This window comes from Myotis myotis, unplaced genomic scaffold (genome assembly GCF_014108235.1).
Source record: "Myotis myotis isolate mMyoMyo1 unplaced genomic scaffold, mMyoMyo1.p scaffold_m19_p_6, whole genome shotgun sequence".
In the NCBI taxonomy this organism is placed as follows: Eukaryota; Metazoa; Chordata; class Mammalia; order Chiroptera; family Vespertilionidae; genus Myotis; species Myotis myotis.
This window is the reverse complement of record NW_023416368.1, coordinates 34,137,076-34,208,662: the sequence shown is the minus strand read 5'-3', so window position 1 is coordinate 34,208,662 and position 71,587 is coordinate 34,137,076. Positions and strand designations below refer to the sequence as shown.

General features: G+C 46.1%; 2 protein-coding genes and 1 pseudogene across 3 annotated transcripts; all 3 read right to left on the bottom strand.

The window, feature by feature from the left end:
- Nucleotides 1–11,423: 11,423 nt before the first annotated feature.
- Nucleotides 11,424–26,332, bottom strand: CUNH5orf15 (chromosome unknown C5orf15 homolog). The gene is made up of 3 exons (XM_036313438.1): nucleotides 26,148–26,332; nucleotides 15,429–15,955; nucleotides 11,424–12,888 (listed from the first exon to the last, which is right to left on the bottom strand). The coding sequence occupies exons 1-3, from the start codon at nucleotides 26,284–26,286 to the stop codon at nucleotides 12,757–12,759; spliced, it is 798 nt and encodes a 265-aa protein (XP_036169331.1). The 5' UTR covers nucleotides 26,287–26,332; the 3' UTR covers nucleotides 11,424–12,756.
- A 3,424-nt stretch (nucleotides 26,333–29,756) lies between these two features.
- On the bottom strand, nucleotides 29,757–57,920 carry VDAC1 (voltage dependent anion channel 1). 2 transcript variants are annotated; one of them, XM_036313101.1, is made up of 9 exons: nucleotides 57,774–57,920; nucleotides 47,522–47,594; nucleotides 46,946–46,995; nucleotides 46,055–46,207; nucleotides 45,915–45,967; nucleotides 36,661–36,888; nucleotides 33,707–33,857; nucleotides 31,891–31,948; nucleotides 29,757–30,666 (listed from the first exon to the last, which is right to left on the bottom strand). In XM_036313101.1, the coding sequence occupies exons 2-9, from the start codon at nucleotides 47,586–47,588 to the stop codon at nucleotides 30,575–30,577; spliced, it is 852 nt and encodes a 283-aa protein (XP_036168994.1). In that variant the 5' UTR covers nucleotides 47,589–47,594; nucleotides 57,774–57,920; the 3' UTR covers nucleotides 29,757–30,574. The 2 variants fall into 2 exon arrangements, with proteins under 2 accessions (XP_036168994.1, XP_036168993.1); XM_036313100.1 differs by lacking the exon at nucleotides 57,774–57,920 and adding an exon at nucleotides 53,181–53,283.
- Nucleotides 57,921–60,562: 2,642 nt separating this feature from the next.
- Nucleotides 60,563–62,604, bottom strand: LOC118658730 (annotated as a pseudogene).
- Between the last annotated feature and the right edge of the window lie 8,983 nt (nucleotides 62,605–71,587).

Sequence of the window (71,587 nt, the reverse complement as noted above, 5' to 3'; positions counted from 1 at the left end):
TGTGGAAATTAAATTGGATAATCCACATAAAGAACCTAGCTAGTGTTAAAGTACTCAAAACTGCCAGTTTGTTTATTTGTTATTGTTTTTTAATAATTGCTTTTATTTATTTATTTTTATTGATTGCAGAGAGAGGAAGGGAGAAGGAGAGAGATAGAAAAATCACTGATGAGAGAAAATCACTGATCGGCTGCCTTCTGCACACACACTCCCCATTGGGGACTGAGCCCGCAACCCAGGCATGTGCCCTTGACCGGAATTGAACCCGGGACCCTTCAGTCTGCAGGCCGACACTCTAACCACTGAGAAAACCAGCTAGGGCTTGTTTGTTTTTTAACCAAAGTTTTTTAACCAAATGGCCCCAACTGACCTTCCAGGTCAGGAATCGGGGAACGTGGCCTCCTGGGCTGCAGCTCAGGCACTGAGAGGCAAACTACTCAAAATGGATTTGGGGTGAGCGTGCACACACACACACAGCTTCCTTGAACTTGGGAACTTTGTGCAGCGATGGTGGAGGCCTGGTTGTGGTGGGTAGAGGCATTGGATGGGGCATTGCCTTGGATGCGCAGACAACTGCTGACCCCTTCCCACTGGCTGCAGTGGGTGTATGGTTGGGAGGGCAGGGAATTAGCAGTCAGCAGCAGGATAGCGATTTCCTTTCTCAGGGACCTAGAGAATGGGGGCGGGCTTTGAAGAAGCTACAAAGACAACTCGGAGCTGCTTTGAACATCTGAACCTAAAGCACTTCTGAAGCAGAGACTGGGCGGGCGGCACCATCGATCTTTAGGTTCATCAGAACTACTGCCTCTGACGGGGCTGTGCTGAGGACCCAGGATCTGCGCTCCTCACAGGAGTTCATCAGGGAGATCTCTCAGCCTATCCTCTGGGGACCAGACACCAAAACTCCCCCCTAAAGTAAAGCATCAGCCTCAGAGTCCTGTTTTGGGGGTCATCTGTGTATCTCAAAGGAAACCAGGTGCTAAGCTCCTGCATGGAATCAGTGTGGTTAACTACAGCCAAAATCATTTCTGCAATTCATGCCTGCCCTTTGCCCTCCATGGAGTCAGTGGAACCCAGACTGAACATAGAGTGACTTTGAAGTTGGGACTGATGGACCCCAAGTGCCCGAGGCTGTGAGGAGGAGGGGTGATAGTTGTGCATCCTTTCACCCTCACTGTCTGTGGGGGCCTTGGACCCACTGTCCAAGCCAGAACCCTTCTTCCAGGATCCGCTGAAACTCCAAAGCTTCACGTTGTCTGAGAATATGGCTGGAGGAGGGTTCCCTTTATGGTGTAGTCACACTACCCCCTGCTGGCCAGAAGGCAGCATGACGGGGAGGCCAGCTGTGGCCAGCATTGGTAGACACTTGCCAAGAGCCTGTTGTGGGCAAGGCACCAGGCATACAGTAAGCGCTCAATACATGTTAGTTTTTGTGACTGTTTAGGTCAGTGATGGTGAACCTTTTGAGCTTGGCGTGTCAGCATTTTGAAAAACCCTAACTTAACTCTGGTGCCGTGTCACATATAGAAATTTTTTGATATTTGCAACCATAGTAAAACAAAGATTTATATTTTTGATATTTATTTTATATATTTAAATGCCATTTAACAAAGAAAAATCAACCAAAAAAATGAGTTCGCATGTTGCCTCTCACACGCGTGTCATAGGTTTGCCATCACTGGTTTAGGTGGTGTCGGTGTTGTCATGCAGTTAGTACCACAGGAGGACATGTGGGCTGAGAAGAGTCAGGGAAGAAGGGAGTCCAAGACAACACCAGGGGGTGATGAGCCGGAGCAGAGCTGGGACATATGGAGGGGGGTAGTGGGACACACCCCACTTCCTGACTCTGCCTGGGGCTCGCTGTCTCCCAGGAAAATCACTTCTCAAAGTGTGAGCCGTGAGCAGAGGGCCCTTCTTCAAGGTCAGAGGGAAAGAAGCCACAGCAGCCTACCTCCTCCTTCCACAGAGGCCTGGGCCCAGCTGCCCAGGACAAGCCCCTGCAGGTCCCAGGTTCTCTCAGCCTGGGCTCCACTGGCACCGTCCGCAAACCCGCCCTTCCCCGCACGCACACAGATGCCGGGCTGGCCCAGCTTAACCAAGCGCACAGACCAAAACCTCAATCAGCTCACATGGCCTCGCTCTTTTCATTTTCATCAAGATAGGAAAATGCCAAGATAAGTAATTGTCCGAGTTAATAATTTAACAATGCAATAGGCCTTATAATTAAAAATAAGCTGCAAGGGGGCCACAGAGTGATTGTAATAATGTCTCAAGAGCCAATTATAGAAAAGCTTCCTCTCACTGCGCCAGGAGAACAAAAAGGAAGGAGTCAAACTCAGTGGGGCTTAGAGCAGTTCACACATCACAAAACCCTCCTTCCAAGTCTGGGCTGTCGGGGGCTTTGGATACATATGGCCAATGCTGGCGCCCATCTCCATGTATTTTCCCTCTTTATCTCTCTGGGGGCCTTTGTTTGTTTGGTTTGCTTGATTCAGACGTAACTATGAAGTCCTCCTTCTCTCCCTGCCCCTGCTCCTGGTCCTTCTGGTACATCCTGGAGAGTCCAAAGCTCCATTTCTCAGCCTTGGTCCCACTCCTCCCTGGTGAGCCTTGGTGAGCACTTGTTTTGTACGATAGCGCGGTTCATAGAAAAGTTTCCCCTTTCCTGACCAGCATTCACACCTGCTCTCCAGAGCATTGTAATCACCACCTGGGAACTCAGCTCTGATTTCTGACAGCCACTAATAGAGGTGACTAGGCTTCCCTCTGCTTCCGCTGGCTCAGCCTCCTGACTCGGCAATCCCATTCCAGCCCCAGAACACAGCATCCTACGTGGGCCACATATTTCCACTTACAGAACCTCTTCCAGGGTATCTTTTCCAGACCTAACTGTTTTCTTCTCTTTCTTTCTTTCTTTTAATATATTGTTATTGATTTCAGAGAGGAAGGGAGAGGGAGAGATAGAAACATCAACGATGAGAGAGTATCATTGATCGGCTACCTCCTGCATGCCCCCCACTGGGGATCAAATCCACAACCCAGACAAGTGCCCTTGGCCAGAATCGAACCCAAGACCCTTCAGTCTGCAGGCCAGTGCTCTATCTACTGAGCCAACCCAGCTAGGGCTGTTTTTAGTGTGTGTTTTTTTAATCAATAAGTAAATTCTGATCATACTATCATAGACTTTTCCTCCCTTAAGTAAAAATCTGTTTCCTCAAAAATCTAAGCATGTCCATGGAAGGACTCGGTCATGTGAACATCCCCACGAAGCCAGTGACCATGGATAAAAGGAAGGAAAGGTTGTGCGGCCTGATGGGCCGCAGGTCAGAGTGGCTGGTGAAAGCAGGACAAGGAATGTGTTTCACACAAATGGCCTGAGGCCGAACCTGACCCCAAACTGGAGGCTTTATCCAATGTGACAAAAAGGGCCCCAAACTATACCCAGCAGGGAACAGCCTGCCTGCCTTCGCTTATTCTAGGCCCCTAAACGGGAGGGCTCACGAGAACATGACTGAGAAAAGAAATCAGAGGTGAAACTAACAGAAAGGAAACGAGGTACCATCTTTGGAAACCTAGAAGGTCTCTGAAGTCTTAGGACCATTATTAGGCCCTGCAGAGACCCTTCAACAGAAACTGGATTTTCAGAGAAAACCCCGAGACTTTATTTGAGGGAGGTAGACTCACTTATCGGAAGAACACACAGCCTCAAATGTTCGCCCAGCCATCAGTCTCCCTGCTGTAGAGAGTCCACTGCACCCCAAGCAGAAATTCCCCTTTTCTGCCTCCCAGGCTGAGGTGCCAGCACAAGGAGAGGTCCAGTCCGGGACCCCTGGCCTGGGGTCCTGCCGTGTGGGGCAGGCGGCCTCACGCTCAGACATCCACCTCTGGGAGGAGGAGGAGGAAGGAAGCCAGGAGCTCAGCCTCGAGGCCAGCACCACTCACGTCTCCGCTGTGGAGACACAACTAGGTATGTGTGGGCGTGGGAGACAGGGCCAGCGGCTCCCCTGGAAACAGGGCCCCAGCCGCCAAAAGGAAACCTCTGGGTCCTTTTCCAGAAAATACGTTCAGTTTGTAGGTTCTTATAGCCTAATAAAAATATGGAAAAATGAGCTCAGCGAAATTTTTTTCCTCAGTTTTCTTTGGAACCAAGATCCAACCCTAGGAGCCAACTCAAACATCATGCCTTTAATGAGTCTTCCCCTCACCCTGCATCCCCAGAACCCAACAGGGCCTCCCTCAGTACCGGTAATCATTAAATGTCTGCTGAATGAATGAGTTGCCTGTGGGCTCCTGGAACGGGTGAGAGGCCAAGCTTCATATTCCTTTATAGGCGCAGCGTATCTCAGAGTAACTTCTCTGTTTGGGTGTTTGGCTTGGCCGTGCCTCCTTCCTAATGGGGTGAAAGACAAAGACATCTCTTGTGTGTCTCCTCTGCTGGAACATGGCTTACTACACGGCTTTCTGCCAGCAGGCCCAAGGCCAGGAGTCTGGTCCATGCACTAGTGACTTACAGCAGCAAGGAATCCAAATAGACCTTTGAAAGTGTTATTTCCCATCCAATAACAACCAGGTAACATGACAACCATTTTAACTTCCTTGATGCAAGAGAGCAGGCTAATACAAGCAAGTCTGGGTTTTTAATGACAAATTCTCTATTTGTCAGCAACAATAAGGTGAATGACTTCCATGATCCAAGAGAATCAATGCTCATGTAGTAAAAGTCCCTTCGTTTGGAGTATACTAAGAACAGTGGGGGCAAGGCATCACATCTGTGCACTTGCAGAGCCTAACAAGATTTCTCTGTTGCTAAAGGCAGGGCTCAGACTGGCTGGCTCCACCTGGCATCTGTTCCAACATCTTTGCCAACACATAATCCACTTCATCAAGATAGAACGAGGAAACTTCTGCCTCTAACTATGATGGAGTAGCTGGCACCAGTCTGGATCTCCCATCATAAACAACTAAAAACTAAAATACACACACATCTACATATGTACACATATACATATATGTGTACATTTATATGTGACAACTTTTCAGGCAAGGACAGTGGGCAGTATAAGACTATGATCCCTGAGAGAAGGGAAATTCATGAGTTAAGCTGCACAATCACTCAACCATCCAGCTCTCTGACTGAGGACAATTTCACACAATATATAAAGATGTTATTTGTAACAGCAACAACATAAAGGAGAAGAGAATGGAGTTGTCTAAGAGCAGAGTTTTAAAATAAACTGTTATAAGTGCAGGATGTTAAATGTAACCCCATGGTAATCAAAAAGAAAATACCTATTGTGGGGAAGCACGGGACTTGGTTGGAAAGTTTGTAAGGTGGAATCTCCGAAAGGTCGGGGCCTCCAGGGTGAGCTGGCTGAAGGCGGCCAGCCCCACCTTGACTTTTCCAAACAAGTCTGAGCCCCTGGGTGTTTTACTGGAATCTTTATGTTTAGTCTTTAGTCGCCCTTGCTTAAGGGACACTGCAGATGCATGTGTCTTCTCAAGGATACTTACCCTGCTGATAGTATCTAGAAGTTAATTTTAGTTCAAGCTGTTATTACAATAAAAGCCTAAGGAGGCAGGCAAATGGGGTTGTTTGGTTTCTCAAGCCAAGCAGTCTCTTAGCCCTCTTTCACAGAAACATGTGTCAGAGTAATCATTCATCCGTCGCTCAGGGTCTGCTGGTCAGCCACGGCAATCTATAGAATGTATGCAGAAGGAAATGAGAATGGAATCAAGATGGTTCACTACAAAAAAAAAAAAAAAAAAGAAGAACTAAACTAAACTCAAAAGATGGCAATAATGGAGAAATAATGGACAGAGAAAGTATAAAACATACAGAAAACTGATCACAAAATGGCAGAAGTCTTTTCTTATCAGTAATTATTTTAAATGTAAATGGATGAAACTCTCCAAGTAAGTGAAAAGGCAGATATTGACAGAATGGATTTTTAAAAGCATGATCTAATTATAGCTGCCCCTTGAATAACATGGGTTTGAACTTCATAGGTCCACTTATACACAGATTTTTTTCAATAAATACTGTAAATTTATTTTCTCTTCCTTGTGATTTTCTTAATAAGACTTTCTTTTTCTAGATTACGTTAAGACTACAGTAGCAATACGTCTAACATACAAGTAAAGAGATTGAATCAGTAATCAAAACCTCCAAACAAAAGTTCAGGACCAGACTTTACTGGTGAATTCAACCAAACAATTAAAGACTAATTAACATCAGTCCTTCTCAAACTCTTCCCAAAATAGAAGAGGTGATTGTAAAGCACATGAGAAATTAGTCACTAGGAAATGCAAATGAAAACCACAGTAAGATACCACTTCACACCTTTTAGGATATAAATGAATGAATGAGTGAAAATAAGTGTTAGCAAAGATGTGGTGTTAAAACCCTCTTACTGGTACATTGGTGGTGGGAATGTAAAAATGATGCGGTTGCTATGGTAGTTTGACAATTCCTCAAAAGCTAAACACAGCATTACTATATGACAAGTTCACTCCTAGGTATATACCCGAAATAACTGAAAATGAGGACTGGAACAGATATTTGTATGCCAATGTTAATTGCAGCAATATTTATAATAGCCAAAAAGGAAACAACCTACATGAACATATACTATAAGTAAATGGATAAACAAAATGTGGGTATGCAATGGAATATTACTCATCCATAAAAAAGGAATTAATTTCTGATACATGCTACAATATGAAACTATTATGCTAAGTGAAATAAGCCAGACACAAAACAAATATTGACTGATTCCATTTATGCAAAATATTTACAATAGGCAAATTCATAGAGACAGAAAGATTAGAGGTTACAAAGTATGGGTAAGGAGGTTATTGCTTAATTATTGCAGAGTTTCTGTTGAAATGAAGTAAAAGTTTAGGAAACAGTGGCGATGGTTGCACAAGTGTGAATGTAATTAATGCCACTGAAGTGTACACTACAAATGGCTATAAGGTTAATTTTTATGTTATATTTTACCACAATAAAAAAGTCTTTTAAAAAACAATAGCAAAAAAGCAAACATTCCAATTACATTATAAGCAAAAAACATGGAGATTCCACCAGAGGATATACAGATGACAAGTTTATGAAAAATATGTTAATCATCGTTATATATTATGGAAATACAAATTCAAACCATAATAAGACACCACTATACACTTATCAAAATGGCTAAAGTGAAAAAAAATGACAACAGTACATATTAGCAAGGATGCAGAGAAACTGGATCACTCATATGTTGCTCATAGGAATGTAAAATAGTACAGTCACTCTGGAAAACACTTCAGCACTTCCTTAAAAATTAAATATGCAACTACTGTATAATCTAGCATCTGTACTCCTGGACATTTATCCCAGAGAAATGAAGATGTTCATACAAAAATCAGCCCACAAATGTTTATAGTAGATTTACTCATAATAGTTAAAAACTGGAAATAACCCCCAGACATCTCTGAAGAAGTAAATGGTTAAAGAATATGTGGTACGTCAATACTTTGAATACCACTCAGCAATAAAAAGGAACTACTGGCATTTGCAACAACCTGTATGAACAACTGATTGAACTCCAGAGGATTATGCTAAATGAAAAAACATTCTCAAAAGGCTATGTGCTGTATGATTCCATTTATATAACACTCTTGAAATGACCAAATAATACAAATGGAGAACAGATTAGTGGTTTCCAAGGATTAAGGAGGGACTGAGGTGGGAGGGGAGTAGGCAACTAGTGGGTCCCTGTGTGATGGAAATGCTCTCCTGGTTTTAATATTGTACTATAGCCTTGCAAAATGTTATCAGTGGAAACTGGGTAAAGGATCTCTATATTATTTCCTATAGTTACATATTCTACAATTATCTTAAAATTAAAAATTTAATATATACTTAATATATTACTTATAAAATAATATTAAATTATCAAAATGTATAATTAATGTATTTAATATATGTGTAAGACATTAAATCCATATATATGTATATATATATATATATATATGCACATATCTAGAAAGAATGCAAATGTCCATCAATAGAATGAATAAATTGTGGTCTATTAGGTCAATGAATATTGTTAAGCAATAGAAAGTAATGAACTACTGATAATGCAACAATACAGGTGAATCTAAAAACAAAATATAAAAACATATGTTGACCAAAAGAAGTCAGACACAAGAGAATTTATACAATGCACACTATGATTCAATTTGCATGAAAACTTACTAAATGATAGTGTTAGAGATATATGCTTAGGTGGTCAATCTAAAAAGAAAAGCGAGGTAGTGATTACCATAAAGGGAAAATTAGTCCCTATGGTTGGGAAGGGGAGCTTAGAGTGCCAGCAAAGTTTGGTTTCTCTGCCTGGGCAATGGCTACACAACCATTTGCTTTATAATTTGTTAAGCTGTACATTTGTTTGATGCATTTTCACATAGTGTGTTACGTTATATTCATAATAAAAGCAATTTTAAAAGGAAGAAAAAGAGATACACCTCAATGTTTAGGGCCTAAGGGGAGAGAATCTTTGGATAATTTTCCTGCTTACCTTTCTGTAGCTTTCTCATAAAGAACAGGAAGTCTGGTGTCAGACCTTACCTTAATTCAAATCCCAGCTCTCTCTTATCAGCTATACGACCTCAGGCAAGTTGATTAACGGGAAACTTCTATTTCCTTACCTGAGAAATGGGGTAATACAGATACTCCTCAATTTATGATGAGGTTACACCCAGTAAACCCATCATGTTAAAAATGTCGTAAGTGGAAAATGCATTTAACACACCTGACCTACTAAACACCATAGCTTAGCCTCACCTACCTTAAACATGCTCACAATACTTTTATTCATCTGCAGTTGGGCAAAATCATCTCACACAATGAATACACTATAGGTATTGGTTGTTTACCCTGGTGATATCATATCTGACTAGGAACATCAGCTCACTGCACCTAGTCTGAGAAAACATCATAATTCAAAATTCAATGTACATCTTCTACCCAATTTGTATCACCTTCACACCATCATAAAGTCGAAAACCCGTAAGTTAAAGCATCTTAAGTCAGGGACCATCTATATTGGGCAGGTGGGCACACAGAACAGTAAGTGCCCGTCCATCCTAAGCCCTCATCCTGTGTTGGCTGCTGTTGTCGTAAGTTTAAATTACCTTTACCATGAAGAAACAAACGTGAAATCCAGTTTTGGCTTATAAACATTCATCACACTTCACTGTGATTGCTTCATTCTTTCTCTTCTCTGCCTGACAGTGGGCACCGGAGGGCAGTCTGTGTTGACTTGCTGCGATCCTTAGCTTGCAGCTCAGAGTCTGAGTGGAAGGAGCCCAGGTGTTTTGCTTTTAATGCAATGCTGCGGTCATGGCAGAATGTGAACACCTGGAAGTGGAACTCAGCACCCACGCCCTGCCTCTATCCTTGCTCCCCCGGAGGAGCGAGCCCTATTAGCTCGGGCATGCTAAGTAGCCTGAATGTAGCTCTCTCTGCAGTCCTGGGTCCCACTGCCTCTAGGAAACAGCCCACAGCATGATGGGAAGGACCCTTTGGCCTTGTTTCAGAGGAAGGATGAGAATGGGGAATGAAGAACGGGGTTGGAAGGCTCCAAGGAAGCCCCATCTGACACCTAGCAGGCTGTCCATGCCTGGATGGTTCTGGGTAAACCCAACTCTGATAAGCTGCAACATCAAGGGAACCCTGGGGGAGCCAGGAAAGCAGTCCCAGGCCTGGGGGCATTCCCTGGGCCCTATGAGAGAGGCGTGCAGGAAGTGAAGGATTCCCAGAACATGGCATCTCTGGATTTCCCAGCAGAAAATGAGGCAGTGTAGGGGTTGTGAGAGACAGCAGCATAGGGTTTCAGAGCTGACATATTAGGATGCTAGGTACAGAGAGGCTTCCAAGGAGCAAGGCTTTTAAATCTGGAGCGTCATCACAGTGGCCAAAGGCTCTGGGACTCCTTAGGAGGCAGCTAGAAGACAGGTGGGCTTGGCGTTCATGGGGTAGAAGCTGCTACTTACTGGTCCAAAATCAGGCTTCCTAGAGTCACTTCAGTAGCCTAGACAATAGGTCACCACTGCACAGAGCTACTGAGATGACAGTCAGAAATGGCCCCAGCTCCATTTCCAGAATCTGCCCCCGCAACTTCCCCTCGTGTCAAAGTAAGTAAATACAGGTGAACACAATCCAGCTACAGCCTGACCTCAAACCACAGGACAGCCTCCTTTTCTGTTTCCTTGGAAGACACCTGGCCCTTGGAATACTTTTAACCTCTAAAACAGTGGTTCTCAACCTTGGCTGCACATTAGAATCACCTGGGAATCTTTTTAAAATCCTGATTTCTGGGCCTCATCCTGCGGAAATTCTGTTTGTTATGGGGTGAGGCCACAACATTAGTAACAAAGAAACAGAATTTCCGGAGGATGAGGCCTAGAAGTCAGGATTTTAAAAAGATTCCCAGGTGATTCTAATGTGCAAAGTTGAGAACCACTGCTCTGAACCTCTGCTGGGAAGGATGAGACTGCTCACTACAGAACCCAGAAGAGAGGTAAACTTGCACCACCAGACCAGACAGGGCAAAAGGCAGGCAGCCAAACGCCAGAGAGAAGGCTGAAACACTTTGGCAGCGGTGAGAGCAGTAGCCTTCTCCACTCCCTCTGCCTCATGGGCAGCAGCTGCTCTGATGGGAACCTGGATTTAGGGGAAGGATGAGATCTCACAATTAATGTGGTCATTCTGATAAAGGTAACTCACCACATCCTGCATGCAGTTCTAGGTCCCAGACCTTGGTAGAATTAGACTACATATTTATAGACTAACAGCTCAGGTGCCTCTGCAAGACTCTGGGAGCATTTTTAATCAATGCATTTTCTAAAAATTAGAGGCTATTTGGTTTTAGCATTGGACTTGGTAGCAAAGACTGTGCCATCAGGAAGAACCCCAGAACCCTAGATCCACTAAAGGGGGGATGATCCTCAGGACAGGGGTGCCTTCATCAGGGAAACAATAGGGAAGCCAGCATGCTAGAAGGCACACATTGATTTAGCTGCTTTACTTTTCTTTACAATACTACTTCAGTACTTTGTGGTAAATTGGACCTAAAGTAGGATTTATAAGTTCAGTGGAATTCATAGAGGCAGAATTCTACTGTTAAAAGGAGCAATGCTCGATCCCCAGTGGGGGGCATGCAGGACGCAGCCGATCAATGATTCTCTCTCAACATTGATGTTTCTATCTCTCTCCCTCTCCCTCTCCCTTCCTCTCTGAAATCAATAAAAATATATATTTTTTAAAAAGGGTACAAAAGCAAGCTAGTCAGTTTAGCTTCCCCCAGACATAGCACTTACCCTCTGTGACCAACCAAATGAAGGACCCATGCCATCATTAAAATAAAACACACTTATAAAGTCATGGGTTGATATCTTTGCCATTTATTTTTTAAAATCTTATTCAAAATATTAAATAATACAATTTCAGATATGAAAAAAATTACTGCAATAAAACAGTCCAGGTGTATTTCCATTGTGCTTCCCTTCCTGATTAGGACCATAAATTGTCCACCACGAGAAATGATGGACTGCCCTTCTCCTCCCATCTCTACACAAAGCACACACCCACCTGCTCACCGGGCTTTGTGAGTGGGCGTTTGATGTACATTAGGGGTCATATGTTCTAAAAAGTTGGTATTGACACTTGTAAGTCAACCATGGTTCAAATCATATATTTACACATTGATCAATTCTTTATGATAGGCTAAAATAAAATACAGGATTAGTTTCCAGTTGCTGTTAAAAATAATACAGTGAGAGAAAACATCAGTGTACACATATATTCTTTATGTATACAACTTCATTCAGGTTTAATTTTAATTTGAAAGGCCTAGATATAATATTATTTAAGTAATAATGGCCCCTAAAATTTATTCAAACTTACTATAAGATAATAAACAATATGAAAAAATCTGATATAATTTTAAACTCTGCCCCCTGCTTGAAAGCTTGGAGGAACCCGTGATATAATCAATTGCTAACTAAAAGCAATTGTACATGTATTTATTATTTTACCACAATTTCTACCTCTAAATTTAATTCAGTAATTCTAACCAAAAAATGGTATCTCTATAACATTTTACCAAATTCCACTGCAAACTGCAGCATCTCTACTGCCAGAATTTCTAGAAACATTTATTAACTGAGCTAAAATTGTGGTCATATTGAGTAATATTATTATCTTAAATTATGTTTAAATTATCCAAAACAATTTTCCTGGAGAAGAAAAATGTTACCTATATGCAAACCTATGTATGTATTATTACATACATCCTTGTAGATTACAGTTTGGGAGCACAAAGAAATGTGCTTTTAAAGGAGTATTTGGAGGGCAGGAAGAGAATCTGAATCAACAGTACCGGATATGTTAGAATTTAGTTACAAGTTTTGGATCTTTTTTAAAAGTAGCATCACTAATACTTCCAGAAGTACAATAAAGAAATCTAAAACAATAAAAGGTAATGCTTAGCTCCACATTTTATACACCTGACTGAATTCACCTCTGAAAGTGTAAAAAAATTATATATTCCTTGTTTGTGATATTTAATTTCCAAAGCACCAAGGCAAAATAAAGAGAGACCCACCTCTCATTTAAATATCAATTGCCTATGGCAAAAATCTTCACGATATCATATAAAAAGTCAAGCAAATAATATTACATAATAAGCAAACTCAAATCACATTGCTTTAAAAAATATAATCATTGGTAATCTTCAGAGAAGGCATTGCCTCATTAACATTCTGGTCTAGACGATGATATTCCACCGTTTTGGAACAAAGACCATCACGCCATTTCCTGCTTTGAACCAGAAGGAAAATCTGGAATAAGACAAAATAAATTAGACATACAGAAGAAAAAATGGAGGAGATGCTAAAAGTTTTTATAACAAGTGAAATACCTCTTTCCTAGGTTCCCAAATATGAAAAGTAAAATATCAAAAACAGCAAAAAGGCTATTTTGTTTTCCATTTTATTGTACACAGAGTGCTTGTTAGAAACAGATTCCTGGGCTCTCTCTTCTAAACGGAGTTAGTAGATTGCGGTGGAATCCAGGAACCCACCTGTTTAACACATCCTTTAGGTGTTTATAATAGAGATGACCCAAATTAAACACCAGGATACAATACCCCTGGCATTCAAACTTTTGTCCACCTACAAGCATTTACAAAGCTAGTGACAGACCACTAAACCACAAATAACCGAAAGGATTTTAGAATCACTGACTCTCAAATATGGAAAGCATTTTGACATTATCTGGTCGTTTTGTCATTTCTCGGGTAAAAAAATCAAGGTCCCAAAGGGAAAGGTGGTTTTCCAGGAATCACAAAGCAAGTTACAATAAAGTCAAAATCTGAGACTTCCTGACCAAAAGGGCATTGTGTGTTGGATCTCCCTTTAATAAAATATTTGAAAAGCTTAACTATTCAGCTCTGGGACTAAGAGTGCCAAAATGCACCCTCACACTAAATTATTTATCCAGTCCTCTTTTTTTTTCTTTCTTTTTTTTTAATCTTCACCCAAGGATATGTTTGATTTTTAGAGAGAAGAAGGGGGAAAGGGAGAAGAGAGGGGGGAGAAACATCGAAGTGAGAGAGAAACATCGATCAGTTGCCTCCTGTAGGCACCCGTCCTTGCCCCAACTGGGATCAAACCCGCATCCTAGGTATGTGCCCTGACCAGAAATTGAACCTGCCACCTTTTGGTGTACAGGATGACACAAGGGCCATTCAGTCCTCTTTATACGCCCTTTGCCTCATGGAATCTAACAAACCAATTCCAGTGCAGAAATGTTCGTCACATTATTTCTGAACTAAAAATTGGAAGTCATCTAAATGTTCAACTAGAAAACAGCTAAATAAAATATGTAGCTATTAAATCATGTTTTTAAAGAATATTAATGATAATGGAAAATGCTCATGATTTGTTAGGTAGAAAGTACAATACAAAACTCTGTATGAGATCAAATTCATTTAAAAATTATAACATACACATATATGTCTGAATTATATATATGTATATATGTGTGTGCATGTGTGTGTATATATATGTATGTGTGTGTATATATACATATATATGCATATATATATGTATATATATGCATATATATATGCATATATATATGTATATATGCATATATATATGTATATATATATGTATATATATATATGTGTGTGTGTGTGTATATATATATATATATACACACACACACCAGAAATATACCAAAATGGTAATAATGCTCAGCTTTGAGTGGTAGCCTAAATGTTCATTTCTATATTTTTCCGTATTTTCTGAATTCCCTAAACTTTTACAACCAGGGAAAAAAGTTATTAAAATATCACTAAGTTCAATGCTTAATTAATTAAAAGTACTAAATTAACCATCTTTCTCCACAAGTATTCCCATTGAAAAAGCAATGCTAAATTAAGACATAAAACCTTTTTACTTTTTTTAATCACAGGGTTTTGGCCCTGGCAAGGTAGCTCAATTGGTTAGAGCAATGTCCCGATATGTCAAAGCTGTTAGTTCAATCTTCAGTCAGGGCACATTCAAGAAGCAACCAATAAATATACATCAATAAGTGAAACAACAAATGAATGTTTCTCTCTCTTTCTCGCTCCCATCCCCTCCCCTCAAATCAATTTTTTAAAAATTATTTTTCTTAGAAACACATGTAGTAAAACATTCTGACTATAGCTGTTAAAATATATCAGTGATGGCGAACCTATGACATGCGTGTCAGAGGTGACACGCGAACTCATTTTTTTGGTTGATTTTTCTTTGTTAAATGGCATTTAAATATATAAAATAAATATCAAAAATATAAGTCTTTGTTTTACTATGGTTGCAAATATCAAAAAATTTCTGTATGTGACAAGGCACCAGAGTTAAGTTAGGGTTTTTTAAAATGCTGACACGCCAAGCTCAAAAGGTTCGCCATCACTGAAATATATCATAGATTTATAAACTGATTAGGCATGTCCATGTTTTACCATTTTAAACTTGACTAAAGAAAAAAATCCTGAATCACCAAAAGCATTGATAAGAAGTATGATTCAGCCCTAGCTGGTTTGGCTCAGTGAATAAGAGCGTCGGCCTGCGGACAGAAGGGTCCCAGGTTCAATTCCGGCCAAGGGCACAGGCCTAGGCTGCGGGCTCGATCCCCAGTGGGGGGCGTGCAAGAGGCAGCCAATCAATGATTCTCTCGCATCATTGATGTTTCTATCTATCCCTCTCCCTTCTTCTCTAAAATCAATAAACATACATTTTTTTAAAAAAACAATGGGGTCCATATTTAAAAAAAAAAAAAGTATGATTCAGATATTAAAGGACAACTAGGGGGCTAAAAAACCCAAACTTACCTTCCTTTTGTTGTGATATGTAATATAAACAACAGCAATGCAAAAAGCAAAAATAATAAGATGAAAAAAGAAATGGCTATCTTCCTCTTCTATATTTGAGGATGGGGTCTTAAAAGATCTCACTGACTGTTCAATTTCCATGTAGCCCCTGTTTTCTTCCAACGCCTCACTGGACTCATCATCCCTGGGGTTGGTGGTCCAGTCATAGTCTGGTTCTCCGTACTCTCCATTGTCCAGAGTGTCTTTGGCGGTGGATGGAGAACTATTCAGTGTGAGAAGATCCTCCTCTTCTATGCTAGGATCTTCATTGTTATCAGCTTCCTCTTGGGACAGAGTAGCAGTAGGTGAAGAATGAGGGGGGACAGATGCCCTTCCACTTTTCTCTGTACTAGTTGTGGGAGGGAGAGTGGTGCTGATTTGGGAAACAGAAGGTTCGGTTTGTTCTTCAGGTTTTAAAACAGCACTCATATTTGGAGTAGAAACATCCGGGAGTGCAGTCTGGTTCAGTGAATCAGCCAGTGGTAGAGCTAAAGGAAGTGAATAAAGAACATTAAATGAAAGCTCTAACTTTATATCCATTACGCTAGAAGCATATTAACCTAAATTTTTCACTAAGCATTTCTCTTTGCTAAATTCCTATTATCTTGCTCTTGAGAATTAGTAAGTCTCAATAGGCAGCAATCAGTTAGTTTTCTTCTTAGGTCAATTATGCATCAGATAACAGCTGTCTTGCCAGACAGCAACAAAGAAGACCTAGCCTACCAACAGAAGAGAAAAAGAAAGAATAAAGAGGAGTTTGACTTTAGGTCACAAGGGCGAAGTCCACACACAGCTCTCACCCATCTCCTCTGTTTTCACTTCACAAAGGGGTTGGACTTCAGTAATCTTTGCCCAGCCAGACTCCATCCCATGCCCAGAACAGAAAAACAGACGCTGATCCTCGTTCAAGGTCACAAACTACATAAGAAATTTGAACTTAAGTACTTTCCTTTAATACATATATGTTTTATTGATTTTAGAGAGAGAGGAAGGGAGAGGGAGAGAGAAAGAAACATTTATGTGAAACAGAAACATCAATTGGTTGCCTCCACACACACCCCGACCATGGAGCGAACGTGCAACCTGTGCATGTGCCCTGACCAGAAATCCAACTAGCAACCTTTCAGCGTACAGGACGTTGCTCAACCAACTGAACCACACCGGCCAAGGCTGAACTTAAGTACTTCCAATGCAGTACAACAAATTCAAGAGAAGCTAATGTAGACAGCATTTCTAAGTGCTACTAGAACTGGCAGATACCCCCCCTCCCAAATTAAAAAAAAAAAAAAAAAGTATTCTTAGGAAGAAGAAGGGAAAACTCCTAAAGGAAAAGAATTGGAAACTGGAGCTTAAAAACAAAGTGTGAACTAGACTATTTGAAAGATTAAAGAAGGCAATCTGGATACAGGAATGACACCAAATACATACAAGCTCTTAACTCAGCATGATTTACTAAAGTAAAAGTTAAATTATTCACATCAGTAAGTCTACATACCAAAAGTTCAGAGGCATACCTGCTGAAATTTAACAGTTTCTAACTTAAAACCTAATGTATCTGTTGAACAACTTCAAGAATATCCATTACACTTGTTAAAAAAATGCTTTAAAATGTCACATGAGATTTAAAAATACTCACATAATATTTTTAAGTCTATCACAGTAAAGAAAAATATTTTATAGGGCTAAGATTAAACCTAATTACTCTTGGGCTTTGCAAAAGTAGGTGTGCCTGAACACAAATGAACAACCTAACAGCCAACTCTTCGTCTATGTGAATTCACTCTGGCTTGTGTATCATAGTTGACATACACTTTGTATAGAAAAAAAAATGGACTGAATAGACTCTCAGAAAAAATAATTTAGTAAATTAGTAAAAAAATTAGTAAAACTCTCCTATAACAGTTGCAACAGTTGATTTTTTGATTTGTCGCTAGAAGAAAAAAATAAACAGGGACTACAAAAGTGTAGTGGATATTCTTGAAGTTGTTCACAGATACTACATTAGACTGTAAATTAGTTATTCAGAAAATTATTAAGAGGAATTTCTTAAAAAGAATTTTGACATCACCTCAACTTGGTTATGATTCAAGCATTTAAAAATTGCTATTTCTCTGATATATTTAATTTTCCTGACAAAGTGTGGGAAAACATGTTTTAAAAGAAAATTGTAAAGCTGGAAGCCAACAAGCTAAACTTGGCTTTTTAAATTTTTATTTTTCTATACTTGGCCTTTGGGATAGTCATGTATATGTAAAGGGACACAAGCTGACAGGGGTGGGAATTATTATAATTTGTCCCCATCTCCAAGCCCCTCCATGTCCGAAAACCCTCCACCATGCACTCTAGAATCCGTCACCAGCAAATCCTTTCTATGATCTTTCACTTTCTTGTTTAACTGAAACCTGAATCTCCCTTCGGGTCATACTTTTCCTGCAGCCTTTTTAATTAATAGCTCTTGCTTTCTCCCACATTCTTGTACTGGAAAAGGGGTAGAGCCCCTTCCAGACCATTCTCCCATTTCCTTCCCTAAATGCCCCCAGTCTTGATTCTCCTTGTCATCAGCTATCACCCACTAACCTTTGTCCCCGAACTCCCCGTTAGGATCCCTAATTCTCAATGATTTTAGCTTCTGGCTCGAGTTCACTCTACCCAAATACTCCCGTCTTGATTTCAAAAACCTTGACCCTCCTCTCTTCGGATGAGGCAGCCCTTAACTTCTTATTCCCATGGTCATTATCTACCATCACAACTCTTCCAGAATCTCAACTTCATGCATCCCACTCACTGACATGACCTCCTATCCTTTGAATTCATTCCCTGATATTCTGAATCCATCAGGACCATAATTCTCTGAACCTACCACCTTTTTACTCCCTCGCCCAATACACTCTCTTCCCTCTTTACCCAGAGTCAAGTCTGTGGTCAGACACCATCCCTCTCACATATACCTCTAATTTCCTTCCCCCTTGCTCACTTTGTCCCACTTACATGAGGAGGCTATATCCCAAGTTAAATCAAACTCTCTGACTAGTCCCCATTTGCACCAAGCAGCTGAGCATGACTGAAAATAAATGTACAACCATGCCATTGTTTTTCTGTCATCTTAAATTTAATGCCAAAACTTCAGGTGTACATGTAATGCTGTTGGCAATTACATATTTTCCTAGTCCATCCACCCTCCTGCTCCCTTAGGAGACCATTCACATTTCCCTGTCCTCAAACTTCCAACACCTTCTCTGTTGTACTCACTTTCAACTGATGGTATCACTTCCTAACTTCTCTGAGAAAAATGCAGTGATTAGAAGAGAACTTCCACGAACTACCAGAACTCTAGACTCATAAATCCAACTGCCTACTTGAAATCTCTTAGATGTCTGACCTTCCAAGTAATATGTTCCAAATGAATTATGATTTTGGCCTCCAGGAAGATGAAGTAAACATACTTTTCCTCGTCCCTCCCTCTAAACACAACTAAAATCCTGCATAATATATATAACATAACACAAGAAGACTCCGCAAGGTGGAGAGAATAGGCAAAGCAGTTAGAGACCTTAGGACCTGAGAAATGACCCAGTGGTGACTTCCCTGAATTTTGTTTTGTATCTCAGGTGGTGCAAACTTGGAACTGAAGAAAGTAGCAACCTGGAAACACCAAAGGGTACAGACAGAAAGGGCTCCAGAAAAAGCCTGCTCTCTCTAGCTAAATCAAGAGAGAGGCAGCCTAGCAAGAAAGAAAGCTTTTAGACCATGGCTGCTCTACTCCAGCCAAACACCACTTACATCCACACCAGCAAAGGCCATGTGGGGAGCCTACATTTCCACGCTTCCCAGCCTGTAACAAGGTGTCCCTGCCCCTTCAAATGGGATGAAGTCAGAGGCGGCCCAGGGAAGAGTCAAGCAGTAACCAGGCTACCCCCACCACTATGTCAGTGGAGACCATGAGGGGAGCCAGAACTCCCACACTTGGCCAGAAGTAACAAATGGAGATTTCTATCTCTATATGGCAGTAATGTGCAGCAACCCTCTCCTCCCTTGCCAGTGCAAAGTCATAAAAAGCCAAGTAAAAGAGCCCTAGCCGGTTTGGCTCAGTGGATAAAGCATCAGCCTGCAGATGGAAGGGTGCCATGTTCAATTCTAGTCAAGGCCACGTACCTCGGTTGCAGACTTCTCCCCAGCCTGAGCCCTGGTTGGGGCTCATGCAGGAGGCAACCAATCAATGTGTTTCTCTCACATCAATATTTCTCTCTGTCTTTCCCTCTCTCTTCCACTCTCTAAAAATCAATGGAAAAATATCCTCAGATGAGGATTTTTTCTAAAAAGCCAAGTAAAAGAGAAAGTTTATGACCAGAGTCTTAAAAACACAAACTACCACAGCTTACCCAATATGAAATACATTATCTGAAAAGCTCTATAACTATTAAAATTAAATTCTTGATTTTAAAACTCCCCAAAAATAAATCTCTTGGCCCAGATGGCTCACTAGCGAATCCTACCAAATGTTTAAAGAATTAACACCAGACCTCGCTGGTTTGGCTCAGTGGATAGAGCGTCGGCCTGCGGACTAAAGGGTCCCAGGTTCGATTCCAGTCAAGGGCACATGCCCGGGTTGCAGGCTCGATACCCAGTGGGGGGTGTGAGGAGGCAGCCAATCAATGATTCTCTCTCATCATTGATGTTTCTTTCTCTCTCTCCCCCCCTTCTTCTCTGAAATCAATAAAAAAATATATTTTTTAAAAAAAGAATTAACACCAGTTCTACACAATCCCTTTCACAGAACAGAAAAAGAGGGAACATTTCTCAGTGCATTTTATGAAACTAATATTATCATCCTGATATCAAAACCAAAGATACTACAGAAAAAGAAAACTAAACACTGATATCTTTCATGAATATGGATGTAAAAATCCTTAACAAAATATTAGCAAATAGCATGGCCTGTGTAGCTCAGTGGTTCCATTCCTGGTCAGGGCACATGCTCAGGTTGCCTGGGTTGCAGGCTCGATCCCAGTAGAGGATGTACAGAAGGCAGCTGATCAAGGATTCTCTCTCATCATTGATGTTTCTATCTCTCTCTCTCCCTTCCTATCTGAAATCAATGAAAATATATTTTTAAAAATAAATAAACAAAATATTAGCAAATAGAAAACAGCAATATATGCCCTGACCGATGTGGCTCAGTTGGTTGAGCATTGTCCCGTACACCAAAAAGTCAGAGCAGTTCAATTCCCAGTCAGGGCACATGTCCAGGTTATAGGTTCAGTCCCCAGTCAGGGTGTGTACGGGAGGCAACTGATTGATGTTTACCTCTCACATCAATATTTCTTTCTCTCTCTCTCCTGCTCCCCCCCCACCTCTCTCCCAACCCCTTGCTCGCTCTCTCTCTCTCTCTCTCTTCTCTAAAATCAATAAAAACATTAAAACTATGAGCCCTTAAAAAAAAACACACACACACACAAGACAATACGAAATGCTGGCAAGGATGAAACTCACATATTGCTGGTGGTAATGTAAAATAGGACAGCTATGCCAGAAAACAGTTTGGCAATTTCTTAAAAAATAAATGTGCAACTATCGTATAACCCAACAATTGCACTCCTGGGCATTTATCCCAGAGAAATCAAAACCTATGTTCACACAAAAATCTGAATGTTTGTAACAGCTTTATTCATAATAGCCAAAAACTGGAAACAACACAGATGTCCCTCAACAGATGGTTAAACAAAGTGTAGTACACATCCATACCATAGAATATTATTCAGCAATAAAAAGGAACAAACTATTGACATGAGAAACAACTTGGATGAATCTTCAAAGAATTATACTAGGTGAAAAAGCCAATCCCCAAAAATTATATACCATCTGATTCCATTTGTATCACAGTCTCAAAATGACAAAATTATAAAACTAAAAAACAGATTGCCAGGATTTCAGGAGGGAGTGTGGATAGAAGGGAAGTGGGGGGACAGTAAAGGGCAACACAAAAGGTCCTAATGGTGATGAAAACATTCTGTATCTTGACTGTATCAATGTCAGTGTGCTGATCGTGATATTATTCTACAGTTTTGCAAGATATTACCAAAGGGGAAAACTGGGTAAATGGTTACACAGGAAATCTGTATTATTTCTTGCAACTGCAAGTGAATCTACAATTATTTCAAAATTAAAAGTTTAATTTAAAAATGCATTTTTATTTCCTACTCCAAAAAGAAAAAACAGAAACTTGTTCTACCTACAGTTTCCCTCTTACTTAATGGCAACTCCATTTTCATAGTTACTCAAGCCAAAAACCTTGGAATCATCTTCTTAATACCTACATCAAATCTGTTACTCTACCTTCAAAATATATGCAGAATTTGAAGACTTTTCACCCCTCCACTGCTACTGCTTAGTCCAAGTCACCATCATCTCATCTGGATTACTGGAGTGGCCTTCTAAATGATCTGCCTGCTTCTACCCTAACCCCTACTGTCCACTCCCCACAACAGCCAGAGTCACCGTGTACAAACTTAAGTAGGATGGTGTTACTCCTCTGCTTAAAGCCTTCTGGGAGCTCTCCTAGCACAGCATAGAGTATAGTCAATAATCCTATATAATAAAAGCCTAATATGCTAAGTGTCCAATCGTCCGTTCAACCAAACAAAACGTAATATGCTAATGATATGCTAAGGCTGCTCAACCACTCGCTATGATGTGCACTGACCACCAGGGGTCAGGCACTCTGACCAGTAGGTTAGATTGGCTGGGGTCTGGCCAATCAGGACTGAGCGAGATGGGCCGGACACTCCCTGGAGCCCTCCCTTGTTCCTCCCAGGCCCGGATCATACACCAGTGGGGTCCCTCAGCCTAGTCTGCACCCTCTCACAATCTGGGACCCCTCGGGGGATGTCAGAGAGCCAATTTCAGCCCGATCCCACAGATCAGGCCAAGGGACCCTACTGGTGCACGAATTCATGCACTGGGCCTCCAGAAGTATAATAACTATGTATGGTGCCAGATGGGTCCTGGAAATATCAGGGGCATCACTTTGTAAAGTATATGATTGTCTAACCACTATGCTGTACACCTGTAACTAATACAAAATAATACTGATTGTAAACTGTGTTTGGGAAAAAATTTTAAACCCTCTGGGAGCTCTCCATTTCTCTCAAAACAAAAAAATTCCAAGTCTTTATAATATCCCACAAGATCCTATATGATCTGGTTCCATTATTTCAATCTCATTATCTACTATCTCCCTAACTACTCTGTCCCCACTGCCTACTTAACAGATAGTAGGCATTGAATATTTAGTGACCACCTTCTTGACCTAACTCTCATCACACCACTCCCCAAGGTGCATCTTTGTACTGATTGTACCCTCTGAAAAACCTGTCCCAGAGTTCTCAGCCAGGCAAAAACTCACTCATTCTTCTAAGGATATTCCATTGTCTCTCTATTTGTTGTTACGACACCAAGTAGGAGGAGAATTAATAGGTATTGTTCAAGGACTAAAAACTTGTAATACACAAAACAACAAACTAAGAACTCATCTAAAACATTTTATGCAAATTAGATCAACCTCCTAGACTTCCACTCCTTCAAAATAGAGTTAATTCAATCAAATAAGAAGAGCATTCATAATAAAGTGATAATTCTGACTTTATGGGTTTAATTGTTGAGCTTCTACAAACATATATATTACTTTAGACTTCTAAATGTTCCATTTCTACCCTTTCCTATTTGATATTACCTCTCTAGTTAAAATTTAACATTTTAAAAATAAAGCTTCCTAAATTTAATTCTCTTCTACTAGTCCCTTTTAAAAACTGATTAAAATAAACTATGTCATCCTGCCGGTAATTCAGTTGGTTAGAGTGTTGTCCCAATATGTCAAGGATATGGGCCCAATCCCTGGTCAGGGCATATGCAAGAAGCAACCAATGAATGAATAAATAAGTGGAACAATAAATCTCTCTCTTTCTCTCTCTTAAAATAAATAAGACTACCACTAAAAATAATAATTTAAAAAAACAGAAAATAAACTATATCAACATTTTTCAAATAAGAATGCAGAGGACCTTGAGAATTCATTCACACACTTTACCTTAAAAATTTAAATACATTACACGTTAAAGTTAGGTGATCATTTGGGGGCAATGAGGGAAAATGTAAAAAGCAGACACTTCTGAAATGGCATGGCAAGACTTGGTCATAAAGTGATCATCCATCCAGTGATCCAAAACAATGCTTATATTAATATTTTAGACCTTATCAAAACAAAAACCATAAAACTTAAAAAATCTTACCAATTGCCAAGAATATATCCAAGCATTGAAATTTTAAGAAACTTAATATGGAATAAGTTCAAATAAATCTGATGTGGTAACTTTCTAACTTCCTATGCTTACTTGAAGTTTGAAACTCAATACATTCTATCTAGACTTTAATTCTCTTATTACAAGAGTAATACTTTGAAATAACTCTACCATTAGGTATGTTTATAAAAACATTAATATTTATCTAAAGCTTTATAAATGCTACACTATACTGCAATCGAGCTGTTTCCCTATTAAAAGCATATATGTTAGTTTCATTTATTTTCAGTAGGGAATAATTTGAATTTAAAGTGTGGGGGGGGAGAATATGCATTAAAAAAAGAAGAAAAAGAATCTCTGAGATGTCCCAATACAGTTGGAGCAATAGTGTTGGGGTTCTAATAAATAAAAACCTACACAAAGGACACCTTACTTCTCGACACTCCCCCTCACAAGATTTCCAGCTATCTCTTGGGGGGAAAGTTGTTTCTGAAACTAGTTACTAGCCATATATCTTAAGCATCCCAGCAAGAAATGTACATGTTTAGATGTCGGTTTTTTCTTAGATGACTGATCAAAACCATCACTTAAGTGATTTCGGAGCACAACTATCTGCATCTGCCAAGGAAATCCTCATTATATTCTACTAATGATGAAAGGGCCTTGGGAAATGGGGCATCCTCCCTACAGACTTACAAACACTTCAGGGGTTGGGGGTGTCCAGTGGCCCTACCCTCAGTGCTGCTGGGAACCCTCAGTAACCACAGCCCTTTAGTAGGAGAATGAATGACTACACAGCCCTCCTTGGCAAATAAGAGAACACTATCCCTTTCACACTGTTTTTCACCTGAAAACTCAAAAAGATTTAGGGAGAAAAGCAGGATTGTTTCTTGGCCTGAAAGAAAAAGGGAACTACTACAAAAAAAACTGCTTAATCATTGTAAGTTCTTATTAGTGGATTTGTTCGCCCTATGCCTCAGGCCCTGGTTTACAGATTTCCTCATTTCTCAATGACGCCTTCAGTAGCTTGATTCACGATGTAACATTTCTAAGAAAATCAATACTTAATCATGCAGCATTATTTACAACAGCCAAAATATGGAAATGATGGGAGTACCCATCAATGGATGAATGAATAAGGATGCTAGATATATAAACATGGAATGATACTCAGCCACAAAAAAGAATGGAATCTTGCATTTGGGACAGCATGTATGGACCTTGAGGGCTCTATGCAGAGAACGACAAATAACATATGATTTCATTTATATGTGGAATCTTAAAAAAAAAAAAAAAAACTCAAAACAAGACAAAGAAAAAAGGCCAAACTCATAGATACAAGGAGCAGATGGCTGGTTTGTGGAGGGGGGTGCGAAGGATCGGTAAAGGGAGTCAAAAGGTACAAATTTCCAGTCACAAAAGAAGTCACAGGGATGTGATGTACAGCATGGTGACTGTAGCTAATAAAACTGGATCGAATACTTGAAAGTTGTTAAGAGTACATTTTAAAAGTTCTCATTACAAGATAAAAAATGTTAACTATGTATGAGAACATATGGTAACTAGACTTCCTGTGGTGATCAGTCTGCAGTGTATACAAATATCGAATCACTATGCTGCACGCCTGGAACTAATACAATATTATATGTCAATTTCACCTCATAAAAATAATAACCATTTTTAAATGAAGTCCTTAAATCCTATGGATCCATGAAAATAAAGCAGGGGTGTCCTGTTAACCAGGACACAGGAAGGGGGCCATGCTTACAGACTCTCCTTGTCCCGGACTCCTCTCCTCTTCCCAGGCCCCTGTAACCTGGCTCTTCCCCAAACACAGAACCAGAACCGGACCCCCCGGACCCCAGCGCCGACGGCCGCTCTTTCCCCTTCACCTCGGAAATACCCCGCAGCTCAGTGCGGTCACGGCTCCTGCCCGCCTCGGTCTCTACCCTGGGTGCCCCCACCACCTCCCCCCCGCCCGGGGACCCCGGGTAGACACCACAGCTCCTAGCCGCGGCCGCCGCCTCAGCACCGGTCTCCTCCGCCTCCTTCTATGGCATAGACTCTACACCCTCCTGAGACCCTCGCCCCACCACCATTCCCGGGGCCACCCGTTCATGCCGACTCCGACCACACCACCGCTCCCCCGCCCCGCCCCTCCACACCCCGCCCCCTGCTCCCCGGGTCGGCGCCTCTCAGGGGCCTGGCAGGGACCCCACTTCATAGACCCCTTCAGAAGCCACTCTCTCTCTGACCAGCAGAGCCCCCGCCCGTCTAGATCTCGGCTTCTCGGAGGCGCCCTTTCCCTGGCTCCGCCGGGCTCCCTCCCGGCCCGCGCCCGGGTCCTCGGGTCGCCCGCAACCGCCCCGCCGCCGCGCCCCTTTACCACTGGACACTGTGGCGCACGCAAGCAGGAGCGTCAGGACCAGCAGCCGCTCCAAACCCGCGGGGGCCTGGGTGCCCGGTCTGGGCGGCAGCTTCGCGCGCACAGCCCCAGTCATCTTCCTCAGGGCGACAGCGGCCATAACGGATTCTGCCCGGAACCTGCGCGGTAGCTGGGCTCTGCGTCATGACGTCAGACCCTGCGTCAGGCGTCAGGGCCCGGAGCCCCCGCGTCCCAGCGTGGTGACGTTGCAGCCGGCAGCCGGGCGCGGGCTCTGGAAAGGGAAATGAGGAGGAAGGGTGGTGGGAGCTGAGCAAAGGGGAGCCCCCGCCCCCGACTGGGCTGCGGGCCAAGGAGGTGATGGGTCCGGTGTGGGGAGGGTCAGGAGCGGGCCTCTGCCTGCCTCCCGGTGATGGGAAACGCACAGCTAATAAAAGCGCTTTAAAACGTCTGTGAATATATAATAACTTAATCAATTAAAAAAATAAATAAATAAAACGTCAAAAACAAAAAGGTCTGTGAATGGAGGAGCCAACTGTGTCATAGGCTGGTCCCCAAAGGAAGGTAACTGCCTCTTCCCTCCCAAAGGCGAAGGAAACGGATGTGAACAGGGCAATGTCTGGGTGGAATTACAGGTAAATGCTTTTACCTTTTATCTGTACCCATAATCATTCACCACTTCCGCAAACGTTTAGCCTCTCCATACTTCAGTATACAGCGGGGAACAGGACAAAACCCGACTTTTGTGGTGTTTATTTTCTTGTGAGGGAGACCATAGTGTAAAATATACACTGTATGCGATGGAAAAGGCATTATGGAGGAAAGCCGGGAAGCGGGCTAAGAAATAGAGGGGCAAAGGGCTTCCACATTTCCTGCAATAAGCTGCTGTTACTTTTTAAATCTTGAAACTTCAAATTCCCAGCATCTGAAAATGCAAACTTAGAAGCATCCACAGTTCCCTTAAGGCAGCGGTTCTCAACTTGTGGGTCGCGACCCCGTTGGGGGTCGAACGACCCTTTCACAGGGGTCACCTAAGACCATCGGAAAACACATATATAATTACATATTGTTTTTGTGATTAATCTCTATGCTTTAGTTATGTTCAATTTGTAACAATGAAAATACATCCTGCATACTAGATATTTACATTACGATTCATAACAGTAGCAACATTACAGTTATGAGGTAGCAACGAAAATAATTTTATGGCTGGCGGTCACCACAACATGAGGAGCTGTATTAAAGGGTCGCGGCATTAGGAAGGTTGAGAACCACTGCCTTAAGGCCTTAGGCACAACGGTTTGATCTGTATGTTCTGTGAATGTTTCCTTAATAAACATCTATAGGCTTCAGATAAAAGTCCCATTGGGTCAGTTTGCAGGAAAATGAGCATGTCAGGAAAGAAGATGTTTATTGTACCCACCACTTCCCCACTCTGGGCTCCGAGATTGCTGCCACCCCACCCCACCCCCAAACACACACACACACACACACACACACACACACACACACACACACAGCTGAGCTGCCTCTGAGAGAAGGGCCTGTGTTCTCCTGAATCTGGTTTCCCTTAACATTTATCTGGCCCTGGCGACAGCTCTGAGACACACACACTACGCGGTTAAGAAAACTGAGAAGTCATTCATCGGCTCACTTCCCTAAGCCCACCACAAGCCTACAGAGACTGAATGGTGCCCTCATCGCAAAGCTTCCAGGGCAGCCAGGGCACAAGTCTTCCCAAGTTCCCCTGGAGCTCCCCTCTGAATGCAGAAACCACCGCTCAGTTTCATGAACAAGCTTCATTCTAGCTTCTGCTTGTTGGGAGTGATTTAAACAGGCCTTTTTCTGTAATAAATACACTTCAACCCTCTCCTTTGTCTTTGTCCTGATTGTTTATTCTCTTACTGGTGAGCTGTTATGAACTCAAAGCACTTTACACAATCTTCTGTGATGCTGCATACAATAGGCACGTATTTAATTTAAAATGGGGAGGAAAACAGTCCTTCATACTCCAAGGGCACTTTGTACATTTCAAAATACCAGTACTGTACCTGGCATCTGACTGGTTGTACCCAGTATCCATTCTATGCCAAAACCTCTAGACCAGTGGTCGGCAAACTCATTAGTCAACAGAGCCAAATATCAACAGTACTTCTTCAAAATAGACTCGCCCTCATCGCTTCTCGGCCTTTTGGCTAAGATCAAGTGCAAAATAGACTCGCCCAGGCCAAAAACCGACTTCTGCACAAGGGCCACAAAGTTTCAATCGCACTGTACGTGCACCCGCACATGATATTTTGTGGAAGAGCCACACTCAAGGGGCCAAAGAGCCGCATGTGGCTCAAGAGCCACAGTTTGCCGACCACGGCCCTAGACAAATCCAACAAAGTTCATTTTGAAATGGCTGTACATAATTATAAACCTGATGAAGACAGCATGGCAAATACTGAGGCCAGGAGGTATGGGGTGATCAGTTACACAAAACGCTAGAAATAAACCTGATACTTTGGAATTGTCACTTCCAGATATCCATAAAAAGAAATTTTGCCTAAAAATGTTATCATTGAGTGGGAAAAAATGTTCATGTTTGTTGATACTGGGTAATGTATATGTAGTTTGTTACTATTCTACTTTGTGAGTGTTGGAAGTTTTCACCGTTATTTTTAAAATTATAAACTTATGGCAGAATTCTAAAACAGCCCCAATGACCCATGCCTTTTTATGATTCCCTGCCCTTGAGTGTGGGAGAAATCAGTGAATATGTCACTTCTGTGATTAGGCTGTTATATGGCACAACTGACTTTGAAAATGGGAGATTCCCCTCAGTGGGCCTGGCCTAATCAGGTGAGCCCTTGGAAGGGTGGAGCAGTTATCAATAAGTTATGGGGATGTAATATACAGCATGGCGGCTACTGTGCTGTATATTTGAAAGTCGCTGCCAGAATAGATCTTAAAAGTTCTTATCAGAAGAAAAAGTTGTAACTATGTGTGGTGATAGAGGTTAACTACACTTATTGTGGAAATAACTTTGCAAATATTGAATCATTATGTTGTACACTGAAACTATAATGTCAATTTTATCTCAAAAATAAAAATAATTTTAAAGTGAGGGTGGGTCTACTCCTGGAGATTTAAAGTGTGAAAGGGATTTGGCAGTGAATGTTCTGTCCCAGCTTTGAAGATGAAGGGGACCACGTGGCAATGCATGCAGGTGGCCTCCATTAGCTGAGCGTGGCCCCTCACTGGTGGCCAGCAAGGAAATAGAGACAACTATCCTACAACCAAAAGGAACTGAACTTTGCCATGTAAGCCCGGAAAAGGACCCCAAACTCCAGCTGAGAACACAGTCTGGCTGACATCCTAACTTCAGCATTGTGAGAACTTTCAGGGAGACCCTAACCACAACATCCTTGGATTTCTGAACTATAGACATGTGAAATAAATGAGTGTTGTTTTAGAAACCAAATTTGTGGTAATTTGTTATGCAGCAACAGAAAACTAAAAATATCACACACACACACACACACACACACACACAGAACAGGGGCCAAAGAACAAGACCAAATGCCCTGTTTATTTACACTCTTTTATTAATAAAAACAACAGAAGGAAGACGAGGTTTCAATATTTTATTCAAGTTTTATTTTAAGTGATGTTAATTACAGCATTGAAAGGGATGTTCTAATTCCACACAATGGAAGACTCTAAAATGTACCCATTAAACTGCTAAAAAACCGAGTGTCTAATTTAGGTTCCGAGTGTTGTCACCATGTGATTACAGTCACAGACTCTTCCCAGCTTGCAGCTGGAGCTCTTGGAAGCTATTTCATACTCTGGTGCAAGGGCAAAAACCACAACATGAGAGGGAATTAAGTCCTGAATTTATTGGCTTCATCACATCCACCTTCTCCACCCCAAAATGGCACAAAAGACACTACCACACCCTGCAGACTACTTTTGGTGCAAAAGAGGTGATGGACCGGGGTGGAAACAGGTCTAAAAAAGTCCCATCAGATGAGTTTGTACACGCCATCAAATAGTGAGCCTCTCTCAGTTAGGGTAGGAAATCAAGATTCAATTCTCAGGAAGTCATAATTTCATACATTTAAGCAATACAAATTTACAAAGTGCTTACAAATCATCATCAGCTTCCACTTGCAGCCATTTCTCGATAAAAAAGAAACCTGACATCTTAGAGGGGCTGCCAAGTTCCCCCAAGTCTACAGCTGTGAGGACCTGCTTTGGAATCGGGTTTCTTCTGTACCTCTGAAAGGGTAACACCTTAAAGCTGAATCATCTTTAACCTGGAGGTCTAACATGATATTTAGCAATACTTGCATCCCAGACATACAACATTAAAAGGTACACTAAATTCTGAAGGTAGCTATGCTGCAAAATAGTTTAAAATTAAACAATTGAACAATCTTCGTTTATGCTTGAAATTCCAGTCCTAGACCAAGCTTGTGGCCACCAGCATTGACATTCTTGCCATCCAGCAGAGCTGACAGTGTCAGTTTGATACCTGAAGGGAAAAGTCCGGGAGATGAAAGGGGAGGGATGAAGAAAAGAAGAGAGAAGAAAAGTTAACACACGGAGGAATGTTGGAGTGCCCTGGCAAAACCACACCAAATTCAAAACCTGTTCCAGCTGCGTGATCAGGGGCAAAACCACATGGCCCTTCTGTTACTCAATGCCATCTGCCTAATTAACAGATAGCCTGGAATGAGCTTATTCAACAATCACTATGATTCCACGGCCTACCTAATCCACTCTAGGGACTCCACTTTCCTTTTTCCTTTCATCGTCTCCTGCTACCACTCAGTCTCTACCATTGGCACCATGTAGTAAGCTTCTTCAGCAATGGCCCCTTGAAATGAAACCCCTTTCATGAACCAGACACCAAGGTCTTACACTCGTACACACACACACACAATACTGATATTTTCCCTAGAACAGCTTGATTCTGACATCATGTCATCTTAGATTTCAGGGTTCAAAGGCCCAACCTATTCAAAATAACCCCAAGGGGCTGGCCTAGCCAACTGTGCAGAGGAAACCTGCAAACCAGTATCAAGCATTATGTACACTGAAAGAAAAAAGGATGGAAGAAAACAACAAAAATTGTAACATGTTAGCTTTGCTCTTCTCTCCTACTTACTACTTCTCCTATTCTCCAAATCTATATTAATAAAAGGGTAATATGCTAATTAGACTGGACATCTTCTGGACAAAGCCACGGTGGCGGGGGCCAAGGCAGAGGCGGTTAGGGGCAATCAGATCAGCAGGGCAGAGCAGTTAGAGGCGATCAGGCTGGCAGGGGAGCAGTTAGGAGGCGATCAAGCCAGCAGGGAAGGGCAGTTAGGAGCGATCAGGCCGGCAAGGGAGCAGTTAGGGGGCGATCAGGCTGGCAGGGGAGCAGCTAGGGGCATCAGGCTGGCAGAAAGAGGCAGTTAGGGGCAATCAGGCAGGCAGGCAGGCAGGGGAGCAGTTAGGAGCCAGCAGTCCTGGATTGGAGAGGGTGCAGGCTGGACTGAGGACCCACCCCGCCTCCATGCACAAATTTCGTGCACCGGGCCTCTAGTGTTTTATAATGACTGCACTCCTCTATAAACATTTCATTATAAAACTTTATAGACACTCATTTGTAATGTACTATGCAGGCATTTTGTAAGCAATAACATAATGCAGCAAACAAGGACCACAATATTTTTTAAGACAAAGAACTAATTTCACATACAACACATACCTGGCTTTAGTGTCTGGGTGTATCCTAACCCTATCAGGCTGGAGTTGTTCACTTTAGCCTAGTCAAGAAAACCAGAAGACACAATAAGAGCTTTTTAATCAACCAACTCTAAACTTCAGAATCATATTCTCTTTTTTTGTGACTACTTTGTTTATGGGATTCATTAAATTCACTAGGAAATGTATCAAATTTAGGGAGACTGGTCTCAAAAGGGAAACTCAAAGAGTCAACATCATTTTCAATGAAAAGGATGCTATTATTTACATTTAATTCCTGACGGTATGAATGCCTAATTTCACTTATACAAGTAGGTCTGTAGTCAAGTTATAACAGGTGAGGACACTTTCATTTATGGGCCCTGAGATAACAGGCTCTCTTAAAATGGGAGACTCTTCAAGATTTATTTGTTGGAATGAGGAAAATCAGCAAATGTGAGATGGGGTTTATTGAGGCTTTTTTTTTTTTTTTTTAGGCAGAAAACACCATTAGAATTTTTCTCAAAAAAAAAAAAAGGAATCTTTTTCTTCATGAAAAAGAGAAACAAAAATCTACTGACAATGAAGAAAGTTCAGCACTGACAAGCCTGAGTGTAAAATGGAGATTGGAGTAAAAGAATGGCCTAGCCAATCACTTCAATGTCAGCAATTAGTGAATGTTCATTAATAACCAAGTGCAGTAAAGCAGTGAGTCCAAAACGATTTTGCCCTCATTCCTCTGCCTGAGTTGTGGGGAAATCCGGGCCTCTCCCTGACCCCTTTCTCTAAAAGAAGGAGGAGTCAGGAGCAGAGCAAGCTCAAGCCATGAGAACACCGAGTCCTGGTAAAAGCTGGTGCATGTTTTCCTGTTCGAAGGCTATTTTCAGACCTGACATCTCCCGTCAGAAAGAGCAGAGCAGGGAAAGGAAGGCCTCCGGCCGTCAGTGCCCCGTCTAGCTGCTCCTTTTTGTTCATGTCATCCAAAGAACAAGGCCTCCTTCCTTTGTTTTTATCTTTTTTCTTCTTCTCCTTTCCCCCTCGCCCCCCTTTGTTTTTACATGCCTAACACAAAAGGAGCCAAATTCAGTTCCTATTTCAAGAGACTTGAAATGGGCTGTCTGTAATTTATACAAACCAGCCCAGAAACCACCCTGCAACATCCTGAAACCACTCAGAAGGGGGTGCCGCCAGCAGTGCCCTGTGACAACAGAGATGGAGCTCGGCAGGATTTAATGTGAAAACTCTGCAGCACCAAGAGCCCCTGAGCAATGCTACAGGGTCTGCAAGGTAAGATGCCCACTGCCCAGCACCAGGGCCTGTCTTCATAATGTACAATATGGGAGCTGGGCAAGAGAATGACAGTGTTCAAGGGAACCCCTTTCTAGTCTGCAGCATGGAACCGGAACTGGTTAGAGGAGGAAGCACCTTAGCCAGCCAGCCTGGGTCAAACCCAGGCCCCCGCACTTACCCAATGTCTGCCCTTGGGCAAGTTACTCAACTTCTCACTTGATCTTGGCCAAAAGTCCCAGAAACCATTACTTACTCGACTTCTCTAAGCTCCCAGTTCCTCATTTGTGATCACAGGGATGGCAAGATTTCTAAACAAGGCACCTACTTCAAATGGGCTGTGTAAGAATTAAACACAGTAATCCACCTACAAGGGGCTCCGCACAGCGCCTGGCAGCCACAGTAAGTACTATTACGGGTAGCAGTTTCCTTATTTCGAACTCTTTTCACAGCGGGAAAATCTCTAGCCAGTGCATCGAACCCCAACAGTCGGGAATGACTCCAACCTAAGGTCAGGTGGGGCCTAGGTGATGCACGATTCCACAGGTACCCACCGAGAAGCAGGCTTCAGGGTCGATCTGATACTTGGCTGCTATTCCAAAGCGAGTGTTACTGTTTCCTGCTGTCCAGGCGAGATTAACGGCGGTCTCCAACTTCTTATTCACCTTCTGATAAATGGAGCCACCAAACTCCGTCCCGTCGTTCCTGCAAACAAGCACAGCACGGATGCCGAGACGTCCAGGAAGGCAGGCTGGCGCGGGGCAGGGCTGCCCACGTCAAACCGAGGGCAGGGAGGCTGTAAAAGGACTCACCTGCTCACAAAACAAGTACCAAATTACAGGAAGCCTGGCAGGAATGGAGCGGACACCAGAGTCGGGGGGTTCGGAGCAAGGGCGGCTATTTCAACCATCACTGGGAACACCCAACGGCAGCTCAGTCAAGCACCCAGGCCCCACTGAACTTGAAGTTTGCTTTAAAAACTTTTTAAAGTTGCATCTTTAAAAATAGATGCAGCAACTAGGGCATTGGGATTCGGGATTCTGAGTGATTTCTCTTCTGCTGCTAAAGTTATTACTTTTTTAAAGGCTTCTATCATAAAAATGGTAAGGGAGGGGGAGCAAATGAAACGAGAACACAGCCAGAAGAGGCAAGCAAGGCTGGGCCAGGGTTCCTCAGAAGTGAGGTTACATAGCCTTTAGCACCACCAGCTACAGCCACTGCTCGGGGACACAGCCAGAACTGAGCCAGCCCCTTGGAAGAGAAGCGACTGCAAGAGCTCAACCTCTGGTTCAGACTGGTCCACCTGTGCATACTGCTGGTCCAGGCAGCAACATCTACGATCCTGGTGGGATTTGAAAAAGAGCTACTTGCTACTGACAGAACGCTTCTGCTCTTTCAAGATGGAATGAAGCCCCGCTGGCTAGACTCCTTCCTCTCTTCCAAACACTCCGTATTGACTCCAGCCTCTGGCAATAGACCCTTCCCCTCCCTGACATTTTCAACATAAATAAACACTGTCAAATTTCTGCCTCATCATCTCGGATGTTTCCAGTGGAAATGACATTGGAAACTGTTAAGGCAGAGCCCATGTGCTTTAGAATCCAGAGCTTAGAACTCACTAACCCAAGAATGAATTGTTACTTTCATTGCGAACTCTGCTTTTCACCAATACACTCTCCCTAAAGTAGGTGCTCATTAAATACATTCTAAATTCTTACGTTTTCCCCTGAAATTCAGAATTGTTACTTCCAGAAACAACAGGAACCACCTGACTTGAAACCCTGACTTCTTCAGGAAGTCCGAGCATGCTGCAAAACAGCAGCTTGTCAAAAGTAACAGATGTGAGTGGCTTTGGTATAACTCAAAAGGGGATATTTTCTTGGTCTTAAATGTTTTCCAAAAAAGTGTCATGTTTTTCTATATATTCTAAAACCAGTAACACAGCCTTCCCTTACTGAGTTCTCAAAACCATAAAGAAAGGGAACTCATTCAAATTCATCTCTATGAAGCACAAAGAGTGTCTGTTACACGTCTGGGGCTCTGTAAGCACAGGGTACCCAGACTGGCTGTGTCAGCTGATCCCATGCCAGGTCCCAAAATAAACCATGTCCACTTCTTAAAAATCGTGAAGTTCAGGTACATGGGGAAAACAGCAAACAACCATTGTCCTTCCTAACCTGGTGCCAATTCCCAATTCCAAACCAAGGGACCACTTTCCATTTCAGTCAAAACGGTAAATTAAAAAACACTTCTATGCTTGTGGTATTTTCCTATTTTTTGTACGTTACCTTTTTAAATGTATGTAACCTTTTTGCCCCTTCGTTGGTGTACATTTCCTATGAGTTTTATCACATGTACAGACTCACGTGACCACCATCACAATCAGGATACAAAACAGTCCCATCAACCCAAACTCCCTCGCGGCACCCCTTCGTCGTCACAACCTTCCCCAGCCTCTGAGCCCCTGACCGAACATCTCTATAGTTTTCCTGTGACTTTTTAGTTTTAAAAGACTCAAAATTTATGAATAATATTCATTTATTATATTACATTACTTAATTATAAGAAATTCCCTCAAAAAATGAATTAATGGAAATGTGATTCCTTTAGACCAGGGGTCCTCAAACTTTTTAAACAGGGGGCCAGTTCACTGTCCCTCAGACCGCTGGAGAGCCGGACTATAGTTTAAAAAAAAAACTATGAACAAATTCCTATGCACACTGCACATATCTTATTTTGAAGTAAAAAAACAAAACGGGAACAAATACAATATTTGTATTTGCATGTGGCCCGCGGGCCGTAGTTTGAGGACCCCTGCTTTAGACACTAATACCATTTACTTGTGTTTAAGTTTCAGGAGTCTCTTCTTGAGTGACCTCTAGTGGAGAGAAAGAAATTTAGTAAAGTTGCACCCGACTTGTGCTGCAGGTTAGCTCCTCATGTCCCACAGGGATGTTATGGATGAAATATTTGTTTCCCTTAACCTAAATCAGCACTGCAACTCTCAAGTTTGATGACAAAGGGCTCTCTAATCCAACCCGTAATTTCCTCTTCCCTTCACTCTACTGTCCAGAAATTAGTAAACTTTCCAATGCTCCACCATGCAGAGGGCACTCTGTATTTAACTGAGAAAACCATCTCCTCATTTGTCTCCCATCCTGATCCTCACAGGCAACATGCGGAGAAAGAGAGAGCTGCACCTTTTCCCCACTTTAACTAAAACCGAAAGGCCCTCCAATGCCAGTAAAGCTGCAGGGAAGGGACAGGCCTCTGGACTGACACCACGCCCTCGATCCGTCCTTCTGTGTGTACCAGCGACAGCATTTACTGTTCACTGAATACAAAGACCCTAAGTCAGGTCAGGAAATGGGTAGGGGGGAAACAGTCCACTGGCTCATCTGATTACAACAAACTCACTGTACAGTGACTAAAAATTGAGCTTAGGAGTCATCGTGAAGAGCAATCCCCTGCTGCACACACTCGCACGCCCACACTCACACGCACTTACACATTAGTGTGAAGCTGGAATTCATCGGTCTTGTAGCCAACCGCAAAGTTGCTCTGGGTCACTCGAGACTTCGCCGTCTCAAAATTCATCTGGTAGCCAGCCAGCCAGCCCTCATAGCCCAGCACCAGGGCACCCCGGATCGAAGGCCCGGCCATGTCGAAGTCCACGTCGCAGCCCAGGTTGATGTGCTCCCGCTTGTACCCTGTCTTGATTTTAGCATTTTTTTTCCTGAAGGAAAAGAGATTGTATTAAAATCAGGAGCTAACTCTCCTTGTGACAACCATGCCGAAAAATGAAAAATTTAAAAAAAATTCCCAGTTTAAATGGGGGGGGCGCACAGAAACAGTCCCAAATCTCCCTTAAGCATAAGCAGCTGCTGTGCCACAATAGGCAGATGTCATCCATCAAATCCAGGCTGCAGAAATAATGAAGTGAGCACACAGCTTGAAAATCACATGAGTCATTTTCTTTTACTTCCTCTCCCTGTGTCTCCTGTAGTGGCCTACACAGGCATGTATTAGGTAGAGCGCCATCATGTAATTATGAAACAGGTGTGTCTGCTGTTTTCCAAGACTGGTAAAGAAGGCATATCTAAACAGCAGATCTCTTCTGTTGTTGTTAATCCTCACCCAAGGATATTTTCCCATTGATTTTTAGAGAGAGTGGAAGAGAGAGGCAAAGACAGAAAGAAACATTGATGTGAGAGAAACACATCGATTGGTTGCCTCCTGCACGAGCCCCGACCAGGGCCCGGGCCTGGGAGGAGCCTGCAACCAAGGTACATGACCTGGACCAGAATCGAACCCCAGACCCTTCAATCCCCAGGCCGACACTCTATCCACGAAGCCAAACCGGCTACGGCTAAACAGCAGCTCTTTAAGGAGATGGTCTGGTCATCTTCTTACTTGGTGGCTCACTTAAGCAAAAAAGAAACAAACACTAGATCTTGTCTAAGTAAATACAACAGCTTTTAATCAGTATTCATGAGACGGCAAGGAGAACTCGGCACAGGTACAGAACCTAGGGCCCTGCAGTCACAGAGCCAGGAAGACCCAGGTCTAGTCTGCTGATTCCAGGCTAGTGTAGGACCAGGTCAGTGCCGCCGCTGCCTATGATTCAAGACCCAGCACCCCTCAGGACGCGCAGGTGAGTTGTGTCACCTGCAAATATATTGTCACCAGGCCTTTCACCAAAAGTCAACACTGAAGACAAGATCACATCTATCAAACAATATTTATACTCTTTACACCTGACTGTTTCTGTCATTGAGCTACAAAATGGACATCTCTCATGGACAGCAAGCTGCATTCTCAGCAGCGATCAGGGGAGAAACCAGATCTGTCAGAGGCCCAAGGACTTCACAGCCCTGTCCACCCCAGAGTCATTCACACTGAGATTGAAGCCTCCCCAGCACCTGGCCTATGGGTCCTAAATATCATTCCCTCCTAAAAGGAACCAGTGCTCCTCAGAGAAATAGTCGATTATAGGTTGCAGGAAATGTGCAAGGTAAGCTTGAGGCATCTATCAAAGCCTCAAGGACAATGAGGCTGGGGCAAAAGGACTTGAGAGACTCCCAAGGGCTTAAACATGGGGCAATGGGAGCATTGTAAAAAGTAATATCGGCAGCCCTGGCCAGTGTTGTTACGTGGTTAGAGATCTGGCTCGTGCACAGAAGGATCAGAGGTTCAATTTCCGGTGAAGGGCATACCTGGGTTGCAGGTTCTTGATCCCTGGCCCCAGCAACCAATTGATGTGTCTCTCTCACATCTCTCTCTCTTTCTTCCCCTTCCCTCGTTCCCTTCCACTCTCTCTTAAAAAAAAAAAAAAAGTAATCTCAGCAATACATTGAAATATATCAAATATGTTTAAATCTATTAATTCATAACAACAAAACACACACATTAGTCAGCCTTAGAGACTAGAGAACTAATTTGTAATTTTGAAAAGATTAAATTAAAAAAGGAATTAAACATTTATTCTACCTTTCATATAGTAACTATATCTCAAATAGTAACTATAACTAAATAGTTGATGAGAAGTTTCTCTTTAATAAAATATTCTAGCTAACAAATGAAGAAGGAATTATCACCAATTTGCAACCCTTAATGAGTGGGTTGGCAAAATATGAAATTCAAAATGCCACTGAATTGTACACTTAAAGATGGTTGAGATGAATGACGCCAACATGCACGAGAAAACCAGGCCTTCTTTGCGCATCCCAATGGAATCTCGTAGAGTGTATTTTAGTACCACCCCCCATGGAATATAAACATGATGAAGCCTCTAGACCAGTGGTTCTCAACCTTCCTAATGCCGCGACCCTTAAATACAGTTCCTCATGTTGTGGTGACCCCCAACCATAAAATTATTTTCGTTGCTACCTTATAACTGTAATTTTGCTACTGTTATGAATCGTAATGTGAATATCTGATATGCAGGATGTATTTTCATTGTTACAAATTGAACATCATTGAAGCATAGTGATTAATCACAAAAACAGTATGTAATTATATATGTGTTTTCCGATGGTCTTAGGTGACCCCTGTGAAAGGGTTGTTCGACCCCCAAAGGGGTCGCGATCCACAGGTTGAGAACCGCTGCTCTAGACTTACAGGAAATAGGAGGATATCAAGTTTCAACAAATAAATTGCAAGGGGGAAAAACAGAGAGGAGAATCCAAAATTAGGAGCCATATAAACCAATTTTTGCAATTTTGCATGGACAATTTTTGATTCTATAAAAATTATGCAGCCATAGCCAGTTTGGCTCAGTGGATAGAGCGTCGGCCTGCGGACTGAAAGGTCCCAGGTTCGATTCCGGTCAAGGGCATGTACCTTGGTTGCGGGCACATCCCCAGTAGGGGGCGTGCAGGAGGCAGCTGATCGATGTTTCTCTCCCATAGATGTTTCTAACTCTCTATCCCTCTCCCTTCCTCTCTGTAAAAAATCAATAAAATATATTTTTAAAAAATTATGCAATTTGAACAGACTGGAGATTTGCCCATATTAAGGAATTGTGATTTTTTTTTTATTTTTAATAAATCTTTATTGTTCAGATTATTACAGATGTTCCTCTTTTTTCCCCCCATATCTCTCCTCCACCTGGTTCCCATCCCACCCCATGCCCTTACCCCCTGCCACTGTCCTCATTCATAGGTGTAAGATTTTTGTCCAATCTCTTCCCGCCTCCCCCACACCCCCTTCCCCCCAAGAATTGTCAGTCCACTCCCTTTCTATGCCCCTGCTTCTATTATCTTCACCAGTTTATTCTGACTTAATTTTTAGGTTCATTTGTTGATAGGTATTTATTTGTTGTCACTTTTTGTTCATAATTTGTATCTTTACCTTTTTCTTCTTCTTCATCTTCTTAAAGAATATCCTTTAGCATTTCATATAGTCCTGGTTTGGTGGTGGTGAACTCCTTAAGGTTTTTCTTGTCTGTGAAGCTCTTTATCTGACCTTCAATTCTACATGATAGCTTTGCTGGGTAGAGTAATCTTGGTTGTAGGTTCTTTCTATTCATCACTTTGAATATTTCTTGCCACTCCCTTCTGGCCTGCATGGTTTCTGTTGAGAAATCAGCTGACAGTCGTATGGGTACTCCCTTGTAGGTAACTGTTTTTCTCTTGCTGCTTTTAAGATTCTCTCTTTGTCTTTAGCCCTTGGCATTTTAATTATGATGTGTCTTGGTGTGGTCCTCCTTGGATTCCTCTTGTTTGGGGCTCTCTTCGCTTCCTGGACTTGTAAGTCTATTTCTTTCATCAGGTAGGGGAAGTTTTCTGTCATGATTTCTTCTAATATGCTTTCAGTATCTTGCTCTCTCTCTTCTGGCACCCTGATAATTCGGATGTTGGTACATTTGAAGTTGTCCCAGAGGCTCCTTAGACTATCTTCATATTTTTGGATTCTTTTTTTATTTTGCTTTTCCGGATGGGTGTTTTTTGCTTCTTTGTATTTCAAATCTTTGACTTGATTCTTGGGATCCTCTAGTCTGCTGTTGGATCTCTGTATATTATTCTTTATTTCAGTCAGTGTATGTTTAATTTCTGACTGGTCCTTTCCATTTTTTTGGCATTCTCATTAAGATCCTTGAAGGTCTCACTAAGTTCCTCGGAGGTTCGTAGAAGATTCTTGAGTAACCTTATAACTGTGGTTTTTGAACTCTATGTCCTCCATTAGTTTGCTTCCTCCATTTCTTTCATTTGTGACATGTTTCTTTGTCTCCGCATTTTGGCTGACTGCGAGGAGCCACTGTGTCTATAGTGGAAGAACTGCTGTGCTGGAGACACCATTATGGGGTAGGACTTGCTTCAGTGGGGCTTTGGTGCTCACTGAGTCTGCTTCTTGAGTGTGTCCCTTATGGAGGTGAGGAGTTGAAATCTGGTATCTAACCAGGGGTACCCTGGCTCCTGGATCTCCAAGTCAACCATTGTGTGGGTCCACCCAGCAGGAGCTACAGCGATATCAACAGATTTCTCCTCTTTGTTTGGGGTTTGGAAGTTTTGAAGCTCTCTGACCCAGCTGCAGTTTGTTGGGATAGGCTGCAAAAATGCAGGTGATTCCTTGCGCCACTGGCACAGCTTGGGCAGGGATGTAAATTGAGTGGGGTGGGGTCTCAGAGAATCACCAGGGCAGAGCAAACAGCAATGGTTGTCGTCAGCGTCTCCGCGACTCCGACTCCACGTCTCTGCGTCCCCGAGTCCCACGCCCCCACGGCAACAATGATCCCTGCGAGCAGCTCTGCGAGAAAGCGACCCTTGCTTTCCGACCTGCTGCAAGACCGTCCAGTTTCTCCCCGTAGGAGTCTGGGACCTCAGAGTCTCGCCTTAAACGAGCTCAATGCATTCGAGAGCTTGTATCCCCTTCCGATTGAAAAAAAACCGCGCATCCAGGTGCAGCCCGCCTCGCGTGCGCCTCCGTACCTCTGTTCTTGGCTCTTCTGCACCTCCTACTCAGTCTCAATGAGCTTCTTTCTTTCCTTCTAGTTGTAGAACTTCCACTCGGCCAGCTTTCCCGTGGTTCTGGATGATAGCTGTTTTGTCTTATAGTTGTAATTTCAGTGTTGTCGTGGGAGGCAGTACGCACAGGTTTATACCTTACACCGGCATCTTGGTTCTCCCCTTGTGATTTTTTTTTTACAATGTAATGATATTATAGTTATGCTTTTGTAAAAAGGAATCTTAATAAAAGTGTAACATGCTAATTAGACCAGATGTCCTTTCAGACAACCTTCTGGACAAAGCTCGGGCTGCGAGGGAAGCCCGGGTCCCAGGTGCCAAAGGGAAGCCAGTGCCAGCAGACGGGGGAAGGAAGGCCTGCTCTTGCACAAATTTCGTGCATCGGGCCTCTAGTATCAAAATATTTACAAATGAAATTGTATGATATATTATTTGCTTCAAAATAATCTGCAGGTGGGAGGGATTAATTATGGATGCATAAAGAAAACATGGGTTGATGATTCTTAAAGCTGGGTGATAGGAACATGATAAGGGTTTAATATATTTTTCTGCATTCTTTTGTGTGTTTATATTTTTTCATAATAAAAAAATGTGAAGGGCAGAAACTGGTTTGGCTCAGTGGATAGAGCGAAGGCCTGCGGACTGAAAGGTCCCAGGTTTGATTCCGGTCAAGGGCATGTACCTGGGTTGCGGGCATATCCCCAGTAGGAGATGTGCAGGAGGCAGCTGATCGATGTTTCTCTCTCATCGATGTTTCTAACTCTCTATCTCTCTCCCTTCCTCTCTGTAAAAAATCAATAAAATATATTTAAAAAAAAAAATGTGAAGGTTAAATGTCCCAAGTCCTCAATGAAACAAGAATTCCAGAGGTCATAGTTGAAAATAAGGCCAACACCCTTCCCAAGGGACACTGACACCTGCAACTTTCGTACAAGTTGCTTCTGCACATTTTCACAAACTTTGAAGGAAAGGCATAACCACCAAACCAATTATCTCTCGATAAGAAAAGCTCAAACCTGTTTCGGTGTGTCTGCTCTTTGGGGGAAGAAACCTGGATTTGGGCCAAGCATCTATCCGGCACCAGGCTGGGTAGGATGATGAATGAAAAGACAGCTGCTCAGGGGCTGACATTTAGATAGAGAGGGAGGCCAAGAAATGTAAAAAGTGGGCATCCCATAACGACTAGGTGAAAAGCTGCTGCTGACCACAAAGTGTGAGGCCTGGGGCAGGGCCTCTGACCACTGGTGTGCTCCAGCTGCCCTGACCGTGTACACAGCACCTCCAGTGTCGCCCTGGGTTCTGGCCAAGGACACGAGGTCCCCGGAGAATGGGCAGTGCTGGGGCAGTGACTCAGGTTTCTCTCCAGGCTTCTGATCTAAGGAAGCATTCCACTGCTCGCTCTTTAAACAGTGGTGCTAATTTGACAAGCACCTGAGAGGGGCATGACTCTGATTTGTGGTTCATGAGCTGGCGGTACCTGTGTTAGGACTCAGTGTGGGTGCTGCTCCCTAGATGAAGTCTGTAGCCTCATCCAGATGTGGTCTACACTCCGCTCCTCATGGAAGCCAGGATGCTTTCCCAGACTATAACCCTCAGGCACTTTGGAAAGCCAGCTTCACTTCCAATCTACATGCATGTCATCAAAACTTTCCTCGGATACCCAGTAGAACGTGTACACCTTGCACCCACAATCTTGGTTTCAAAACACCCTTCTTCAATTAAAGAAACCAATGGTTTTAGGAGAAATGGTTGACAGCAAGACTAGGGAAGAGAAAGAAGCAGCTGAGTCTGGAATATCTTCTGAAGAAGTACTCAAAAAAAAATAAAAATGATAGAGGCTTGTCCAAAATACATAGGATGTCAACTTGAAGGTGCTCCCAATGGCCATATCTGGGGGCAGTATGGGTAATAAAATAACAGTAATGGATTATAACCCATAGAATAAAATTTCACGAACCCATACTGATATAAATAAATAATTGGTAAAATAAATAAATGGAAAAGAAAGAAAAGCTCTTCCTTACAGTAGAATCCCAATTAATCAATGCAGAAGGGATGATGGGAACAGGAAATCACCATATGATGCTTGCCAACCATAACTGTTGCAGGCAAGCATCACCAATTGATACTAATATTTGTGAGTCAAAGTGTAAGAAATAGAACGTTAGCATAGTCTCAAAGTACCTCCCCACAAGATACTTACTATCTACCAAGAGAAAAATAGTCGCTCGATAGAAAAACCAGGCAAACACCACTTTAACTAAGTGATGCAAGTCCGCGTCGTGTCACCAGTAGTGACCCATACTGACATGCACATACCTCCCAATATCACACAACACAGCAGCACTTCTATGGTCGTCAAAACTGCAGAACCTGAGGTTAACTACGAGGAAACATCAGGCAAATCCAAGCTGAAGAATTCCACAAAACAACTGGCCAGTCCTCTTTAAGAGTGTCAAGGTCACGAAAGACAAAGAAAGACTGTTCCGGATTAGCAGAGATAGGGAGACTGGACAACTAGACGCAATGCAGTTCCCTAAACTGGGTCACAGACCCCACACAAGGCGCCAGGCAGTTAGCAGCACCTAATTTCCTGGCTCTGGTCATTATGGCTAGGTAAGATGCTAACATTAGGAGAAGCTGGGTGAAGACTCCAAGAATATACATTTTTGTATATGTTAACTATAAAATATTTTGGAAAAAAAGTTAAATAAAAACCTTTCCTCTTACGTGTATTAATTCAGGACCCAGAAACTCTGCAAAACTCCCAAAGGTAGTAGGAAATCCCTTATAAATTCCAAAGTGTGCCACCTAGGGCAGGGGGCAAAGTCCTAGGCAGCAAAGTCAAGCCTGTGGGCAGGTCCAGCAGCCTCTTATCCTATCAGAGGCTTCCTCTGGGCACTTTCTCCCATCAGGGCAGGGTGCGGAGACAGGAAGTGGCCCGGCAGGAAGCCAATACTCCTGCAGGAGAAACTCCAGCAAAGATAAGAACAAGAGTCAACTCAGCTCCTAGCCAACGGTCTTCAGATCATCCACAACCAACTTATAAGAAGACTATGACCCCCCCGAGGCAGGAGCCCTGTCCACCCAGCCCCTTGTAGTCATCCTGCACCCTGTACAGTGTCTCAACTCAGCCGATTCTCCCTCTAATAAACACCTGCCAAGGGGTTGTGGGTAGTAAAGGGTAAAGGGGGCCAAATATATAGACACAGAAAATGACTTGACTTGGGGTGTGGGCACACAATGCAATATATAGATCATGTATCATAGAAATGTACGCCTGAAACCTAAATAACCTTACTAACCAATGTCACCCCAATACATTTAATATTAAAAAAAAAACCCACCACTTGTCAGAGGGAAAGGAAGAGAAGAAGAAAGGAGAAAATAAGAAGGAATGGCAAGCCCTGGCTAGTGCAGCTCAGTTGTCGGGCATCCTCCCATGCACTGAAAGGTTGCTGTTCGATTCCTGGTCAGGGCACATGCCCAGGTTGCAGGCTTGATCCCCAGTAGGGGGCATGGAGGAGACAGCCAATTGATGTTTTGCTCTCACACGGATTTTTCTCTCTTTCCCTCTCCCTTCCTCTCTCTCTAAAAATCAATTGTTTAAATAAAGAAATTATAAATTAAAATTTTAAAAAAAAGATGGAATGGCAAAAAATGAAATTCAGAATGCCACTGAATTGTACACGTAAAGATGGTTGAGATGGTAAATTTTGTAAGCATATTTTACCACAATTTTTTTAAACTAAAATATGAAATTCAGGTACCTGCCCTTGAGCCTGCTATCAGCATGCAAAATCCCTTACCCAGGTTTGGGAGACCTGCTGCTCGGGGCAGGAAAAACAAGAGTGTGTTCTAGAAGAGAGCGATTCCAGCCACTGTGAAAAGTGCCCAGCAGCTGAGGCCGACCAACACACCATCTTGCCTCCTGATGTGCCCAGTGACCATCAAGCCTAATCTGTTTGTGGCTGGAGAGCCTGGGGCAAAAAGTGTAGCCTCAGGAGCCACCTTGCGGTTAAGCCCACACACTGTGTGTCCATAGGACGCGGGGAGAGGGCCCAGGACTGAAAAATGGGGCTGGCACCAGAGATCAGTTAGCCCTGCTTCCAGATGTCGCCCACTGCCCTGAGCCTCGGCCACATGCATTACCAGCAGCCTCACTGGCATGAACCAGAGTGTAACTGGACCAGAAATCCTTCAGCTTCCGCGGCTGAGGCCAGAACGATTACAGCGCAGAATCTTACTATAAAACACAGCCAAGTGTCCTTGCAGAGAAAACAGATGAGATTCTTACCCAGTGTTTGGGGAGAAGGATGAATCAAAGGTCAGCTTCAGTCCACGTGCAAGCTGAACGGAAAAGAAATTCGCCAGTAGGTTTAGTCACGAGGCAGGCTAGCAGATGCCAATTAACAACACTGTCTTTTCGCAGGTTACCTGGTCTTCCACAGTAATCTCCGTGCCTAGTGTGTTGTCCGTGTTCCATTTCTCCGTAAATGTCAGACCATATTCAGTCCACCTGTACTTGGTTTCCAGACTGCCTGCCACTTTGGTGGTCTCGGTGTTGGCTGAACCTGAGCTTGTAAATTCCTTTGAAGGAGAGAGAGTCACAACCTGCATAGCAGCACTTCAACCCTAAACAGGCTGTGCTCCCTTTATGCAGGAGAGGACACCCTGCATGTGTGGGGCTAAAGGTAATGCTATAACTCGTTTAGATATGTAAGGAACAGAGGGGGCTAAAGGAACCTGCTAAGGAAGAGAACCTATGGGTGATTCCTTATCAGCAGACAGCGTCCTTCCTCCCCAGTAACTCGGTCTGGACAGCAAGCATGTCAAACTCAAAGGCTAACACAGGCCAAATACACGAGGCATGCGGCCTGCGGGCCGCGAGTTTGACACGCTTGCTGTGCAGGAAGGCACTGCTCCTTCCATCCTGCCTGCAGCCTCGTAAAGCAAGAAAGCACTGAGCTAACGCTGGCGGTGCAGCAATTCAACCCCAAACGCCTTCCTTCCAGCAGCTACCACAAGCACAACCTAAAACAGGCTACTACGATTTTTTGAAATAATTATGTGGCATTAAATACAGATCAATTTTAAAATAAAACTGACACCTGCCCCATATACCTGGGAGTGTTAACAGCTGCCAAACTAAGGACCTATTAGTACGGTTCCCCTGGGCCACCCATTCCACAGAGGATGCAGTAAGTGTGACAACTACAAACTGCCCCAAACGAAAAAGTCCCTTCATTGGACTCTGCACCCAGAACACAGCAGCTATTTATTGATCTACAATAAACACCCATGCTCCATGAGGGTCAGACAACTTACCAGTCCACTCTCAGATTTTGTTTTCAACTCAAGCTTTATTAAGCCAAATCCTAAAGAAAGAAGATGGTAACTGTTAATAGGTTAGCTAAGTAACCGAGAGCAGCATCTCTGCCTCCCTTATGCTATTTCAAAATGGCGTGAGTGCGGAGGGCGCCCGTCTGCACAGCCGCCTGCCTGGGTGCAGAGCTCAGCTGCCATGGCGCAGCGGCAGACAGACAGGCACACACCTGGCCCCCACCTGCGCTGCCAGCAGAGTCGGAGAAGAAGGTGCATGACCGAGTGGGCACATGCCTAAGGATGGGCTAAATTTAGAACTCGCTCTCCACTGCGGCAGCATCCACAGCTGCTGCACACCTGGGAGAGAGAACAAGCATGTCCACCTGTCTGCAGCAGCTCATGAGGCTGCCCCTACTGGGTGCACCACCAAGACTGCCTTCCTAGCCACAGGGAGCTGATCTTTTTTCCTGGGTGTGAGAGTTCTGAGAGCTGACTGACCCAGGTCTCTCTATGATGGGCAAAATCCCAAACATGCCCATCCAGTCTGTGAGCTGGGAGGCCGCCCCACGCAATACTCACCATAGCCCTTGGTGAAGACGTCCCTGGCGGACTTGCCAAGATCAATATATGTGGGAGGCACAGCCATCTTCTGCTACAATAAAGAACCACCAGAATAAATACATTGATAATTATGGAAATTAGTTTTCCATTAATAAAATTATTAGATATAATGAACCACCAATAAAAAGCACCAGCGCCGAATTCCAGGTGCCTTGTTCTCTCAGGTGGACAGAAGCCTGTGCTGTTTCATGCTCCTTTTTGTGGCCAGAGTGTGAGACACCCAGTAGGCATTTGTTGACAGCAGATAGCCTGACTTCAGACCCCTTCTCCTCGGCAGCCCAGCCGAGCACAGGCCCAGCGTATAGTAGGAGTCAGTAAATATTTGCTGAATGAATTAATTGTCAAAGACACATTGCCATGAGCCAGCTACTTTACTGAATTGCAGATCTCTTGCCAATAAAAGATATCGTCTTACAAAATTTCAGCTGCTAGAGCATTAAATCCCCAGAATAGAAATCAGAGCTTTTCATGGCAACCTATTTTCCATATGGTCTTGATTTCCTTAATTCAACAAATATTTTTTTAATATATTTTCACTCATTTCAGAGAGAAAGGGAGAGGGAGAGATAGAAACATCAATGATGAGAGAGAATCACTGATCAGCTGCCTCCTGCACGCCCCCCACTGGGGATCGAGCCCGCAACCCAGGCATGCGCCCTCAACCAGAATCGAACCGGGGACCCCTCAGTCCGCAGGCCGACACGCTATCCACTGAGCCAAACCGGCTAGGGCTCAACAAATATTTATAGTGTATCTAATATGTGCCAGGATGGACCCAACTTTTCACAAAACTTTTGCACTTTAGAGGAGCCCACTTTTAGAGTATCAGACTCCTCACAGAGAACAGAGTGAACCTCAGGCAGCTCTTCACATGAAAGGCCATGCAAGCCCATCTCCCCCCAAAATTTTAATTCAAACATTTAGTGAGCACCAACGTGACTTTATTTTTTTAAAACCAACTATCAAAGCACTAGTTGGGATTGTTGCTTATCACCAAGTCAGTCAACAAGCATTTATTTATTAGGCACCATGGTATTTAAGGAAGGCAAGTCACTCAAACAGTCCTTGCCCCACAGGCCACACCACATCCCTAAAGGACACACTGTGTACACAGAATTAAACGCCCAGCGCCAAACAGCATCATCTTCCGCATCTTCCCCCTCCCCAAAGCCTTTAGCCAGAAACTTAATTAACCAGAGGATGGTTCCATTAATCTGTGAAATGCAGAGTACCTAAATAACCGACTGCTGCAAGCACCCCATCTGAACTCACATTCACTCACACAAATGAACACCGACATGGCACGCTCCTGGTAAGGGGGACCCCCGGGGAACAATGTCACAATCGAAGTCCATTCCTGACCAAGGCCACTGCAAACACATTGCAGGGAGCCCACAAAACCAATGAGCCCTTTGCAGAAGAAACAACTATATAGACTTACAAAGTAAAATTGTGGTCCAGGTCCTATGTTACTCTCTTCAGAGGTTCTGCTCATTCTGTCAGAACCCCGTTTCCTGTCAGAGCAGAGAGCAGCCCAGTGAGCTGCTTACACTATCCCATTCTTGTTGCTGTTACTTCTTACACATGATCAGTCCGGAACCATGGGCAGCTCAGTCCACATTAGGGTCAGGGCACAAAGAACCCAGGAGAAGAGCCATTCTAGGCCGTCCCCACAGGCTCGTTCAAGTCTGGAGACGCCCCTTCCACCCCAAACAAGCCCCATAGGCACGCCCACACCAGGGACAGACCAGGAAACTATGCCCCAGGTCCTCCAAAATACCCCAGCCTAAGGCATATGGCCCAGCATGGCCCCTCCCAGGAGCAATGAGACAACCCTGGACACATCTCAGCGAGCTCCACCAGAGCATTCGCCACCAGAGCATTCGCCACCCCCAGCAGCACTACCAGGTACCAGTGGACTGAGCACCCCTCTTCAGTGCTGCCTCCTCCCCAACTGGGCCCCAAACTCAGCCCCGGGATGAAGGGGAGAGCAGTCCAGTGGCATTAGCTCTGGGTCAGCTAAGACCTCCCTGTGCCCCAGGGCCAGGGCCTTCCCAAGCACCGCCCCTGGTTCCAGGACCAGCCTCATAGACACCGCGTCTTTCACATCTGGACAGGCCTGTCCCCCATGGAAAAAGCAAACACTCACCATTTAATGTTCCCCAAATGCCCTCTCATCACTCATCCCCAGAAACAAACAGGCAAAGCCACCTGTCAAAAAACACTCCACGCACAGCGAACATCACCCTAAGGACAGGGCCATGAAGGGGATAACCCTCCAAGGACAAGGGAGCTGGGTCAGCAGAGGAGGCTCTGATGAGGCCAGGCTCTCCTGGCTCCAGCTCAGCACCAAACTCACCCGTGGACCAGAGGGCACACCCACCAAGGGAGAAGAGGGATGGCTTCCCCTCACTAAGGCCCCCAGCTGCCTAGGTTGTGGCTTCCCCTTCTTTTTGTGCAGTCTTCCTTCACCCTGTCTCCTGCTGCATTTATCTGAGGGAAGGCCCAAGGCCGCTCTGCCTCTGAGAAACTCAGCCTTTTTACAACTGCAAACGGCCAGAAAATGCCATTGAACACAGTTCTCAGCACCCACTTCAAGAACAATTTTATGGTAGAAATAATGATTCCATTCATGTTTTCCAGGCCAGTGCTGGAGGAAAGGGAATCCAGCATTCTGCTTTCTCATTTAATTCCCTGCCTGCGCTAACTTGAGGCTGAACCCTGGCCCTGGGCCCTCCCTCCACCCCAATCAGCTCACCATCTGTCCCCACAGCATCCACCACGTGTTTTCAGAAGCCCGGCCTCCAGAGGCTGAGCCTGAAGCAGAGCACTCAACATGGGCAAAGCAGGCAGCCCTGGACAGCGGAAGTCAGAAGGCTGTGGGGAAAGGCAGGACCCCAGGTCTGTCCTTGACTTGGCAGTGACAGCTGCTCTGCTCCCAGCCCCTCCAATACCCCTACAAATGCACACCTACCCCCCAAATCGCACCCTTGAACTCAAAGCATCCTAGAGCCTGTAGTGCATAAATTTATCCAAAACATGGAAAAAGCTATGAGTGCAAAGATGCCAAGGCCTGGCACACAGTAGGTGTAAATGCGCAATGAGCATCAAAGTGTTTTTATAGTAGGAAAAAAAAAAGACACTAAATATCTGGCAACAGGGACTAAGTAGGTGACAATCCAACTAGGAAGCAGGAGCTCCCACTGCAGCACCACCAGGGCTAAGGGATGGGGAGACCCACAACGAGCATCCGTACCCCCCCCTTGGCCTGAGGGGAGCTGAACTCAGGCTGAGACCAAGAAAGAGCCTTCAGAAGTGAGCACCGCCACTCTGACCTCAGAGCCGAGCATGGGCTCTACTCTAAGGGCCTGGGGAGCCACGTTAGAGGGAGTGACACGCCTGTGTCTGGGAAGCTCACTCAACCAACACGCTAACAAAACTACTGGAATGGAAAACGTCACTCCCATTCACGCCAAATGGGAGTTCTGGTACAGCACACCCCTCCTGGAGCCAAGTACCGGCAGTGCCACTTAATGGAGGCATGCATTACCCCGCGGGGCAATCCCCCGCCAGGGACTCACCCACCATAGTCCCCAAAGCAAGCAAAGACGGGGATGCTCACTGCAAAGACGAGGATGCTCACTGCAGTGTTATCTGTAACACAAAACCCAGAAGCAATCTGAATGCCCATCAATAGGCAAAGGAACGAATAAAAACTAAGGTGCTCGCAAACTAAGGAGCACCATGTGGTAAGCAAAAAGAAGGGGGTGAATGTATGCGTGGTGGCACAGAAAGCTACTCAGGATATAGTTAAATGAAAAAAGGAAGTCACAGAAAACTTGCAGTTCCATGGGATTAGAGCAGGGGTCCTCAAACTTTTTAAACAGGGGGCCAGTTCACTGTCCCTCAGACCATTGGAGGGCCGGACTGTAGTTTAAAAAAAAACTATGAACAAATTCCTATGCACACTGCACATATCTTATTTTGAAGTAAAAAACAAATGTTTTCGGCGGGCCGCGTGTGGCCCGCGGGCTGGAGTTTGAGGACCCCTGGATTAGAGGATCGCCTTTTCACACACACATCTGTACATGCTCACGCATTGTGAGTGAACGGAGAAGCCTGGGGAAGGATCGAGCCCACCTGCAAATGGGGCTGCCTCAGAGCTGCTTCTGGAAAGGAAAGGGGGTTCACGGGGGGAGTGGAGTTAAAATAAGATTTTCATTTTTTATTCTACTTCAATATTTAAGTTGTTTCCATATATTGATTTTTTTTCAAGTTAAGGACAGAAAAATCTAAAATTTCAACCAATGTGTCTGCAACGGAGGCACGCTGCCCTTGCAAGGCCACCAGTCGCATTCATTCTGAAAGTCTGTTGCAGCAGGAGCGCCAGGAGGAAAAGCCACCTACCAGATTCAACCACACTGAGATGCAGGGTTAACAAGCAAGGCCCGTAGGGGGCACGTTCTACTCCCAGGTGAACGCCTGCGCTTTGGCCACCCTGCCCGGAGGCAGCAGGGCAGAGCTCCCTGACTTCAGTGAGCGTGAGGACTGCGGGATGCACTTGTTCAAAAGCCTCCCTCTCAGCCTTTCGCGGCCTAACAGGCAGGACAGCCTGCAGGCGCCACTGAGAAGAGTGGGCTGCTTGCTCCCTGCACCGAGCACCCCAGGACTCCCAAGGGAAGTACGCTCCTTTCTCTGCAGAGGAGCCATCAGGTAGCAGAGCCTTCGTGCCCTCAAAGAGCCACAACCACTGCCATGGCTGACACAGGGAGCAAGTGGCCAAGGCCCCAAAGCTCAGTCAGGAACAGCTGGGAGGAAAAGTCTTCTGAACACAGGTAACACCCAATGGGCTGAAAGACCATATTATCTTCAAGAGAAAGGGTGTCCCAGGACTAGGACTAAACACCAGGAGCCAGCCTGCCACAGCATTCCCCAGCCCATCGGGGTGCCCGGGCGGCAGCACACAGTGACGGCGGGAAGGGGTAGGAGCCTGCAGAGGTTCTAGGCCGCGCTGGCCTTCCCTAGCTGTGTCACTTTGGACAAGCCACTGGTAACATATATTCCCAGGGTCTCATTTTGCTCATCTATAACATGGAGCAAACAATAGTATCTCTAGGCCGGAGTTGCTGCAAGCAAAGGCAGAGCACGCAGAAATGTCCGGCACACGAGCACTCAATAAATGGTAGTGGTAACCGCGATCCATTATTCTGGTCGTTGTTTGCCCATCCAGATCCACTCCTCCTCCATCCTGCTCTGTGCCCCAAGACCCGGTCATTACGGACTGCTATCCATGGGCTACGGCTGGGTTTGGTCAACAGGAGGCATCAGCAGAAGGTGGGAGTGAGGCTGGGGCACTCATGCCCAGGCTCGGACCTCGGTGTGCAGTGACTACTTTCCACTACCCAAGCCCAAGGGGCCCCTCCCCGTTCCAAAGGACCCCTGGGGCCACGGCCCTTGTCTGGTGTCCCACCTTCTACCCACACCTTTGCAAATGATCCCTTCGTTATGCTTTTTATTGCCCTGTGTGTGTGTGTATCGGATTCCTGCGAGGTCCATGACCTACAAGGCAATCATCACCATCACCATCACCATCACCATCACCATCACCATCACTAACCTAGATTTCCCTTGGGAAGGGAGAGCTGCAGGAATGCCTTTGGCTCCGCTTTTTCTCTAACACTATTATTCCAGGTGGTTTGTCAGGGCAGAACTGCGCCAGCCTATCGGAGGAACATCAGACCAAGCAGGGATTAGTGCAAAAGCAGAAAAGCAACTTCCCAAGCCGGAGGCTAGCCCAGCTCTGAAAGCCAGTCTGTGGGGCCAACACCATAGGGAGCCTCCTTACATACTCTACCCCATACTTTCTCACCAGAAAGAGGCAGGCCGGAACAGCCCCTGGCTGGGACTCCAGGGTGCTGGCAAAGCCCGTGTCCCATGCTCTGGTAGCAGGTCTGTGTTTTCAGTGCAGCTGTCTTCCCCTCCCCCTTCCACATCAGGCTCAAGCGGGGGCAGCAAAGCTGTTGCTTCTATTTTAAAACATGCTGGGAGCTGGGCCACCACCAGCACAGCCTTCCACCAGCCTCCAGAGGACGTAGCTGACATGGGGGCAGCCTGCCCACCCACCCACCAAGGAGGCCTGGGCAGGCACACAGCATGCCCAGGTCTGGGTCCCAGCCACACCCAGGGCTTCTGCCTGCTCCCGAGTTCCCTGGAGCCTCACACCTGGCTTGACCCGCCAGGGTTAAAATAGACGGTGGCTAGGCAGGTGGACTTCGGAGTCAAGCAGCCCTGAGTTCCGGTCCCACTCTACCTCTCTCTAGGTACGTGACCACCCGCAAGTCACAACCTGGCCGCACCTCCCTGCTGGCTGGATGGAGGGATGGAGGGCCGGAGGGCGCCGTAGGGGGTCCCTCAGACCTGCACCTCAATTTTTCTCCAGCTCTAACATGGGGAAAGAGCATCACTGTGAGGACTAAATTAGATGAATATAAAGCACTTAGTATAGTGGGTGGCACCTGACAGGTATGCAACAAACACGGGTATTTTATTACTTTCATTTTCTGTATTTCTTATGATAATTAGGGCTGCTGTGCAGGTTGCTGAAAGGTCACCCTGAACCACAGGGTCCAGAATCCTCCCCGGCCATAAAGAGGCATTGTTTAGCTGAACAGTCCAGCCAGGTCCTGGAAGAAGGCCTCCCGCCTCATCCCAGGAAGACCGACCCTTCTGAACGACTCTCCGTGCCACTGACCTTGCGACAGAGGGGTAACTGCACTGACCGCTGCCCACTGACAGCTGGCCTGCACCCAGCTATGGACCTGCTCACTCTGATCAGTGTACAACAGCGGTTCTCAACCTGTGGGTCGCGACCCCTTTGGGGGTCAAATGACCCTTTCACAGGGGTCGCCTAAGACCATCGGAAAAATACATATATAATTACATATTGTTTTTGTGATTAATCACTGTGCTTTAATTATGTTCACTTTGTAACAATGAGAATACATCCTGCATATCAGATATTCACATTACGATTCATAACAGTAGCAAAATTACAGTTATGAAGTAGCCACGAAAATAATTTTATGGTTGGGGTCACCACAACATGAGGAACTGTATTAAAGGGTCGCGGCATTAGGAAGGTTGAGAACCACTGGTGTAAAAAAATAACTTCCCCTGTGAACAGCAAATTCTACTTTTCAAAAGGTGTTCACACTGATTAGGTCCTCACCATGGCCCCTGGAATGACAACTGTGGTGGGAAAGCACCAGCATGGGGGGCGGGGGGCGGGGGAGGGTCGAGAGCCAGACAGGCCGGACCCCAGCCCCACTCCTGCTGAGCTGTGTGACCTTGGGTGGTTACCTTGCTTCTCAGAGCTCAAGCTTCCTGACCTGACATGATAACCATACTCTACCCCCCTGCCCCCGCCCCCCCCACTTGTAAGATGGTGGATTCGTGTCACACATCATAAGTCAAGGCCCCAGGGCTCTGCTTAGCAGGCCCTCAATAAGCAATGACTGATGATGGATCCCACTTTTACAGTGGAGAGATCAGACCTGTACTAGACCCTCGGACCCCTGTCAGAGCTGTGTGGTAAGCTCAGGCTGTCTGCAGAACTCTCCAGCACAGTTCTGGTTAAAGGGCCTACATTCCCATTCACCCTCACCCCTGAGAGCAGGCAGGAAAAGGGAGCGCTGTGCTCAGGCCTGGGGGAAGAGTCCACTGCTCACCTTTCTTCAGGGGCTACCAGAGCCCAAGGCCACAGACCCTCTGGGCACTGAGGGCCCGTCTTCAGGCCTGGCTGGCCCTCAGCCACACACATGCCTCTCTGTCACCACCACCAAAGATGCCACATCGTGAGAAATGCCGTCAAGGGCAAAGTGGACTGCAGTGCCTCGGAGCATTTCACCGGTAAAGGTGGGGGTGAATGAAGCCCATTCCTACCAGCTTGGGGGTCGCGGTCCACACCTGCCTAGTGTTCAGCGGGACCGTAGGCCCACCAGCAACTCCTCACCATACGGTCCTCCTGAGCCCCTATGTTTGTGCCTATGGAATCGCAGAAATAAAACTGCATACCGTAATCAACTGAGAGCAGCCCACCTCCCCTGCCAACTCCAGCAGAAGCCATCAGAGAGGGAAAGGCACCAGGCCCAAAGCCTCTGGGAGAATTCCCGTTCACCCATGTTACCCCCCACCCCCTTCCGCAAGCCCAGAAACACCAGTCCAACAAGTTTCCACAGGACTCGGAGTCACAGCATGAAGATAACGGGTTTAACGCAGTTATTTCAAATAAGAAACAGTTTTGCCTCTCGCTGCTCCAGGGCTGTACATACTGTTGCAGCTCTTTAAATACTGTGTGTGGCTCTCTGCTAAGCAAGGCTGTCTTCTGGAAGTGAGTGAGATGCACGTGTCCCTCACAAAGGAGATGCAGGATCCAGGGCCTGTGGTCTGGCCCTGTGGCCACTGCATACATCCATTCAATCATGCCACAAATGCTCAATGAGCTACTGTAAGTCACGTGCTGGAGCAGCAAAAACCATCCTGTCAATGAGGGTGAGCAGACCCTTAAATAAAAAGCAAGCGTATGTACCTCACAGACCCTTCTCAAGTGCCCACTGTGCGCCAGGTGGCACCAACCCAGGCACTGAAAACAAAGCTGCCTGGGGCTTAGCCCTGCCGGTGCAGGAACTCCGTCCAGAACTGGGATGGAGAGAAGGAAGACAGGCCCTGGGCTGCCTGCCCTGGCCTTGCCAACAGCATATGAGGCAAAGGAGCCCATCTCCGTATCTTCCCTGGAGAGAAGGGTCAAGCAGACAGGGGCCTCGGATGACACCGGCCTAGGCTTAGCCCAGGTCCGCACCTACATTCAACTTCCGGCTCCAGCCTGACCCTGCCTGTCTTAAAGGATTTTTCATGAATATCCTGAAAATTACTCAATACCTGGCACACAAATGCTTAATAATACCTAATGTTTAAAATAACAGGGGTTATGTGTGTCTTTTTAATGTTTTTTTTTTAGAAAGAGAAACATCAATGTGACAAACATCAATCGGTTGCCTCTGGCATGAACTCCCACCCGATTGAACCTGCAACCTGGGTATGTGCCCTGACCAAGAATCCAGCCGCCACCGACCTTGGCGTGCGCTGGGCGACGCTCAACCAACCGAGCCACACCAGTCAGGGCAACAGGGGCTGCGTCCATTGAACCCTGGATTTCCCGAACAACACGTGGAGCAAACCCCTCTACTGGGAAGGGTCAGGTCCTCCTAAAAAAGCCTCAAGGGTAAGGGTCATGGCTTCTAAGGAGGCCCTCCCCTTGCCAGGCACTGTTCTGGAGGCTTCAAGTGCATCGATTCATTTTATTCTTCCCAAAAACCCAACGAAGGAGGTGTAATTACTCCCATTCCACGAATGGGAAAACTGAGGTGTGGTGCCCTCCCAGCTGTGTGACCTTGGACAAGTCGCTGAGGCTTCGGGCCTCTAACCCAAAGGGCTCTGAACCGGCTTCCTAAGGCACCGCCACATTTGGTTAATGAATGAGAGACCGAAACAGGGATCCGGCGGTACACGGAGAGGCCACATGGCTCCGGGGCCGCCTTTTCCCAGGCCTGACCTCCGGCCATGGCCCCAGCCCCGGCCCCGGCGGCCTAAGTCGACTCTCCAGTTCCGCCCCGCTGGCGCTGGCACACGCGGACGGTGCAAGGCGCCAGCTTCTCCGGGCGTGGGTCGGGCAGGGCGCGAGGGGCTGGGGGCGCGGGCCACGGTCGTCACAGGAGCTCACCCCCGCGGCGACAACGTGGCCCCCACCTGCCCGTGGGCTCGGCCCGGCGAGCGTGGGTGGCGGGCGGGTGCCTGGCCGACTCGCTCTGGCTGGATCGAGGGCCAGAGGGCGCCGCCGGAGAAGGTCACCTAGACCTGCAGCCGACCGGGCCTCCACGCGCCGGCCGTGCCCCTCCGCCAGCACGTCCCCGCGGGCCTGGCCGCAGCCGCCGGCGCCTCCGATGTCCGGCCTCCCGCTCCCCGACCCGGGCCGCTCGCACACGCCCGCGCGGCCTGCTCTGCCCGCCGCTGACCCTGCAGGCCCGAGAGGGCCGCTCCGGCTCCCTCCGCGCCCGCGCCCAGACCTCCCCACCTCCTCCCCCTCGGCTCCCCGGGGGCCCGGCGCACGGCCCGGGGCGCAGGCAGAGCCCGGGCCCCTCTCCGCGGCGCCTACCTCAGGCGGTGGCGGCGGGCTCGGCAGCGGGTACGGCGGGGGCTGCGGCGCGAGGAACCCAGCGAGCGGCGGGACCCAGGGCGGGGCGGCGCGGACGGCGGCGACGCGGACCCGCCCCGACCCTGCCGGTCCCGCCCAGCGCGCTCCGCCCCAGGGCCCGCCCAGGGACACCGCCCCGGCCCGGTCCTGGCTCCTGGTTCCGCTCCCGAGCCGCGCGGCGTGTGCGGGCTCGCGGGAACGCCTGCGTGCGCCCGGGCACGGGTTGGCGGGGCTGATGTGCGCACGGTGAGTGCGTGCGCCCGGACAGGCGCGCGGGGCGCCAGCGCCATGCAGTCTCTGCAGGAAATTCCGCGGGGCTGAAGCCTCCGAGGCGGGAGTGTCCGGGCTGGCTGAGCGGTAGCCGGGATGCCCTGCACTAAGGCCGACTGCGGGGTCCTGGTCCTCCTGCTCCGCCTCGCCACCCCAGCCCCTCTCCCCCGGGAGCTGATGTGGCGGTGACACTGGGCCGTGGAGACCTAGGCTGGGTGGACGAGGTGACCCCGGATGCCCCCTAGCAAAGCCCGCGCGGGGCATTAAATCGGGCTCCCGGACCCGGCTGAGGGGCAGGGCAACCTGGCGGCGGGGATACAGAGTAGCCGCCGCGACTGTGGCTCCTGCGCTCTAGACACTGTTTCAGGCGTCGCAGACCCTTCCTCTTGCCGCGCCACAAAACTCCCAGGAAACCCTGTGCGCCGAGTTTGCACTCCAGATTAGCAGTTTTCCCCGGCATCAAGCTGCTAGCAGCTATTTCTGGAGCATTTGAGAAGTGAAAAAATTGCATTCTGCAAGAGGGTCTAATCGGGTCGCACCGCGCGCCGAGGTACCGCTGGTTCCGGCAAGCGGTAGGCTGGGGGTGGGGGCTGACGGGGAGGGGGCCTTCGGGGAACCGGACTCTGACTCCCCGCGGAGCTGGGTTAGAGTCTGGAGTCTATCATATGATCTCACTCATATGTGGAATCTAATGAACAACATAAATTGTGAATAAAAATAGATCCAGAGACATAGAAGCAATTGCACAGACTGTCAAACCTCAGAGGGAAGGCGGGGGAGGGAGGTAGGAGATCAATCAGTGAACTTGTATGCATAACCCATGGACACAGACAATGGTGTGGTGAAGGCCTGGGGTGAGGGGCGGGCTGGGAGAGGTCTATGGGGAGGGGGGAGGGGGACATACGTAATACTTTCAACAATAAAGATTTTAAAAACAAAAAGAGTCTGGAGTCACCACGCTAGGCCTAGGCTGGTGATCTGGATCACCACGGAGTATCAGCGGCATCCCCCACAAGGCCCACTCCAAGCTGACTTTTCCAAGCCAACTTCCAGAAGAAGTGAATTCATGGCTGAATGAAGATTCTGCATATCCTTCTTCAGCCAACATTTTCTGAGGCTTGAGGTGACTCAGACCCGGTGGAGGAGGCTCGGAACCACAGAAACAGAAAAAGACAAGAGCTCACAACCAGCTGTGGCACATATTAAAGGCGTAGGCAGCTGGGCGGGCGAAGACGCCATGGGGGCTGGCTGCTGGAAAGCAGCGACTGGGCTTCCAGTGGTGGACAGAGTGTTGAGGATTGGGGCTTATTGGGGGGTGGGGGGTGGGAGTGCAGACAGGGTTCCCTGGGCCCTGTAGGTGGCTCAGGTCTGATTGAAAATGCGAGGAGTCCTTAAACCCCCTGACATCCTCAAGAGGGAAGGACCAATGCCGGAATTCTCCCCAGACCCATGAGCGGCTCCATGGCTGACTGGGGACTCTGGGCTTCCCAACTGGCCTTCCCCACCCGGCACACAAAGGCCGGCTCCTGGAGAGGGCCAGGCAGAGAAAGTGCTGAGTCACCCAGGGCCTCAAGGAGGCAGGGCAGGACCGGGCGGCTCTGAGGGACAATGGAGCTCTAGGAACCTCACTCCAGCCGAGCTAGGAGCAGATGCCATGCCCTGGTTCCGTGAAGCCGGGTGTGGCGCTTGAACCAACCGGTCACGGCGCTCCCTCCCCGCCAGCACTGCCCTGCCAAACCCCCTTTCAGGACCCCAACATGGGAGAGTCTCCCCCTGTCCCCCTGCTCTACTTCCTTCTGAGACTCCACTGGAGTCGCTTCCAGATTAATCACCAGCGCACCCTTTGAGTCACTTACTGGCTGTGTGACCCTGGGCAACAGGCCTCAGCTTCACTTCAGAGGGTTGTTGTGAGTTTAGAATGAGTCATATAACAAGTAACACTCAGAAAATGGTGAAGAAGGAAGCCCTCAGGCACCAGTGTTGACCTCTCCCCACACAACCCAGACGAAGAGCTGAGCCCAGGCAACATTTCACACCAGACTTACCCACCCCCACCCCCGGCCCCACCTCCACTCCCTCTGCCACAGCTGATTGGGCTGGGGGTGGGCACCTGACCTGAAACCTGCCAATCAGATCCTCTCTTATAAATTTGAATTAAGAAACCCAGGTCAGGTCTAACATTTTTTTCTTTGAGGGAATGACCCTTCTCTTCTCAGCCCACACACTTTGATGGAGCTGACTCCATCCTTGACTTTCTTAGATGGCCCCTGGCTCAGCCTGACCAAACGGAGCACTGCACTCTCCTGGGATGGACTAGTGAGATGTGCCAGACTCCCTGGCTATTGAATGAAAATGAGCCCAGCCCACAGAAGAGAGACACCAGGTCCTGGGGACTTCATCTTCGGAATTCAGCCATGCCTGTCTGCGCTTTCCACTCAAGTTTTTCCTTTTTTCTTTTTCTTTTTTTTTTTTTTTCAGTCTTCAAATATTTTTTATTGGAAGGCCATGCATTGCCTTCATTCATTGTATTTCAAATCACTGTACATTTACTTTGTGAAAACACTGCCTGCATTTTCTAGTACAAAAAAAAACCTAAAAATTGTTTCAGGAATGTAGAGAAATATCCAACTTAAATAGCGAAAAAGTGCACCATAATTACTGCTACACTGCAGTCAGTTCTGCATTTCCCATGTTTCTTAAATAACTATCTTGTCTGATAACACACAATATAAAGAGCAATTATGAAAAATAGACATTTACATATACTTCTAAAGTCTTATTGAGAATATCCTGTTGGCATTGGATAACCAATCATAGGTGCAGCTGCAGTAGCAGGATATGCATATGCCTGTTGGTTTATACCATTGTGCATATTTGGAACATTACTTCCATATTGCTGAGTGCTATCATAACCATTCCGGTAAGTCCCTGTTGGATTACCAGTCCTAAAACTGGTCTGTATACCAGCAGACACAAAATTACTTCCAAAGCTCCCATGGGTGTAATTTGCAGCACTGTAAACACCATTCTGGGTCTTTGCCCCAAAATCTCTCTTAAGCAGACTAGAGTAACCCCTGTCATAATTTTCCCTGTCTCTAAAGGTATTAAATCCACCCCTTTTGCCTGCAGAGTATCTGTCCCGACGGTCATCCTTCATGCCTCCTCTACCCCTGGAACGACCTGAACCTCTGTCTTCAACTAACTGAAGCAACTTGGGATTAATTGCTTGATTAGCTTCACGAAGCACAGAGATAAGGTCGCTCACTTGCTTTATATTATTAGGTGTAAAGAAAGTGTATGCTGTGCCTGTTTTGGTACTGCGAGCAGTTCTTCCAATGCGATGAATATAATCCTCTGAGGAGTTAGGGTAGTCATAATTGATGACAAATTTCACATCTTCCACATCTAGCCCTCTGGAAGCCACATCTGTAGCAATCAGAATAGGAGCTTTTCCATGTTTGAATTCATTTAGAACCCAATCACGTTCCTGTTGACTCTTGTCACCATGAATACCCATGGCAGGCCACCCGTCTCTCCTCATTTTTCTAGTAAGTTCATCACATCTTCTTTTGGTTTCAACAAAGACAATGTTTTTATTCTCCTTCTCACTCATGATCTCTTCCATCAGACGAATAAGTTTTTCATTCTTTTCTACATCATGACACACATCCACAATCTGAAGAATGTTGTGGTTTGCACTCAGTTCCAGTGCACCAGTGTTTATATGAATATAGTCTTTCAGGAAATCTTTAGCAAGCTGTCTTACTTCTTTTGGCCAAGTTGCACTCCACATTAGGGTTTGCCTGTCAGGTCTTATCTGATCCACAATCTTTCTTATTTGGGGTTCGAAACCCATATCAAGCATTCTATCTGCTTCATCAAGGACAAGGTAGGTGGTTCTTCTCAGATTTGTTTTTCCACACTCTAAAAAGTCAATCAGACTTCCAGGTGTTGCAATACAGATTTCCACACCTCTCTCCAAATCTCATATTTGTGGTCCCTTGGGAGCACCACCATAGATGCAAGTAGACTTCAATCAGCATGCTCTACAGTATTCAGCAGCCACTTGCTGCACCTGCTGGGCCAGTTCCCGAGTTGGTGCCAGCACCAAGCAAATAGGCCCATCACCTCTCTCTAGGAACGGCTGATGATTGATGTGGACAATGGCAGGCAGCAAATAAGACAATGTTTTCCCAGATCCAGTCTGTGCTACTCCAACCATATCCAATCCACTTAGGGCAACTGGCCATCCCTGAGCTTGAATAGCAGTGGGTTCAGTAAAGTTCTGTCTTGCAATCACATCCATGATGTTTGCAGGGAAGTTTGCTTCATAAAAATTCAGAACTGGCTTTGGGCAGTTGTGTCCTCTAACTGTAATTTCCTTGCTTCTTCTGTATGTCTCTACCTCTTGCGCTGTGCGCCTGGCCAAATCAGGGTGTTCTTGGTAAAAATTCTTCTCAAATTTGGGCAGCTCATCAAGATTCCACTTCTTTTTAACTAGTTTCTCCCCAGGGAGAGAGAAACATCATTGGCTGCCTCCTGCACGCCCCCTTCTGGGGATGGAGCCCACAACCTTCCAGCACATCAGACAACTCCCAGCCACTGAGCCACGGGGACCAGGGCTACGGGGGCCTCTGATGGAGGAGAGACTGGGGAGGAAGAGCTGACGCCAGGGTTTTCTCTGGAAATGGCATAGCTCTCCTAGAACTCGTGAGGTCCCTCCTCCCTCTAACGCCTGCCCTCCCTCTCCCCCACTGCCCAGGGGGGACTGTGGAGCCGCACACACAGCCCTCCCTGCCCTGTCAGCACAGCCTAAGGCCACAGGAGCCTCAGATGCCTCTCCAAGTCCAGACGTTTCAGGTTAAAATCTAAACTTAGCAGCCCTGTTGCCCTGGGATTACAAAACAAGTTCTTCCATGACTCTTATGTAAGAGTGTTAGGCCCTTTATCCTCCCTCCCCCTCCCCAGGTCCTCCTCACCCCCGGGGAAATGCTGGCTTCCCCTTAACTGTGCTAAAGGCTCCCCCATATCAGGGACCCCACCTCTTCTCTCCCCTAAGCCCCAAACACAAACCTCATAATTCCACACACAGAGAACCAGTTTGCTTCTCCCTGCCTGGCTTTTAGGCGCGATCCTGCCCAGCCACTGGGGATTAGACCAACCGACCTCTCCACGACCCTGAACATCAGGCTTCCCCAAAGATAAGGAAACACCCTTATTTTCCAGAGATGATGGAACAGGCTGCTTGCTTACAAAGCCTTCTGGGGGAAATAAATAACCAAAGCTGCCAAGATCTAAAGAGACACAAGGTGATCTAAAGCGAAACCATCCGGCCAGCGTGGCTCAGTGGTTGAGCGTTGACCTATGACCCAAGAGGTCACCATTTGATTCTGCTCAGGTCCTCATGCCTGGGTTGCAGGCTTGATCCCCAGTGTGGGGCGAGCAGGAGGCAGCGATCGATGACTCTCTCTCATCATTGATGTTTCCCTCTCTCTCTCCCTCTCCCTCCCTCTCTGTGCTAGCCCTGGAGAGACCATGGGGGGCAAAGGCAGACACAGTCCCCACCTTTCTTCACGGAGTTCATAGGCTACAGGGAGAGACAACATATTTGCAAATGTGACGAATGCTCTGTGTGGACAAACCAGGCGCTATAATACCAATCACACCAAGGGGACCAACTTTAACCAAGGAGGCTGGGAAAACCGCCGCAGAACTAACGGTTGAGCTAAGGTCTGAAGAAAGAAGGACCCTCTTTTATTGAAAGGACAATATAACAACACCAGCTCGCATTTCTTAAATTACTCACAGCCCTCTCCCTGCCCACCCACCATCATTGCAACTCTGTTTTGTTTTTCGTTTTCCTGTATAATAAACTCAGCTCCAGGCCTTGTCGCTATATTGCTGCATTTCACCATCCCTCATGTCTACGGACTGAATCTTCCACTTTCCCCCAAGCTGCTATGTTGTTTGGTGATGGCCATTTGTAACGCTGTCCAATGTTTCGGGAGGGAGAGGATTACCTAAATGTCCCCAACTGTTGTTCATTTCCACGTGAGGAGGGGCGTCCATGCAGCCTAACGGCGCTCCAGAATCAGCTCAGCTCACAGTTCCTCTGGCCTGGAGCTGCCCTGCCCTCTCTCCCCCTGTGAGTGTCCACTGAGGCAGGTGGGGGGGACTCTAAGGCCAGGCAACTCGGTGGTGGGCAAACCTGATTGCGGACGGATCAGGGGTCATCAGGGAACCTCCATAAAGTATGGACTCTGGGGCCCAGTCAGGACCTCAGGCGGAGGCAAGAGGAGAGTTTAAAACATGTCCACGAATTCTTCCCCAAGCCTCCCTCCCAAAGCTGGATCCCAACCCGCTTCCTGAGGAGGGCCAGAGGATGTACGGCGCCGCTCCCAGTGGAAACAGGAAGCAGGAGGGACGGGGCGCCTGGGGCAGGTGGGAAAGCAGTGAGCTCCTGCCCTGCTGGGGAGGGTCCAGCGGGCCTGGAAGAGGCCCTGTCGGAGGAGCTGAGTCCTGCCAGCACCGGCTCCCGTCGCACCGGCTAGGACAGTCCTGGTTCCCACCGCGGGAGCCCCACATTCCAGGAAACCTCCTACTGCCGGGCCATGGAGACCAGTGGTCACCCCGACCCGCAGCGCCAACTCTCCAGCCGTGTCGGTGAGCCGCCGGCAAGCCAGCCCCCCAGCCCCAGCCAGCCGGCTTCCGGCCGCAGCATGGCACTGCGACCTCACAGGAGGCTGAGCCCCAAAACACAGCTGAGTCACTCCTTTTTTTTAACTGATTTGAGGGAGAGAGAGAGAGAGAGAGAGAGAGAGAGAGAGAGAGAGAAATATCGACCTGCTGCTCCACGTGTTTATGCATCGTTGGTTGCTTCTGGTAGTGCCCTGACCAGAGTTTGAAACCACAATCTTGGCGTAATAGGGCGCTGCTCTAACCACCTGAGCACCCGGCAGGGCCAGCGGAGTCCGCCCTGACCGCCTCACCTACAGAAAGCACGTGAGATGGTAAAGACGGACTGTCCGCAGCCACTACGTTTGCAGCGATAGGTGAGTAGCACACTCAGACGCCTGGGTTTCGTGGCGCCCCGGGTGGTCAGTCTCTGGGTCAGCACCTGAGCCCCGGGTCAGAGCTCAGCCCCAGAGCAGCCCTTTCCACTGGAACGTAGGTCCCTGTAGGTCCGTGCCTCCCGACAGGAGAGTCACTCAGCACTAGGGAGGTGGCTGGTGTTACTGAGGACCGAACTTGTTTAATTCAAGGAATTAAACTTCAAATTTAAATAGCGCACATGTGTGATTTGATCTATGGAGCATTCTCAAAATGACAAAACCATGGAGATGGACAAGAGACGAGTGGTCCCGAGGGGATGGGGTAGAGGGGAAGGTGGTGTGTGGGACGATGAAAGGGTAGCATGTGAGGGATCTTCGTGGAGATGAACAGCTCTGTCTTGATTATGGTGGTGGCCGCACAAACCTACACGCGTAAGGAAATGACGTAGACTATGCACATTGCACCAACGTCTGATTCCTGGTTTTGATATTGTGCGGCAGGAATGTAAAAAAAAAAAAAAAAAAAAGCCTGGAAAAGGCAAGGAAACAGAATCTGTCCCAGAGCCCTGGGGGGAGCATGCCCTGACAAGGCCTGCATTTGGGAAACCATTTCAGACTTCTGGCCTCCAGCGCCGTAAGACAAGAAATCCGTACCGTTTTAAGCCATCCATGTGTGGTCATTCGTTACCACAGCTCTAGTAAATTAATACGTTACCTGGCAAAACTGTGCCGTTTAACCTAGCAACCTACTTCCAGGGATTTACTCTGAGGGTATACCTCCAACAAAACAAAATATACGCGCGCAGTTATTCATCGCAGAATTGTTTGTCGTTGCAGAATTCTGGAAAGCACCTAAATGCCTGCAGCTAGGAGAGTGCCTGTCTAGACCACGGCATGACCGTATGATGGAGCAGCGTGCAGCTACAATTAAACGGGGGAAACTGCGACAAATTGATTCCCAAGAGATATTAAGTGGGGGAAAAAAGAAAAGTGCAAAAGGATATCTATTTTTCATGTAAAAAAGTAGGGGGTTAAGAAAATATACATGGGCCCTGGCTGGGTAGCTCAGTGGTTGGAGCCTCATCCCGATGCACCTAGGTTACAGGTTTGGTCCAGGTCGGGGCGCGTGCAGGACTCAACTAAGGAGTGCTGAATGGGTGGCACAACGGATCTCTCTCTCTCTCTCTCTAAAATATAAATCAATAAATTTAAAAAATTTAAGAAAGAAAATGCATATGTATCTGCTCATTGTGCAAAAGGAAATTGAGGAAGGAGGACCTAGTAACCAGTGAGGAAGGTTACCTCACAGGGAGGTGGGGACCGGGTGGTAGGAAGAGGGAAGGGGAACGGGTAGGAGGAATGTCGGTGCCGCTTCTCTGAGTGTATCTGTTTGAATCGTTCTGAGTCTTAAAAACATGGTAATATTTTACATATTTAAAAATTTTAATTAAATGCAACCAGGATGTGAGGAAGCCCCAAATGGAAAAAAAATAGTAATAAGTGGCCGAAACCGGTTTGGCTCAGTGGATAGAGCGTCGGCCTGCGGACTGAAAGGTCCCAGGTTCGATTCCGGTCAAGGGCATGTACCTGGGTTGCGGGCACATCCCCAGTAGGAGATGTGCAGGAGGCAGCTGATCGATGTTTCTCTCTCATCGATGTTTCTAACTCTCTATCTCTCTCCCTTCCTCTCTGTAAAAAATCAATAAAATATATTTTTTAAAAAATAGTAATAAGTGAACTTAACTATATTAAAAACAAATAACAGAGCCAGCTACGCCAAAAGGTGTGGAAGAAAAGACCTAATCCAAGTAGCTTTGGGGAACAGTGTTTTGATACACCTGGTAAGACTAAAGACAAAGCAACAAACTGCACACACATCTCAATAATCTGCTCTCCAGGAGAGAACAGGTTAGCAATTTGAAGACTACTTTATGTACATAATGGATTGAATAGTGTCCCCCCAAAAAGATATACCCCAGTCCTACCCCCCCCCAATACCCATGAATGTGACCTTATTTGGAAATAGTCTTTGCGGGTATAAGTAAATTAAAGATCTTGCGATGAGAATGGGCCCTAAATCCAATGGCTGGTGTCCTTATAAGAAGCAGGAGAGATCTGACAGTCAGAGATGCCCAGGGAGGAGGAGGCAGTGATTGGAGTCATGCAGGTCCACGCTGAGGGGCACCAGGGGCTTGGCAGCCACCAGAAGTCAGGAGAGGCAGGAAACGGATTTTCCCTCAGAGCCTCCAGAGGAACCAGCCCTGCTGACACCTGGATTTTGAACTACTGCTCTCTAGAACTGTGAAGAAATACAGTTCCATTGTGTTAGGCCACCCGGTTTGTGGTAATCTGTTGCAGTGACCTTAAGAAATAATACAATGTATATGTGGGGATTGAGCAGATAAGTAAATACATGTGGGAAATGAGGGCCAGGTTTCATACTTTTGAAGAAAGGAGCTAAAAATAAGAAAAAGGGGAGAGTTAAAATAAACACTGTGGTATTGGATTGGTACCAGAGGTATCAGTATAAATTCATGGATATATATATATATTGATTTCAGAGAGGAAGGGAGAGAGAGAGACAGAAACATCAATGATGAGAGAGGATTATTGACTGGCTGCCTCCTGCATGCCCTCTACTGGGCATCAAGCCCACAACCCTGGCTCCAGACCACAGGCCAATGCTCTATCCACTGAGCCAACAAACCAGCTAGGGCTAATTCATGGTTTTTTTAAGAGAGAAGAAATAGGTTGTCGGCTACATCTACATGTATTTCTGAGCTCTGTCCACCAGAGGGCACAGAAGCAGCGATGCTGCAGTAACAGTGCGCCCATCTACTACCCGGATCTTGGTTTCCAAGCATTGTGCTCCAGTGGAAGGAGCCAGGGCTCCTTGGAGAACTGGCCGGTCCCAGAGCGGACACAGGGAAAGTACAAGATGACCCTGGTTCCAGAAAGTACATATTTTCGGGGGGGAGGGTAGGGAGATAGATGCCCACAGGAGCCAGTCTGAAGGAGCTCTCAGTTGCCAAACATGAGACCATTTGAGCAACAAAATCAACCATGATATTAATAGATTATAACTCAGAATAAAATGATGCCCATGAATCCATAGTGATATAAATAACCTAGTAAATAACTAAAGGGGGAAGACGGAACAACTCTTCTTTACATTATAATTCCACTGAGTAAGTTAGAAATAGAGAAGCAGCGCCCTAGCTGGTTTGGCTCAGTGGATAGAGATGGGCCTGTGGACTGGGGGTCCCAGGTTCGATTCTGCTCAAGAGCACATACCAGGTTGCAGGCTCGATCCCCAGTGGGGTGGGGGTGCAGGAGGCAGCCGATCAATGATTCTCTCTCATCATCGATGTTTCTATCTCTCTCATCAGTGATGTTTCTATCTCTCTCTCCCTCTCCCTTCCACTCTGAAATCAATAAAAATATATTTTAAAAAATAAATCAAAAAGCACCACTTGCCAAACACCACAGTAATCATCGCAGGGCAAGGATCATCAAGGGATGCTAAATTAGTGAGCCAAAATATGATGAGAAATAGAATATCTGCAGAGTCTCAATGTATTTCCTTACAAGATTTTTTTAATTACAAAGAGAAAAAAAATCATAGCTCTCCAGCAGAGAAACCTGGCAGACAGCACCTTAGCCAGGTGACCCAATCCAACACCCCCGTGATGAGACTCACAGACGCTGTGCCCCTGGCCTCCTGCGCCGAGAGCACAGCCTCGCTTCCGTGGTTCTCCTACCCAGATGCATAGCCGCAGTCTAATCAGGAAAATATCAAGCCAGCGTGAAGTGGGGGACATTCACACACACCTGGCCAGTCCTCTTCCGCCAGGTCAAGGGCATGAAAGGCTGGGAACTGTCCCGGGCCGGAAGAACCTACCGAGGCATGACAACTACAGGCCAAGGATGGAGCCCGTGGACCGAAACTTCCACCAGAAAAAAAGGACATTAATGGGTCAACGGAAGTTCTGTTAAGACCAGTAGATTAGTCACTTGTATCATATCAATGCTAATTCCTTTTTGGACCATTGTACTCTGGTTATCAATGATACGGACATTAGAGTAAGCAGAGCAAAAGTATATCTAAACTCTTGGTTGTGTTTTTTATAATTAGAATTATTTCAAAATAAAAGAGGGTTTTAAAAAAGTAATATTTATTAAGTCACACCTGTGTGCTGGGGACTGTGCCGGAGAACGAGTAGTCAGTGCTAGACACGGCCTCTGCCTTCAAGGGCTTCACCAACAATAAACACGGGAACAAATACTTACGGGAAACCCTGCTAACAGCGGAAAGTGCCACCGAGGATACAAAGGCGGGGAAAGGACCAGGCAGGGCCTGCTTCCGTGAGGCTGGCCAGGGAAGGCCTCTCTGGGGAGAGCTGGGGTCTGAACGAACTCAGAGAGCGAACCATGCAAACATCTGGGGGAGCAGAGCTCCAGGCAGAGCCAACAGCAAGTGCAGAGCCCCTGAGGTGGGAACCAGCTCGCACGGTCGAGAACAGCGAAAGCGGAGTGTGGCTGGAGTAACGCCAGTGGGGTGAGGTGGAGAGAGGAGGTTAGGAGGCAGGCAGGAGCAGGCCACGGGGTTTTGCCTGCCATGGTTAGGAATGGAGACGTTATTTCTTGCCCACATGGCAACGACTCCTCCTTGCCCGCCCCTCCCCAAACAGCGCTCACAATGTGAATGTGTGTGGGACTGCACGGGGGCAGAGGCTACGAGTTCGGAATAACTACCGTGTTGTTTTGCAAAGATGAAGAGATGACTCAGTTCTCCTAAGCCCTTTCTTAGTTCGAGCTGCTATAAAACCTTCATTTGTAAAATGTTCTGGAATGTTCTCTGAGCTTTTGCCTGGTTCAAACACATCCTTCACCAGCTAAGCCCTTCACCCTCTGCTAATTAGCCCGTAACAATGGAAGTGGTTCTGCTCGGCATCACTAAGGCGCAGAACGACCTTGGACACCAAAACCTTGGGAGAGAGAGAGCCCGTCAACAGCCCTCCAGTAATGCGAGAGGCGTCCATGCTGCCTTCTGAACATTATCACTGAGATGAGACACAAAATCAGCAAATGCCCATAGGATACCTGTGGCCGCAAGGAAATGTCCGCAGACACTCACAGAAAGGCCCAATCACAGACCCATTCTTTACTTAGGACATTCTGCAGGGTCATGGCTATGACTCGCCGACCTGCATGCCTCTGGGTGCTCAGAGCGCCTGAGCGGGTGCACTCAAGGCAGCGAAGCGTCTCTGCAGAAAGCGTCTGGGATTTCTCCTCCCCGCCCACCATTCTTTGCTGTTTGGCAAAGGACGAGGGTACCAGCTATCGGTGCTGCAGTGCTTTGCAACCTGGGTCCACGTAGGCATCACCTGGAGAGCTCTAAGAACACTGCTTCTGCTCCCCCACCCACCCACACACACCCCAGAGGGTGATTTAATGGGTCAGAGGTGACTTCCAGGTATCAGTAATGTGAAATGCTACAGGCGCCGCCCAGCTGGAGCGGAGAACCCTCTGTGGCCAGACGAAGACCCCATTGCTACTAGAGAATTGCCCGCCAGGTGGCGCTAGAAACTGACCAAAGGAGCACAGGGGCTGTCCCGCAGCTCTGGGAGGAAGCAGCGTCCTCAGAACTGGGGAGCAGTCCTGGCCGAAGCGGGGTTTAGGATGTGGATGTCGGACAAAAGACGTTTCCCCCATTCCTCAGCTGCTCCTGGTTGGAACCTAGGCGGCCCTTAGTAGGGTGCAGGGGGTCCCAGAAGCAGTACCACCCCACCCCCCACCCCACCACACACAGCACATCCCCATGCACCAATGATCCGGTCAACTAAGAAAACAAGAGGGGTGCCGGCCGCCCCCTTCAGGTGCAGGAGCTCCTGCACCAAAGAGGCTCCCCCGGGGCCCAGGGGTGGGGCCTCCGTTCCCTGGGTCCACAGGAAAGCTACCTCCCTTTTGGCAGCCAAGACGCACGCCTCTAAGCAGGCCGCCCTGGCAGCTTAGGGGAGTTCTGGTTCCGCATCTCCCAAGACGCCCTGGGAAGAAAAGCCCAGTTACCAATAGTGCCGAACTACCTCGACTCCCCGGGAGTTTAGCATCCCTGGGCCCCTTTAACCTGCAGCATTCTGCGTGCGCATCCCTTCCCCCACGGAGAGAGCGTAGCTTTCACTAGAAAGATTACACGTAGAAATGACTAAGAACTGTCAAACAGATGGACTTTAATAAAGAAATTAAAAATGTTAAGATCCAGTGTCTGCTCATCCCACTGTCACAGTCCTGACGGGCACAGCCCTTCCCTTGGTGCTTCCAGGGCTGGCCCCCGGCTTCCCCCTGGACAGCTCTGGGCACCTGCAGGCTCGCGTGCGAAGGAGCGCACCTTGCAGGCGGCTGCTTTCCCTGGAAGGTGTCGGGCAGGAGGCCTCTGCCTGCAGGCTCAGAGTT

Bases quoted from the DNA above. Each gene is read 5' to 3' on its own strand.
- CUNH5orf15 (XM_036313438.1), bottom strand. From the start codon at position 26,286: ATGGCCGCTGTCGCCCTGAGGAAGATGACTGGGGCTGTGCGCGCGAAG. The intron at 15,956-26,147 runs GTAAAGGGGCGC...CACTTCCTTTAG, and splicing joins GTGCGCCACAGTGTCCAGTG to CTCTACCACTGGCTGATTCA. The intron at 12,889-15,428 runs GTAAGTTTGGGT...GTCTTATTCCAG, and splicing joins CATATCACAACAAAAGGAAG to ATTTTCCTTCTGGTTCAAAG.
- VDAC1 (XM_036313101.1), bottom strand. From the start codon at position 47,588: ATGGCTGTGCCTCCCACATATATTGATCTTGGCAAGTCCGCCAGGGAC. The intron at 46,996-47,521 runs GTGAGTATTGCG...TTCTTTCTTTAG, and splicing joins CGTCTTCACCAAGGGCTATG to GATTTGGCTTAATAAAGCTT. The intron at 46,208-46,945 runs GTAAGTTGTCTG...TCTCCTTCAAAG, and splicing joins CAAAATCTGAGAGTGGACTG to GAATTTACAAGCTCAGGTTC.